This window comes from Bombina bombina, chromosome 3 (assembly GCF_027579735.1).
Source record: "Bombina bombina isolate aBomBom1 chromosome 3, aBomBom1.pri, whole genome shotgun sequence".
NCBI lineage: Eukaryota > Metazoa > Chordata > Amphibia > Anura > Bombinatoridae > Bombina > Bombina bombina.
Window position 1 is genome coordinate 647,223,198 of NC_069501.1, and position 50,794 is coordinate 647,273,991.

Genomic DNA, 50,794 nt, shown 5'->3' on the forward strand with positions numbered 1-50,794 from the left:
AAGTCTTCCATCTGATTGAAGTCATCATCCAAGGGGCACTTAAGAAGTCTTCCATCCGATTGAAGTCAACATCCAGGTGGCTCTGAAGAAGTCTTCCATCCGATTGAAGTTTTCATCCAAGCGGCGTCTTCAATCTTCATCCATCCAGAGCGGAGCGGAGCCATCTTCAGATGAGCCAACACGGAGCCATCCTCTACTTCCCGACAACTAACGACGAATGACTGTACCTTTAAGATACGTCATCCAAGATGGCGTCCCTCGAATTCAGATTGGCTGATAGGATTCTATCAGCCAATCGGAATTAAGGTAGGAAAAATCTGATTGGCTGATTGGATCAGCCAATCGGATTGAACTTCAATCTGATTGGCTGATTCAATCAGCCAATCAGATTTTTCCTACCTTAATTCCGATTGGCTGATAGAATTCCATCGGTGGTCGGCTTGCTGAAGACGGCTCAAGGTAGGATGATCTTCAGGGGGGTAGTGTTAGGTTTATTTAAGGGGGTTTTGGGTTAGATTAGGGGTATGTGGATGGTGGGTTTTAATGTTGGGGGGGGGGTCGTATTTTTTTTTACAGGCAAAAGAGCTGTTTTCTTTGGGGCATGCCCCGCAAAAGGCCCTTTTAAGGGCTGGTAAGGTAATAGAGCTGTTAACTATTTAATGTAGAATAGGGTAGGGATTTTTTTTATTTTGGGGGGCTTTGTTATTTTATTAGGGGCTTAGATTAGGTGTAAGTAACTTAAAATTGTTGTAATATTTTTTTAAATGTTTGTAACTTTTTTTTTTTTTTTTTTTTTCTAACAGCTTTTTTTATTTTTTTGTACTTTAGTTAGTTTATTTAATTGAATTTAATTGTAGTTAATTGTAGCTAATTTATTTAACTAATTTAATGATAGTGTAATGTTAGGTTTAATTGTAACTTAAGTTAGGATTTATTTTACAGGTAATTTTGTATTTCTTTTAGCTAGGTAGTTATTAAATAGTTAATAACTATTTAATAACTATTCTAACTAGCTAAAATAAATACAAAGTTACCTGTAAAATAAATATAATTCCTAAAATAGCTACAATGTAATTATTAATTACATTGTAGCTATCTTAGGGTTTATTTTACAGGTAAGTATTTAGTTTTTAATAGGATTAATTTATTTAAGTATAGTGTAGTGTCAGGTGTAATTGTAACTTAGGTTAGTTTTTATTTTACATGTAATTTTCTCTTTATTTTAACTAGGTAGCTATTAAATAGTTAATAACTATTTAATAGCTATTGTACCTAGTTAAAATAAATTGAAATTTGCCTGTAAAATAAAAATAAATTCTAAGATAGCTACAATAAAATTATTATTTATATTATAGCTATATTAGGGTTTACTTTAAAGGTAAGTATTTAGTTTTAAATAGGAATAATTAATTTAATAAGAGTTACATTTATTTAGATGTATTTAATTAATATTTAAGTTAGGGGGGTGTTAGGGTTAGGGTTAGACTTAGGTTTAGGTGTTAATAAATTTATTATAGTTGCGGCGGTGTAGGGGGGGCAGGATAGGGGTTAATAAATTTATTATAGGTGGCGATGGTGTAGGGGGGGCAGATTAGGGGTTAATAAATTTAATATAGGTTGCGGCGGGGTCCGGGAGCGGCAGTTTAGGGGCTAAACTATTTATTTAGTTGCGGCTTGGTCCGGGATTGCTAGGATAGGAGTTAATAACTTTATTATATGTGGCGACGGTGTAGGGGGGGCAGGATAGGGGTTACTAGGTATAATGTAGGTGGCGACGGTGTAGGGGGTACAAGATAGGGGTTAATAACTTTATTATAGGTGGCGACGGTGTAGGGGGGGCAGGATAGGGGTTAATAGGTCGTATGTAGGTGGCGGCAGGGTCCGGGATCAGCGGTTTAGGGGTTAACATATTTATTATAGTTGCGGCGGTGTCTGGGAGCGGCGGTTTAGGGGGTAATACATTTATTTAGTTGCGGCGGTGTAGGGGGGACAGATTAGGGGTGTTTAGACTCGGGGTACATGTTAGGGTGTTAGGTGTAGACCGCTCCCATAGGAATCAATGGTATATCTGCCAGCAGCGAACATGAACTTTCGCTATGGTCAGACTCCCATTGATTCCTATGAAAACCAGGTACGCTGGGCCGGAAAAGTGGCAAGCGTACCTGCTAGTTTTTTGATAACTAGCAAAAGTAGTCAGATAGGGCCGAACTTGTGTGCGGAACATCTGTAGTGACGTAAGAATTGATCTGTGTCGGACTGGGTCCGGCGGATCGAAGCTTACGTCACTAAATTCTACTTTTGCCGGTGTCTAGGGCTTGATTACTAAGGCGAATCAGCCTCGCCACAAATACGCTGCGGAATTCCAGCGTATTTGAGGTTGACGGCTTGATAACTAGGGGCCATTATGTAAATATATTATAACCTGTGTATAAAGCTATACAATGTATTACTATGTATACCTACCAGTGAGACATTATGTAAATAATCTGTGTAACAAGATATAAAATACATTTATATGTATATCTAACAGTAAAACATTATGTGCATGCATTATAGTCTGTGTATTAAGATATAAAATACATTAATTGTATACCTACCAGTAATACATTATGTAAATGCTTTATAATCTGTGTATTAAGATATAAAATACATTTCTATGTATACCGAACTGTAATTTGTTTTTTATTTTCTGTAATTTAGTGTTTCTGTTTTGTGATTTAACTAATTGAATTTAATGTATTTAATTGTATTTAATGTAGGTAATTGATTTAATTGTAGTGTTAGGTGTTAATGTAACTTAGGTTATGTTTAATTTTACAGGTAAATTTGTATTTATTTTAGCTAGGTAGTTATTAAATAGTTAATAATTATTTAATAACTATTCTACCTAGTTAAAATAAATACAAACTTGCAGTTAATTTGCAGTTAATTTGGCATTCTCTTCATATAAGGGTGCAGCAAGGAATTGAGCACACCAATCTGGTAGTAGGAAGCTGTGTAAATACACTTGTTTCCTCCAGCTGAACATTGCTCTTGAGAAAGCCCGGGCGTACTCTGGGAGAAATGTGTTCGGCTTGTTATGTCCTGTCCAAGGATCCATAGCTGAGCTGCAAAAGACTGTTCCAATCGGATGCAAGCACTATATGCGACCAATATTTGGGAACAGTGGCAAACACGAGGACCAACACTGGACTAGTGACTTCTTTTTGCTTGAAAGAACTTACTTCTAGTACATGCAATTTAAATGTGTTTCTTATGCTGTGAATAAAAACTACCTTGACTTTGGGTTGCGCTGTTTCTTTTGTTTCAAATATCCTAGATCTACTCGTTTGCCCATGGAGGAGGAACACATGAGACTAGAAATGGCATCACCCTTTACAGCAGGCTGGGTTTTCATGTTTTGTGGATTTTGGACCTCTTAAACCCGGTTTGAGAATTACGTTGCTCTTTGAGGTCTACTAACCGTAAGAACAGCTTTTGCCTATTTAACCTTGCTGTCAAAATAACATCATGCTTTATTAACATTTGGCTAGATTACGAGTTTTGCGGTATGAGTGACAAAGCAGCGGTAAGGCTCTTTTTCACTACCGCTGATCTTGCAGGTTTAGGGGCACCATACACTTTTCTGGCCGTAACGCAACGTAATTACCACAGCTTTCAAAAAGTCCTTTTTCAATGGGACTTCCACTTCAGCCAATCGGAATTCAAGGGACGCCATCTTTGATGATGTCACTTAAAGGAACCTTTATTCTGGAAGAGTCGTTGTAAGAAGAGGATGCTCCGCGACGGATGTCTTGAAGATGGACCCGCTCCGCGCCAGATATATGAAGATAGAAGATGCCGTCTGGATGAAGACTTCTGCCGCTTCGCTGAGGACTTCTGCTGGCTTCGTTGAGGATGGAAGTCCGGTCTTCAAAAACTGTAAGTGGATCTTCGGGGGTTAGTTTTTTAAAGGGTTTATTGGGTGGGTTTTATTTTTAGATTAGGGCTTTTGGGTGGAAAAAGGGCTAAATGCCCTTTTAAGGGCAATTCCCATCCAAAAGCACTTTTCAGGGCAATGGGGAGCTTAGGTTTTTTAATTAGGATTTTATTTGGGGGGTTGGTTGTGTGGGTGGCGGGCTTTGCTGTTGGGGTTTTTTTTGTATTTTTTTTTTTTACAGGTGAAAGAGCTGATTTCTTTGGGGCAATGCCCCGCAAAAGGCCCTTTTAAGGGCTATTGGTAGTTTATTTTAGGCTAGGGTTTTTTATTTGGGGGGGGGGCTTTTTTATTTTGATAGGGCTATTAGATTAGGTGTAATTCATTTAAATATCTGATCATTTCTTTTTTTTATTTTGTGTAATTTAGTGTTTTTTTTTTTTTTTAATTTAGTTAATTGTATTTAATTTAGGTAATTGATTTAATTGTAGTGTAAGGTTAGGTGTACCAATCAGCCAATAGGATTGAAGTTCAATCCTATTGGCTGATTGCATCAGCCAATAGGATTTTTTCTACCTTAATTCCGATTGGCTGATAGAATTCTTTCAGCCAATCGGAATTGAAGGGAAGCCATCTTGGATGACGTCATTTAAAGGAACCTTTATTCTGTCGTCAGATGAAGAAAGAAGAGGATGCTCTGTGTCGGATGTCTTGAAGATGGACCCGCTCCGCGCCGGATGGATGAAGATAGAAGATGCTGTCTGGATGAAGACTTCTGCCCGTCTGGAGGACCACTTTGCCTGGCTGCGTTGAGGACTTCGGCCCGGTTGGGTGAAGACTTCTCAAGGTAGGGTGATCTTCAAGGGGTTAGTGTTAGGTTTTATTAAAGGGACACTGAACCCAAAAAATTTCTTTTGTGATTCAGATTGAGCATGAAATTTTAAGCAACTTTCTAATTTACTCGTATTATCAAATTTTCTTCTTTCTCTTGGTATCTTTATTTGAAATGCAAGAATGTAAGTTTAGATGCCAGCCCATTTTTGGTGAACAACCTGGGTTGTCCTTGCTGATTGGTGGATAAATTCACCCACCAATAAAAAAGTGCTGTCCAGAGTACTGAAACAAAAAAAAGCTTAGATGCCTTCTTTTTCAAATAATGATAGCAAGAGAAAGAAAAAAAATTATAATAGGAGTAAATTAGAAAGTTGCTTAAAATTGCATGCTCTTTCTGAATTACAAAATATTTTTTTTGGGTACAGTGTCCCTTTAAGGGGGAATTGGGTGGGTTTTAGAGTAGGGTTGGGTGTGTGGGTGGTGGGTTTTAATGTTGGGGGATATTGTACTTTTTTTTACAGGTAAAAGAGCTGATTACTTTGGGGCAATGCCCCGCAAAAGGCCCTTTTAAGGGCTATTTGTAATTTAGTATAGGGTAGGGCTTTTTATTATTTTGGGGGCTTTTTATTTTATTAGGGGGATTAGATTAGGTGTAATTAGTTTAAAAAACTTGTAATTATTTTATTATTTTCTGTAATTTAGTGGGGGGTTTTCCTACTTTAGATAATTGTATTTAATTATATTTAATTGTAGTTAATTTAGGGAATTAATTTAATTATAGTGTAGTGTTAGGTGTAATTGTAACTTAAGTTAGGTTTTATTTTACAGGTAAATTTGTCTTTATTTTAACTAGGTAGCTATTAACTAGTTAATAAATATTTAATAACTATTCTACCTAGTTAAAATAAATACAAAGTTGCCTGTAAAATAAATATAAATCCTAAACTAGCTACAATGTAACTATTAGTTATATTGTAGCTAGCGTAGGGTTTATTTTATAGGTAAGTATTTAGTTTTAAATAGGAATAATTTATTTAATTGTAGTAATTTTATTTATATATATTTAAATTATATTTAAGTTAGGGGGGTTAGGGTTAGGCTTAGATTTAGGGTTAATAATTTTAATATAGTGGCGGCGACGTTGGGGGCGGCAGATTAGGGGTTAATAAAATTTAACTAGTGTTTAACATGCAGGAGTGCGGCGGTTTAGGGGTTAATATATTTATTATATCCAGTGTCCGGTTAGTCAGATTAGGGTTTAAAAAAAAATTGTTAGTGTTTGCGATGTGGGGGGGGGGGCCTCGGTTTAGGGATTAATAGGTAGCTTATGAGTGTTAGTGTACTTTTTAGCACTTTAGTTAAGAGTTTTATGCTACGGCATTGTAGTGTAAAACTCTTAACTACTGACTTTAAAATGCGGTACCAGGCTTGACAGGAGAGGGTCTACCGCTCACTTTTTAGAAGACTTGTTATACCAGCGTTATGCAAGTCCCATTGAAAAAATAGGATACGCAATTGACGTAAGTGGATTTGCGGTATTTTCGAGTCTGGCCGAAAAAGTGAGCGGTACACCTATACAGGGAGTGCAGAATTATTAGGCAAATGAGTATTTTGACCACATCATCCTCTTTATGCATGTTGTCTTACTCCAAGCTGTACAGGCTCGAAAGCCTACTACCAATTAAGCATATTAGGTGATGTGCATCTCTGTAATGAGAAGGGGTGTGGTCTAATGACATCAACACCCTATATCAGGTGTGCATAATTATTAGGCAACTTCTTTTCCTTTGGCAAAATGGGTCAAAAGAAGGACTTGACAGGCTCAGAAAAGTCAAAAATAGTGAGATATCTTGCAGAGGGATGCAGCACTCTTAAAATTGCAAAGCTTCTGAAGCGTGATCATCGAACAATCAAGCGTTTCATTAAAAATAGTCAACAGGGTCGCAAGAAGCATGTGGAAAAACCAAGGCGCAAAATAACTGCCCATGAACTGAGAAAAGTCAAGCGTGCAGCTGCCAAGATGCCACTTGCCACCAGTTTGGCCATATTTCAGAGCTGCAACATCACTGGAGTGCCCAAAAGCACAAGGTGTGCAATACTCAGAGACATGGCCAAGGTAAGAAAGGCTGAAAGACGACCACCACTGAACAAGACACACAAGCTGAAACGTCAAGACTGGGCCAAGAAATATCTCAAGACTGATTTTTCTAAGGTTTTATGGACTGATGAAATGAGAGTGAGACTTGATGGGCCAGATGGATGGGCCCGTGGCTGGATTGGTAAAGGGCAGAGAGCTCCAGTCCGACTCAGACGCCAGCAAGGTGGAGGTGGAGTACTGGTTTGGGCTGGTATCATCAAAGATGAGTTTGTGGGGCCTTTTCGGGTTGAGGATGGAGTCAAGCTCAACTCCCAGTCCTACTGCTAGTTTCTGGAAGACACCTTCTTCAAGCAGTGGTACAGGAAGAAGTCTGCATCCTTCAAGAAAAACATGATTTTCATGCAGGACAATGCTCCATCACACGCGTCCAAGTACTCCACAGCGTGGCTGGCAAGAAAGGGTATAAAAGAAGAAAATCTAATGACATGGCCTCCTTGTTCACCTGATCTGAACCCCATTGAGAACCTGTGGTCCATCATCAAATGTGAGATTTACAAGGAGGGAAAACAGTACACCTCTCTGAACAGTGTCTGGGAGGCTGTGGTTGCTGCTGCACGCAATGTTGATGGTGAACAGATCAAAACACTGACAGAATCCATGGATGGCAGGCTTTTGAGTGTCCTTGCAAAGAAAGGTGGCTATATTGGTCACTGATTTGTTTTTGTTTTGTTTTTGAATGTCAGAAATGTATATTTGTGAATGTTGAGATGTTATATTGGTTTCACTGGTAAAAATAAATAATTGAAATGGGTATATATTTGTTTTTTGTTAAGTTGCCTAATAATTATGCACAGTAATAGTCACCTGCACACACAGATATCCCCCTAAAATAGCTAAAACTAAAAACAAACTAAAAACTACTTCCAAAAATATTCAGCTTTGATATTGAGATTTTTGGGTTCATTGAGAACATGGTTGTTGTTCAATAATAAAATGAATCCTCAAAAATAGTACTTGCCTAATAATTCTGCACTCCCTGTACCTGCAAGACTCGTAATACCAGTGGGCGTTAAAAAGCAGCGTTGGGACCTCTCAACACTGCTTTTAAAGGCTAATGCAAGACTCGTAATTTAGCAGTTAGTTATTAATAGTAGGTTTTATTTAGATTTATTTTAATTACATTAACGTTAGTGGGTGTTAGGGTTAGACTTAGGGTTAGGTTTAGGGGTTAATAAATTTAGAATAGTGGCGGCGACGTTGGGGGTAGCAGATTAGGGGTTAATAAGTGTAGGTAGGTTGCGGCGACATTGGGGGCGGGAGATTAGGGGTTAATAAATATAATGTAGGTGTCGGCGATGTCGGGGTGGCAGATTAGGGGCTAATAAGTATAATGTAGGTGTCGGCGATGTCGGGGGCAGCAGATTAGGGGTTAATAAGTGTAATGTAGGTGTTGGCGATGTCGGGGGCAGCAGAATAGGGGTGTTTAGACTCAGGGTTCATGTTAGGGTGTTAGGTGTAAACATACATTTTGTTTCCCCATAGGAATCAATGGGGCTGTGTTACGGAGCTTTACGCTGCTTTTTGTGCAGGTGTTAGACTTTTTTTTTTAGCCAGGTCTCTCCATTGATGACTATGGGGAAATCGTGCACGAGCACGTAAAACCAGATAACTGCAGCTTTCAGCAGCGCTGGTATTGGAGTGCGGTATGGAGTTCAATTTTGCTTTATGCTCACTTCTTGCCTGCTAACGCCGTTTTTTGTTAAACCTGTAATACCACCACTGTAGGTAAGTGAGCGGTGACAATAACGTGATAGTTAGTACCGCACCCGATTGTTTGTCTCGTTGCTTAAATAACACTGCTTGTCAGGCTATTCTAATTATGCTGTGAGTCTCCTGCTGCTGTGTTGTTTACATTGCAACAATTTTTGGTATATAATTTGGTGGATTTAAATTTTATTGAAGATTGTTCAATTGTTAACCTATCTTAGTGTAAGCACTGCTTTTCTAACTTGAGTTCTTTCCAGGTGTTGTGATGTGTATCCCAGTAGAAGGTAGAAGAGATAAGCAATAAAATGTTAGTTTTCAATAGTTCTAAGTATTAGGCTTTGGATTACAGAGATAATATAAAGAAGCATGTGTGTGTACAGAAAGTTATACACTAAGGATATCAATTTTCCTGCAACCTCAACCCATTTAAATGGGTTGCGGTTTCAAAGAACACAACATCTATTTCAAATACAGAAATAAACCAAAATGAGCATTTTATCCTACATTTTATACTCTGCAGCTAATATAACAAGACATGGGAAACACATTAAGATTAAAGACAATTTTACAGTACACTGTCCCTTTAATATTCCTTTACAACATGATGGATTGTCACAATTAAAGGATCATACATATAGTTATTTTTTATTTATTATTATTATTCTACAAACCTTCCTTCTATCGAGTTATATACACTTTAAAAAGGACATTTTCAAGTAACAAAATGATGTAACAAAAGATAAATATGAGATTTGTAAAACTGATATAATTGCTTGCAAAGATTTATATCGTGCACATGTGTACAAAACTGTAAAGTAAATAATGGTTTGTGATTAAATTGAGATGATAATTATTTCTAGATTCTATATAACACTTGTTCCTAAAAGGGAGCTAGGCATGTGTCACAGTTAATCTAATAGTAAGACTAATTAGAAAAACAGACACAATAACAATTATTTCTAGGACACGGCGGATGATTATCTTTTTAAGTGGTTGTTCAATCTTCTCTCGGTGAAGATTTGGCGGTTCATCATGTAGTTCTGTCTCTGTATAAGTAGAATCCAATGAAGCATAATTTTTCAATTCCAAATTAGCTACAAGAAAAAAAAATACTAGCATTTATAATCAAAAAAAGTATGTAACATTTTAGTTAAAGGGAAATACTAGAGCAAAAATAAAACCACGCAAATGTTGTAGAACATTTTGTTATTGCACTAAATTTTACCCCTAAGATCCAGTATAAGTATAACTTCATCAAATAGGTTAAACACATCACTAAATTCTTGTTTAGGAGTTCAACTGTCAGGCAGCAGGTAGGAGACATTGGACCAATCATTTTGCTTTAGGTACAGACTAGGGATGGGCAAATGTTTTGCAACATCTATACTATAATTGCGTTTGTAACGTGTCCGTCGGTGTCGCAAGTTGCCCACGCATCCTCAAAGGAATGTTTGCAGGAATGTTGGCAGCGCGAGGCAGCCAAAAGAATTCACCATGATGCAGCGAAGGTGGATTCTTTCACCACCCTGCCATTTTCGGAATTCAATGGGATGCAGCTAAGGCAAACAGAGCATTACAAAAAAAAAAAACTAACCGCCCGCAATAAGTATTAAAAAAAAATAACCATCCGCAATAAGTATTAAAAAAAATAAAAATACCTAATAAAATTATTAACCCCTAAATCCGCCAACTCCAACATTATCCAAAATAAATAAATAAAACCTAATCCCTATAAAAATAAAAAAACTAAATAAAAACACCCCCTAATCTAAGAATAAACTACCAATAGCCCTTAAAAGGGCTTTTTGTAGGGCATTGCCCTAAAGAAATCAGTTCTTTTACATTAAAAATAAACCAAGTCCCCCCTAACAGTGAAACCCCCCACACACCAAACCCCCCAAAATTAAAAAAACCTAACACTAAAAAAAAATAAACCTCCCATTGCCCCTAAAGGGGCATTTGTATGGCCATTGCCCTTAAAAGGGCATTTAGCTCTTTTTCAATTGCCCATATCCCTAATCTTAAAAATAAAAAAAATAGGTACTCACGGTTCTTGAAGTCCGACGGAGAAGGTCTTCTTCCAGACGGGTCCATCATCTTCTATCTTCATCCACAGTGAAGGCAGCATGGAGTGGTCTTCCCAGATTGGCGATCCACAGCGGCGGTGCTCCTCATGTGATCGTCTGCCTCACACTGAAGATTGAATGCAAGGTACCCCATATTTATTGGGGTATCTTGCATTCCTATTTGCTGATATTTTAAAATCACATGAAATCTTATTGGCTGATTTGAACAGCAAATAGTATTTCAGTAGCTTTAATCCTATTGGCTGATTTCAAAATTTCAGCCAATAGGAATGCAAGGTACCCCCAAATTGATTGCAGTACCTTGCATTCAATCTTCAGTCTATGACTGACATCGGATGAAGTGGAGCCTCCATGCCGACGAGGAACACCTCCGCTGCCAATGACCTCCGCCGTCGACGACCGCCGCCACAGAGGACTGCAGCTGAGGATCCAGGCATTGGGAACACAGCTCTGCACCTCTGCGTCGCCTTTACTCCGGATGAAGATAGAAGATGGAGACCTTCTCCCCCGGACTTCAGGAACCGTCGATACCTATTTTGGTCTTAGTGTTAGGGTTTTTTTTATTTTATTTTTTATTTTTAATATTAGGGATTTGGGCAATTAAAAAAAGTTAATGCCCTTTTAAGGGCAATGCCCATACAAATGTCCCTTTAGGGGCAATGGGTAGTTTAGTTTTTTTTTAGTGTTAGTTTTTTTTTATTTTGGGGGGTTTGGTGGGTGGGGGTTTTTTATTGTTAGGGGGAATTAAGTATTTTTCAGAGGTAAAAGACTGTTTAACTTTTTGGTTACCGTTGCTTATTTTTTTCTGTAATTTTAGTTGTTTTTTTTTTGTAACTTTAGCTTGGGGGTTTTTAGTTTTTAAACATAGACCTGCCCTCTGGGCTGGCTTATCACCTAGTTCTAAAAAATAAAATTAATCTTAACACATTTGCTCGTTCGTTTTGAATTTTGAATGTTTGCACAACATTATAACATTTGTTTAATGTAATAGTATTTTAATGCTATCTTTAAATGTAATAATTGTTTTGAATCTTTTTAATTTGGGTATGTCATAATTTAAATCGAATTATGCAATATTCAAAATAGAACTTTTTTAATCAGCATATTTCGATCTGTTATGTATCAATTTACTAAATTCCCTACTACATAAATTATTAAACTTTTGAATATTATTTGTTACATCAAATGTTACATTTAAATTTTCAAATGGGGATATACAATCTAATTGTGTACATTCAAAAAGGGCATTCAGCTCTTTTACAGTGCCCATTAAAAGTCCTAATCTAAAAAAAAAAAAAAAAAAAAAAAAAAACTAAGTCTAACCCCTAAATTGGTACTCAAGTCCGGCAGAGAAGGTCTTTTTCCAAGCGGCAGTGAAGTCTTCTTGGAGGCAGCGACATCTTCTTCCAGCGCGGTGACCTTTTCTATCTTCATCCAGGACCAAGCTGGTGCGGAGCAGAGGTGACCACGGAACAGGACCAGCGACTGCCGAGCCATCAAGCGTGGAGGATCTGCTTTGTACAATCGTCACCGCACACTGAAGATTGAATGCAAGGAACCCCATTTATATTGGGGTACCTTGTATTCATATTGGCTGAAATTTTAAAATCAGCCAATAGGATGAGAGCTACTGAAATACTATTGGCTGATTTGAACGGCTGATTTAAAAATGACAGCCAATAGGAATGAAAGTTACCCCATATTTAAGCGGGTACCTTGAATTCAATCCTCAGTGTGTGGCGGTGATCTACGAAGAGAATCTCCATGCTCGATGGCTCTGCAGTCGCCAGTCCGGTTCCGTGGTCACCTCCGCACCGGCTTGGTCATGGATGAAGAAAGAAGAGTTTGGAAGAAGATGTCGCTGCCTCCAAGAAGACTTCACCGCCGGACTTCAGGAATGGCGAGTACCTATTTGGGAGTTAGATTTAGGGTTTTTTTTTATTTATTTTTTATATTAGGGCTTTTAATGGGCAATGTAAAAGAGCTGAATGGCCTTTTAAGGGGCAATGCCCATACAAATGCCCCTTTAGGGGCAATGCATAGTTTATGATTTGTTAGTGTTAGGTTTTTTATTTTGGGGGGTTTGGTGGGTGGGGTTTTTTACTGTTAGGGGGAACTTAATTTTTTTAATGTAAAAGAGCTGTTTAAACTTAGGACAATGCCCTACAAAGGGCCCTTTTTAAGGGCTATTGGTAGTTTAGTTTAGATTAGGGGGTGTTTTTATTTTGGGGGGCTTTTTTATTTTCATAGGGATTAGGTTTAATTTTTTTATTTTTGAAAATTCGGATTATTATTTTCTGTAATGTTAGACTTTTATTTTTTGTAATTTTAGATTAATTTAAATTTAGTTTTTTATTTTTAAAGTAATGTTAGGGGTTTTTTTGTTTTGTTTTTTTTTAAATAAATTTTTTTTGAGGTTACGTACAATACACAGCGTAAGATAGAGCATTATGAGACACAGAAAAGAAAAAAGAGAATACTGCTTACAATTAGTTGTTGTTAAACACAAAGCATCTCAGATTATTATTAGTTAGCAATTTAAAAATTTTATATTATATCCACAATAAGTTCCTCTTTGACATTAGGGGTCACTTTTGGACCTGTGAAGACTGAAATAAACCATAATAAGGAAGTTGGCTTTTGGAGTGGCCACTCTTGGGCCTATAAACTTGAGCGTGGGGAGGGGGAATATCAGCAGACAAGAGCTGCTCAATAAGACAATAAGGAGGGGAACTGGGTTATTATAAATTTAAAATATAATACTCAACATTAAAGATTAAAGATAGGATGGAGGATTTTACAGTAGGGATCTATGACAGAGGACATATGTGCACGAATGACTGTGACTAATTAAGTTATCCAAGGGCGAGCTTATAAGGGAGGTCACTGTAGAAGGAAAGTAGGTAGATTGCGTATCTCTCAAGGAGATGGGTTCTATCTGTGCCAATTTGTATTATAGAGAGCAGAATTAAAACATAACTAACAATTCTTATAACCTATAAGAATAACAACATTACAGCGAAATGCAATACATAGGCATCTTGTATCTCAAAGTTTACTCAGATCGTATTCACACTACTAAAGGATAATACAAAAGCTAGGTACCCATTCAGGGCAAATTAGATTAGCTATTAAACCGTGGTATTTCTCAATTAGGTGGAGGGGTCTACGGATTATGGGGGAGAATATTAGGCCAAACACAGTTCCAAGCCAGAGGAATTTCGTATTGGAGCATAAGTGAAGCAGCTCTTAGGGAGTAACATTGCCCAAACTATAATTCAGACTAATATGACTCTATATTGGTAATATATTATACATCTATACTAATTATACCTCAAGATGAAGTGCAGACCTTAATCCTATCCAATATTAGGTGAAAGGGGCATAAGAGATCTAAGGAGCATTGGGCATAAGATAAAGTATAGGGAACCTGTTTCTAGTATCTCTAAATTCTAAAAACTACTGTCTGGAATATCTTAACTTTTAGTGTAAACCATGTGACATCATACCATAATGTCTCCCTTAGAATCTCAGTGGCTAAAGGCAACTCCATATGTTATACCTAATGATGTGGCACAGGACAAAAAGAGAAACAAAAAAGAGACAAGAAAAAAAACAAATAAATACAGAATATGTGTGAAAGGATCTGGACTAACTGTTTAGGGGCTTAGTCAAATTATATATATGTCAACAAGCAAAAACTTAACTCTTTCCATAATCTGCTCTAAAGACTTTCCTACATAAAAGCCTCTAGTTACTAATTACATATCTATTTAAGAAAGCTAACTATTAGTCCACTACGCAACAGATATATGTCAGATCAATAACCATTAACAAATAACACATATTATAGGAACAGATGTAGAGATCATTGTCCGGTGATTTAGACCCAGTCTTAAACGATTTGTGCATTATTAAAACTTCTCCGATTCTAACCTACGCCAGAACGAGTCAGGATTAAGTCACTGTGATACAAGTCCCACTCCTTGCTAATATCGGCGGTAATGTCTAATAAAGGTACCCGGGAGAACTCTGCTATACACCGGGTCAGATAAACAGCTGTAGAAATACCTTCTTTCTCGTTCGGGAGCTCTGGAACAATGTACCTCTGCAGCAGTTCCGTATGCCCCTCCCGGAAGCCGGCCGCATCCTCCGACCAGAGCAACGGAGATGAGAAGGAGGCTATTATTTTCTCAATTGGAGCTGGAGTGAGGAAGGGCAGTTGTGGGTAGACCAGGTGCACTACATCTGGGAGCTAGATGGCACTCAATCCTCGGGGCTCCGTCAAGACTACAGAGAAGCGATGTGGGTAAGTTGAGGAAGGCGTCTCTGAGCGGTGCACACTGGTTACCACCGTGGTTTCATCCGGAGTCCATATATTTACTTTTGATCGATCGGTTAAGGGCTGCTCTGCAGAGAGGTGGAGATCAATTGGATCAGAACCATCGGACATTGCACATGGGTGCCGGGCGCCATCTTATATGCAGGCTTCTAGGATGCAGTCTCTTAGATCGGCATACTTTGTGTCCATCTGTCGGCCTAGCTCCAGAAGCAAAGCAGCTATAGCCAGTCGGGGATCCTCCATCCTGTGAGATAGCCATTAGATTAGCCCGTTATACCCGGAAGGCCGGGGGGGTTAGATAGTAAAACTTGCAGGCCGCCTCCTCACTCGACTCAGTGTAGAGAGTAGAAGTCCAAGTTGTGGAATCTGTTCAGGTATAGTCCTCTGATAGAGGGTATTAGCCTTTTATACACTTGTTTTTTAAATGGGAGATCTGCTAAACTTGAATAATCTGACGGAGATCGTGCAGAATCAAGTGCGGATGGCGGCCGAAACTTATTGCTGGCTATTTCAGATCCTGGGTGTTATTATAAGCCCAACTCGGCTCAGCTTGATATCACAAAATAAGTAGTAGTAGGTTGCTGCAGTTTACAGATGGATTGAGAGCTATATATCTAGTAAAACGTGAAAATAATATAAATAGACCCAGGAGCTTCATGAAAAGCGACCGATCATGGCCTCTTCTTAGCCACGCCCCCCTGTTAGGTTTTTTTAATTTAATTGTAATTTAGTATTTTTTAATTTTTGGTAATTAGGGTTAATTTAGGGGGTGTTAGGTTAGGGGACCTAGTAATTGAATTAGTTATTTGCGTTGTAGTTGGCGGTTTAGGAGTTAATAGATGTATTAGGTTAATTGTGTTGTGGGGGGTTGGCGGTTTAGGGGTTAATAGATTTATTAGGTTTAATGCGTTGTGGGGGGGTGGCGGATTAGGGGTCAATAGAGTTATTAGGTAGATTTGCGATGTTGGGGTTGGCGGATTTAGGGGCTAATACTTTTAGACATTTGCGTTTTGTTTCGTTCCAAATCAAAATTCAGACAAATTTGTCAAATTCTGAGCTTTGGATCGATTTGAATTTCTGAATTACCCTGGCAATGTAACTAAACTAATCCAAATGCATTTGTAATGAATAAATCCGAATTAGTTCGGATTTATTTGTTACATTTGAATGGCCATCGACTAATCACAATTACACTAGTATTGTTGTACAGTATATTAGGTTATATCACTCTGCTAGCTCTGTGCAGGGCACATTATGTAGCTGGTACCTGTGAGGTTGGCACTTAGGTGGTATGTGCTGTGTATTAGACTAGTATTATGTACTGCATATTAGGTTATATGCCTTTGCTAGCTCTGTGCATATTGTGTAGCTGGTATCTGTGAGGTTGGTACTTATGTTGATTCAGATGGGTTACACCTAATATACAGTACATAATACTAGTCTAATACACAGCACATCCCACCTAACACATACTGAACTTCCTATTCGAATCTGAATCAAATACATACGAATTTATTCAAATCCGAATGAATTTGAAACTAATACATTCAAATGTATCCAAATTCAAATGGATCTGAAAACAAAATTAGAAAAAATCAGAATCGGTCTAAAACGAAAACAAATTTTTCCGCAGCGCACGTCTACTTTTATTAGGTATATTGCGATGTGGGTGAATGGTGGATTAGGGGTTAATAAATGTATTAGTTAGATTTGCGATTTGGGTGAATTGCGGGATTAGGGCTTAATAGTTTAATTAGGCATATTGCGTTGTGGGGGGTTGGCGGTTTAGGGGTTAATACTTTATTATTAGTTGTGAAGTGGGGGTTTGTGGAAATAGGGGTTTTGACATGTCAGGTTTATTTTTGGGAGGTGTGTTAGAATTTTACAGGATATTTCACTTTTTAGTGTGTGTTTTTTTTATGCGCCGGCAGTTTCTAAAGTGCCGTAAGTAACTAGTGACTCCAGAAATGTGTATCTGGGCTTTGTTGGTTTATTCAACTTACGGCAGTTTATGAACTGCTGGCGGGGTTTATGTGATTCCCTGATGTGCGAGGGGAAATTACGGGTGACGCAGGTTTCAGCAGTTGCGCTGAAGCCTGCGCCGCATATGTAATCTCACCTGAGATTTGCAGACAACATGAGAAAAAAGAAATCCCAGCTGCAACATATAGAAACATAATTTTGCAGTCACACACTTAAAATGTTTAATTTCATTTTCAAAAAGAGGATTTCTATCAGCAGTTCTGTATTTGTTATCAGAATTTAACAGTTTGCCGTTCTATCTTGTTTATTGATTTAGTGTTAATTGGTAACCTAAAAACTCTCATTGGCATCTTCTTATAGATATCTGTCAAAGACAAACCTTTTTCTTGACAGTGAGGTTTGGAACTTTTGGTGATATTTTAATCCTCATCACTTTGCGGTTTCACTATTTACAGTGAACAAAATTACAAGTTGTGTGCTGAAAAATTGGCCATTGCGCGCTAAATCGACAGGTCTCCCGTATTACAAGTAGCTGTGGTGCGGCTATACCGCTAGCGTTTTAGCCGCAACGCAACTCTCCCTTCCGCACTCAAAAAATGACTTGAGTGCGGGATTTTCATACCGCTGTATTACAGGTTGTTAGGTGAAGGTAAAATGCTAGCGGTATAGCTTATACCACCCTGATCCATTCCGCAATCTGAGACCAGTAGTTATGGATTTTGCAAAACAAAAATGTTTCACAAAACTCATAACTAAAATGTTACAAAGTACACTAACACCCATAAACTACACTATTAACTCCTAAACCTCCACCCCCGCAAATACCATAATAAATCTATTAACCCCTAAACCGCCGGGCCCCCACATCGCAAAACACTAAATTAAACTATTAACCCCTAAACCTTACTATTCCCTATACTTTAAATTAAATTTTATAATATAACCATCTTAAAATAAATAAAAACTTACCTGTGAAATTAAAAAAAACTAATACATTAACATAACATTACTTTATTAACATAAAAAATAAATGAAAAATAAAAGTTACAAAATTAAAAAAATCTTAACACTACAATTTTTAAAAAAAAACTAACATTAAAAATAAAACACTAACGGCTAGATTTAGAGTTTTGTCGGTAAAGACCCGCGTAGCTAACGCAGCTTTTTTTCCTACCGCTGCCTCCCAAACAACGCTGGTATTTAGAGTTGTCTGAGGGGCTGCGTTAGGCTCCAAAAAAGGGAGCGTTGAGCCTAATTTACCGCCACTTCAACCTCTAATACCAGCGTTGCTTATGGAAGCGGTAAGCAGCTAAAACGTGCTCGTGCATGATTCCCCCATAGGAAACAATGGGGCAGTTTGGGCTGAAAAAAAACCTAAAACCTGCAAAAAAGCAGCGTTAAGCTCCCAACGCAGCCCCATTGTTTCCTATGGGGAAACACTTTCTAAGTCTGCACCTAACACCCTAACATGAACCCCGAGTCTAAACACCCCTAACCTTACACTTATTAACCCATAATCTGCCGCCCCCCGCTATCGCTGACACCTGCATTACACAATTAACCCCTAATCTGCCGCTCCGGACACCGTCGCCACCTACATTATCCCTATGAACCCCTAATCTGCTGCCCCCAACATCGCCGACACCTATATAATATTTATTAACCCCTAATCTGCCCCCCCCAATGTCGCTGCTACCTTACCTACACTTATTAACCCCTAATCAGCCGGCCAGACCTCGCCGCTACTTTAATAAATGTATTAACCCCTAAACCGATGCACTCCCGCCTTGCAAAGCCTATAATAATTTGTATTAACCCCTAATCTGCCCCCCCCCCAACGTCACCGCCACCACCTAACTTCAAGTATTAACCCCTAATCTGCCGACCGGAAATTGCCTCTACTCTAATAAATGTATTAACCCCTAAAGCTAAGTCTAATCCTAACCCTAACACCCCCCTAAGTTAAATATAATTTAACTTTATAAACTAAATAAATTAAATATTATTAACTAAAGTATTCCTATTTAAAACTAAATACTTACCTGCAAAATAAACCCTAAACTAGCTACAATATAAAGAATAATTATATTGTAGCTGTTTTAGGATTTATATTTATTTTACAGGCAACTTTGTATTTATTTTAATTAGGTACAATAGCTAATAATAGTTAATAACTATTTAATAGCTACCTAGTTAAAATAATTACAAAATTACCTGTAAAATAAATCCTAACCTAAGTTACAATTAAACCTAACACTACACTATCAATAAATTAATTAAATAAATTACCTACAATTACATACAATTAAATAAACTAAACTAAATTACAAAAAAAAAACACTAAATTACAAAAAATAAAAAAAATTACAAGAATATTGGGTTAATTACACCTACTCTAAGCCCCCTAATAAAATAAAAAGCCCCCAAAATAATAAAGGTCCCTACCCTATTCTAAATTAAAAAGTAACCAGCTCTTTTACCAGCCCTTAAAAGGGCTTTTTGCGGGGCATGCCCCAAAGTAATCAGCTCTTTTGCCTGTAAAAAAAAAATACAACCCCCCCAACATTAAAACCCACCACCCACATACCCCTACTCTAACCCAAACCCCCCTGAAGATCTCCCTACCTTGAGTCATCTTCACCCAGCTGGGCCGAAGTCTTCATCCGATGGGGCAGAAGAGGACATCCAGACCGGCAGAAGTCTTCATCCTATCCAGGCAGAAGAGGACATCCGGACTGGAAGACATCTTCATCCAAGCGGCATCTTCTATCTTCATCCATCCGACGAGGAGCGGCTCCATCTTCAAGACCTCCGGCCCGGAACATCCTTCTTCCCGATGACTACCCGACAAATGAAGGTTCCTTTCAGTGACGTCATCCAAGATGGCGTCCTTTGAATTCCAAATGGCTGATAGAATCCTATCAGCCAATCGGAATTCGAGGGACGCCATCTTGGATGACGTCACTTAAAGGAACCTTCATTCGTCGGGTAGTTGTCGGGGAAGAAGGATGTTCCGTGCCGGAGGTCTTGAAGATGGAGCCGCTCCTCGTCGGATGGATGAAGATAGAAGATGCCGCTTGGATGAAGATGTCTTCAGGTCCGGATGTCCTCTTCTGCCTGGATAGGATGAAGACTTCTGCTGGTCTGTATGCCCTCTTCTGCCCCATCGGATGAAGACTTCGGCCCGGCTGGGTGAAGACGACTCAAGGTAGGGAGATCTTCATGGGGGTAGTGTTAGGTTTATTTAATGGGGGTTTGGGTTAGAGTAGGGGTATGTGGGTGGTGGGTTTTAATGTAGGGGGGGGTTGTATTTTTTTTTTACAGGCAAAAGAGCTGATTACTTTGGTGCATGCCCCTCAAAAAGCCCTTTTAAGGGCTGGTAAAAGAGCTGGTTACTTTTTAATTTAGAATAGGGTAGGGACTTTATTATTTTGGGGGGCTTTTTTATTTTATTAGGGGGCTTAGAGTAGGTGTAATTAGCTTAATATTCTTGTAATCTTTTTTTATTTTTTGTAATTTAGTGTTTGTTGTTTTTTTGTAATTTAGTTTAGTTTATTTAATTGTATGTAATTGTAGGTAATTTATTTAATTAATTTATTGATAGTGTAGTGTTAGGTTTAATTGTAACTTAGGTTAGGATTTATTTTACAGGTAATTTTGTATTTATTTTAACTAGGTAGCTATTAAATAGTTATTAACTATTAATAGCTATTGTACCTAGTTAAAATAAATACAAAGTTGCCTGTAAAATAAATATAAATCCTAAAATAGCTACAATGTAATTATTCATTATATTGTAGCTATATTAGGGTTTATTTTACAGGTAAGTATTTAGTTTTAAATAGGAAGACTTTAGTTAATAATATTTAATTTATTTTGTTAGATTAAAATTATATTTAATTTAGGGGGGTGTTAGGGTTAGACTTAACTTAGATTAGGGGTTAATACTTGAAGTTAGGTGGCGGCGATGTTGGGGGGGCAGATTAGGGGTTAATAAATATTATGTAGCTGTCGGCGATGTTGGGGGCAGCAGATTAGGGGTTCATAGGTCTAATGTAGGTGGCGGCGGTGTCCGGAGCGGCAGATTAGGGGTTAATTGTGTAATGCAGGTGTCAGCGATAGCGGGGGGCGGCAGATTAGGGGTTAATAAGTGTAAGGTTAGGGGTGTTTAGACTCGGGGTTCATGTTAGGGTGTTAGGTGCAGACTTAGAAAGTGTTTCCCCATAGGAAACAATGGGGCTGCGTTGGGAGCTTAACGCTGTTTTTTTGCAGGTGTTAGGTTTTTTTTCATACCAAACTGACCCATTGTTTCCTATGGGGTAGTCGGGCACAAGCACGTTTTGCCAGCTTACCACTACCGTAAGCAATGCTGGTATTGAGGGTTGAAGTGGCGGTAAATTCGGCTCAACGCTCCCTTTTTGGAGCCTAACGCAGCCCTTCAGACCACTCTAAATACCAGCGTTGTTTGGAAGCAGCGGTAGGAAAAAAAGCTTTGTTAGCTACGCGGGTCTTTACCGACAAAACTCTAAATCTAGGCCTTAGGAAGGAAACCTAACTTAGTACGAAGAACCACCTTATCGGCATGAAAAATAAAATAAGGGGAATCACACAGCAGAGCTGAGACTTCATAAGATTCTTTGAGCAGAAGAGATAGCAAAAAGAAACAAAACCTTCCAAGATAACAACTTAATGTCTATGGAATGTAATGGCTCAAACAAAGTCAGCTGTAAATCTTTAAGAACAAGGTTAAGGCTCCAAGGAGGAGCAACAGTCTTAAAGACAGGCCTGATTTTGACCAAGGCCTGACAAAAAGATTGCACATTTTGCACATCCGCCAAACATTTATGTAGTAAAACTAATAAAGCAGAAATCTGACCCTCCAGGGTACTGACTGACAATCCCTTCTCCAGGCCTTCCTGAAGAAAAGATAAATTTCTATGAATTCTAATTCTACTCCAAGAGTAGCCCTTGGATTCACACCAATAAAGATATTTACGCCATATCTTATGGTACATCTTTCTAGTAACAGGCTTGCGAGCCTGAATCATGGTCTCAATGAACGACCAGAAAAAACTCGCTTAGACAGAATTAAGCGTTCAATCTCCAAGCAGTCAGCTTCAGAGAAATGTGATTTGGATGAAGGAAAGGACCCTGAATCAGGAGTTCCTTCCTCAGAGGAAGTCTTTAATCCTATCTTGAATTTTATCCAAGGAAGTCTCTACTTGAAGAGAATCAGACAAGGCATTGAATCAATAAGATACCGCACTAGTCACGGTGGCAATTCACACCACAGGTTGCCATTGGAGACCTTGATGAACATAAATCTTTTTCAAATAAGCCTCCAGCTTCTTGTCCATCGGATCCTTAAAAGAGCGGGCTATCCTCAATAGGAATAGTGGTTCTCTTAGCCAGTGGAAATGGCCCCTTCAACTTTGGGTACAGTATACCAAGGGTCTTTAATGGAGTCCTCAACAGGAAACATTTTCATAAAAATGGGAGATGGGGAAAAAGACACACCTGGTTTCTCCCATTCCTGTGAGATAATCTTCCTAGCACGGTCCGGCACAGGAAAACACCTCCGAAGTGGAAGGTTCATCAAAAAAACTAGGTTTCCTAGATTTCTTAGGAGTGACAACGACAGGGGTATCGGAGTCATCTAAAGTAGCTAAAACCTCCTTTAACAATACACAAAAGTGTTCAAGCTTAAATCTGAAGGGTACCATCTCAGTCTCAGAAGAAGCAATTATACAGTCTGAGATTTCACCCTCAGAAAGTCCCAATGTATGTTCCTCATCAGACTTATGAGAAAGGCAACTTGCGAAGCAGAACTGAGGCAGGCACCTTACTTTCTGAATTTCTAGATTTTCTCTTGCATTTTCCCTGTAATCTGAGAATGGCAGCTAATGCCGCAGATACTGCTGAAGAAACTTAGGCAGCAATTTCTGCTTTTAAATAAACTCCTCTAGGAGTTATAGAGGAACCACAGAGCACTGCATGTGACTCCATTTATGATTGGGATGTAGCAGGAGAAAGCTGAGGTATTATTTTAAAAGCATTATCCTGAGAGACATTAGGCTAAAAAATTTTACCTTTATTTTGCAAGGTTTTCTTGACACATGAAGAATAAAATTGCATAGGAGCTGCAATTTGTGCATCTAAACATAATAAGCATGAATTCATGAGAGCAGGCTCTCGCTCCATATCAGACATGTTGTGAAACAGTAAATAAACTTGTACAGATAAGTTTCAAAGATTTTAATATTCAATTAAAATAAGCTAAGGAAGAAATACCCTTTAAATTTTATCCCAAATTAGGATCAATCCTCAGCTAAAATTATGTGAGAAAAGTTAAGAAAAAACTTTTAAATAACATCAAATAAACTTTTAAAATACTGCTCAGGGCAACGCCACACCTCAATTACTAAGGTGCCTTACAACAACTTTTTCCTCAGAAACGTTATGAAGTAAAGCCGGTCATGTGACTGCAACTGCCAAGCTCAAATTACTGCCGCAACACAGAGAGGCACTAAAAATAGCTTCTTGGTACACTGAGTACCAGAAATAACCGTTTTTTAAAACCTGACAGTTTAAAATGTTGCAGCATTTATTTTAAAGCAAAGGGGAAATGAATAAGTTGCTGAAATAGAAACTTCAGCCTTACTTTCAGTTTAAACTTGTATTTTTTTATCAAGTAAATATGTGTCAGAAAATAAATCCTGATAAAAATATTTTACCCTTTCTTCTTAAAGAGTTAAAATGTTAGTCTCACACATGCTACAGTGCCTGCTTCATGCCCTAGTGTAACCCATACAACAGGATTGTCCCAATAAAAAAGCTGTGGTCTTAATTTGTTAAGTGCATGGTCTCCCCATCTGGAAGAAAAAGTCCTTACCTGCTCCACTGTCTGGCATGTAGACAGTTACAAGGTATGAGAAGACACAGATGGCGTCCCTCGAATTCCAATTGGCTGATAGGATTCTATCAGCCAATCGGAATTAAGGTAGGAAAAATCTGATTGGCTGATTCAATCAGCCAATCAGATTGGGCTCGCATTCTATTGGCTGATCGGAACAGCCAATAGAATGCAAGCTCAATCTGATTGGCTGCTTGGATCAGCCAATCGGATTGAACTTCAATCTGATTGGCTGATTGAATCAGCCAATCAGATTTTTCCTACCTTAATTCCGATTGGCTGATAGAATCCTATCAGCCAATCGGAATTCATGGGACACCATCTTGGATGACGTCCCTTAAAGGAACCTTCATTTGTCGTTAGTCCATCAGGGAAGGAGGATGTTCAACGTCGGCGGGATGAAGATGGATCCGGAAGACAGAAGATAGAAGATGCCGCTTGGAAGAAGATGGAGGACCTCTTCTTTGCCGCTTGGATCAAGACTTCTACCGGATGGAGGACGACATCGCCCAGATTGGATGAAGACTTCGGCTCGGCTGAGTGAAGACGACTCAAGGTAGGGAGATCTTCAGGGGGTTAGGGATAGGTTTTTTTTAAGGGGGGTTTGGGTGGGTTAGAATAGGGGTATGTGGGTGGTGGGTTGTAATGTTGGGGGGTATTGTATTTTCTTTTACAGGTAAAAGAGCTAATTACTTTGGGGCAATGCCCCGCAAAAAGCCCTTTTAAGGGCTGGTACTAGAGCTGATTACTTTTGTAATTTAGAATAGGGTAGGGAATTTTTTATTTTGGGGGGCTTTTTTATTTTATTAGGGGGCTTAGATTAGGTGTAATTAGATTAAAATTCTTGTAATATTTTTTTATTTTTTGTAATTTAGTGTTTGTTTTTTTGTATTATAGATTAGTTTATTTAATTGTATTTTAGTTTAGCTAATTGTAGGTAATTTATTTAATTAATTTAATGATAGTGTAGTGCTAGGTTTAATTGTAATTTAGGTTAGGATTTATTTTACATGTAATTTTGTAATTATTTTAACTAGGTAGCTATTAAATAGTTAATAACTATTTAATAGCTATTGTACCTAGTTAAAATAAATACAAAGTTGCCTGTAAAATAAATATAAATCCTAAAATAGATACAATGTAATTATTATTTATATTGTAGCTATATTAGGGTTTATTTTATAGGTAAGTATTTAGTTTTAAATAGGAATCATTTATTTAATTATAGGAATATTATTTTGTTTAATTTAAATTATATTTATGTTAGGGGGTGTTAGGGTTAGAGTTAGGTTTAGGGGTTAATAATTGTAGGTAGGTGGCGGCGATGTTAGGGAGGGCAGATAGGGGTTAATAAAATTTATTATAGTGTTTGCGAGGCGGGAGTGCGGCAGTTTAGGGGTTAATACATTTATTATAGCGGCGGCAAGGTCCGGTCGGCAGATTAGGGGTTAATAAGTGTAGGTAAGGTAGCGGCAATGTTGGGGGGGGGCAGATTAGGGGTTTAATAAATATAATATAGGTGTTGGCTATGTTAGGGGCAGCAGATTAGGGTTTCATAGCTATAATGTAGGTGGCGGCGGTGTCCGGGTAGGGGTTAAAAAAAAATGTATTATAGTGGCGTCGATGTGGGGGGGGGGCCTCAGTTTAGGGGTACATAGGTAGTTTATGGGTGTTAGTGTACAGTAGATAAGAGCTTTATATTCCCGCGTTAGCACATAAAGCTCTTAACTACTGACTTTTTTTGTCGGTAGGAGTCTTGTCGGTAGAGGGCCTACCGCTCACTTCTTCCAAGACTCCAAATACCGGCATTAGGCAGATCCCATAGAAAAGATAGGATACGCAATTGGCGTAAGGGGATCTGCGGTCAGCCTGGAGTCGCGGGGTAACGAAGTGAGCGCTAGACCCTTTCCTGCCTGACTCTAAATACCAGCGGGCGGTAAAAAGCAGCGTTAGGACCCCTTAACGCTGCTTTTGACGGCTAACGCCAAACTCTAAATCTAGCCGTTAGATTACAAAAAGTAATAAACAAAATTTTTTAAAATAATAAAAATTAATCCTAAACTAATAGCCCTATAATAACAAAAAAAAGCCACCCCAAAATTAAAACACCCCCTAACCTAACAATAAACTACCAATAACCCTTAAAAGGGCCTTTTGTAGGGCAGCTCTTTTACCTACAAAAATTACAAATTTCCCCCTAAAAGTAAACCCCACCCACCCAACCAACCCCCCAAAATAAGGGGCATTCAGCTCTTTTGTGCCCAATAAAATAAAAAAGCCATAATCTAAAAAAAACACACACAATTTTTTTTAAAAAAAGTCTAACCCCCAACTAGGTACTCACCATTTCTGAAGTCCAGCGAAGAAGGTCTTCTTCCAGGCGGTGATGGTCTTCTTCCATCCAGCACGGGGACCTCTTCTATATTTGAACAGCCAATAGGATTTAAGCAGCTCTAATCCTATTTGCTGATTTGAACTATATATATATATATATATATATATATATATATATATATATATATATATAGTGTGCGGCGACAATCGTACGAAGAGGATCCTCCACACTCGATGGCTCCTGTTTCCGCGGTCACCTCTGCTCCGCGCCACCTTCACCATGGATGAAGATGTCCCCAAACTGGATGAGGATGTCCGTGCCTAGAAGAAGACCTTCACCGCCTGGAAGAAGACCTTTTCCGCCGGACTTCAGGAACGGTGAGTACCTATTTGGGAGTTAACCTTTGGGGGTTGTTTTATTTTTTTGGGTGTTTTTTTTTAGATCAGGCCTTTTTTTATTTCATTGGGCACAAAAGAGCTGAATGCCCTTTTTTTTGCAATGCCCATACAAATGCCCCTTTAGGGGCAATGGGTAGCTTAGGTTTTTTTTAGAGTTAGTTTTTTTTATTTTGGGGGGTTGGTTGAGTCTTTGTTAGTTTAGGGGTTAATAGGTTTAGTTTAGTCTTTGTTATGTGGGGGGTGGCATTTTAGGGGTTAATACATTTATTATAGTAGTTGTGATGTGGGGGGCTGGCGGTTTAGGGGTTAATAGGTTTATTATAGTAATAGCGATGTTGGGGGTGGTGGTTTACGGGATAATAGATTTATTTTTTTAGTAGCGATGTGGGAGGCCGGCAGTTTAGGGGTTTAGAGGTTTATTCTATTAGTAGCGATGTGGGGGCCGGTGGTTTAAGGGTTAATAAGTTTATTTAGTGTCGGCTATGTGGGGGCAGGCGGTTTAGGGGTTAATAGGTTTATTATAGTAGTTACAATGTGGGGGACGACGGTTAAGGGGTTAATAGGTTTATTATAGTAGTAGCAATGTGGGGGGGGGGTTAGGAGTTAATAGGTTTATTTTATTAGTAGCAATGTGAGGGGCCGACGGTTTTAAGTGTTAATAAATGTATTCAGTGTCGGCGATGTCAGGAGGGCGGGGGGGATTAGGGGTATTTAGACTAGGGGTTTATGTTAGGGTGTTTTACATAACGTTCTCTTTCCCATAAACATCAATGGGGTTGTGTTACGGCGATCTGCCATTCCCAATCGCAGGTGTTAGTTTTTTTCTAACACTTTCTCCCCATTGATGTCTATGGGGGGAAGCCGTGCACAATCAGACCTTGGGTTTTGTGCAGTATGGTGCTGATCGCACAGCACTAGGAGGTTTTTCTGTAACTTGTAATGGCAGCTCTATGGGAGAGTGCGATACCACTCATGTTTTTGCGTTATATATGCACCTGGTATAGCGCGCAACTTGTAATCTCAGTGAGTGTGAGCACTGTTAACTTAAGAAAATGACAAAAGGTTATCGGCATCCATTATCAGCAGTACCAAGTTCTAGATTAATCTGATGTGATTAACAATCTCAGCTGTGTTTTAACTAAGAAAGATTGTGATCCCTTTGTCAGAAAGAGTCTGTTTCTAAGCTTTTCCAATATGGGGGGGCAGAAACATTAGAATTCACCCCATTGTGTTTTATGGTGAAATAATGATACTACTATAATGCACAAACATTTCACCTTATTAGTGAGAAAATATAAATATTTGAGAAAACAGAGCAGACAACATAAGCACGATATATAACGTAGAGATAGCAAAGCAAGAGAGGCATATGAACTTTAATTATGAAAATGTTTTGAGTAGCTGGCCAACATTTACATTTAATTAAAAATAGAAGAAAAAGTACTAATTAATTAATAAGACATTGTTTTTATATCTGCTTTTAAATGGAACAGATACCTGGTTTATCAGTACTGCTGCAATTGAAATCTGTAGCACTTTCCTTTATGGGAACCATATCCAGCTCGCTCTTGGGCCTAAAAATAATTAGATTAATATTGAGGAACATTAGTGATAATGTTTTTAAAAATGTGATTAACAATAAAATGTGTAGTGTTTATGTTTTAATGTAGATGATGTAGCTGTATAATCTCTCTTCTTTTCTCTTCTGAACAATACATATTAATGTAACAAAGTATTTCCTTGAAAGTTTTAGCCCTTATTTAAATGGTTTCTAATGTCTAGTTACAGTATGTCACACTGTGAGACAGGGTAACACACTATTTTGAGTGGCTTCTCCAGATCACACTATGGATAAGGATTTTCACACTTTGAAATTAAGTCATGTATAAACTGGGTGTAGGTAGGGTTGCCGCTATCCTCTACAAAAATACTGTAAATCTGTAGTTAACTAGTCACAATGGTAACAACACCCCCTGCAAATAGCCCACTCTCTTGATTCTACCAAATGAGCAGTTGTACCTCTTGGCTGTTAATGTTATGGCCTCTAGTTATCAACATGTCTACTTACCTGCCATCGCCGGCCCCAATACGCCCGCCTCACATCGCCGCGCAGACCTAATATACGCTCACCAAAGTTATTAAAAAAGCTGTCCAAAAACCGCACACCAAGTACGGGGCGATGAGCAGCCGGACTGTGATAGTTAGCACTCTTCCGATCATCGCTGCTCTTCGGCTTTTCTATCTAGCACTTATTAATATCCCCTGTCACTAAGCAGCCCACACTAAACACTACTGTTCACCCCCTTATACCGACGCCCCCGGTGGACCCCCCGCAACCTAAATAAAGTTATTAACCCCTAAACCGCCGCTCCTAGACCCCGCCGCAACTATAATAAATGTATTAACCCCTAAACCGCCGCTCCCAGACCCCGCCGCAACTATAATAAATGTATTAACCCCTAAACCGCTGCTCCCGGACCCCTCCGCCACCTACATAATACCTATTAACCCCTATCCTGCCCCCCTATACCGCCACCACCTATAATAAATTTATTAACCCCTATCCTGCCGATCCCATACCCTGCCGCAACTAAATAAATTGTTTAACCCCTAAACTGCCGCTCCCGGACCCTGCCGCCACCTATATTAAACTTATTAACCCCTAATCTGCATCCCTACACCATCGCCACCTATAATAAATTTATTAACCCCTATCCTGCCCCCCCTATACCGCCGCAACCTATAATAAAATTATTAACCCCTAAACCTAAGTCTAACACTAACCCTAACACCCCCCTATCTTAAATATTAATTAAATAAATCTAAATAAATAATACTCTTATTAAATTAGTTATTCCTATCATTAAATAAATTAATCCTATATAAAACTAAAATACTTACCTGTAAAATAAACCCTAATATAGCTACAATATAACTAATAGTTACATTGTAGCTATTTTAGCATTTATATTTATTTTACAGGCAACTTTGTATTATTTTAACTAGGTACAATAGCTATTAAATAGTTATTGACTAATTAATAGCTACCTAGTTAAAATAATTACAAAATTACCTGTAAAATAAATCCTAACCTAAGTTACTATTAAACCTAACACTACACTATCATTAAATAAATTAACTACAAGTACCTACAATTAAATACAATGAAATAAACTAAACTAAAGTACAAAAAAACAAACACTAAATTACAAAAAATAAAAAAATTACAAGAATTTTAAACTAATTACACCTAATCTAAGCCCCCTAATAAAATAACAAAGCCCCCCAAAATAAAAAAATGCCCTACCCTATACTAAATTACAAAAGTAATCAGCTCTATTACCTTACCAGCCCTGAACAGGGCCTTTTGCGGGGGCATGCCCCAAAGAAAACAGCTCTTTTGCCTGTAAAAAAAAACACAATACCCCCCCCCACATTACAACCCACCACCCACATACCCCTACTCTAACCCAAACCCCCCTTAAATAAACCTAACACTACCCCCCTGAAGATCTCTCTCTACCGTGTCTTCACCCAGCGGGCCGAAGTCTTCATCCGATCGGGCAGAAGAGGACATCCAGACCGGCAGAAGTCTTCATCCAAGCGGGGCAAGAAGAGGTCTTCCATCCATCAGAAGTCTTGATCCAGGCGGCATCTTCTCTGTTCATCCATCCGGAGCGGAGCGGCAGCATCCTGAAGACATCCCACGCAGAGCATCCTCTTCTTTCTTGATCGGACGACTAGGTGACTGTACCTTTAAGTGACGTCATCCAAGATGGCGTCCCTTGAATTCCGATTGGCTGATAGGATTCTATCAGCCAATCGGAATTAAGGTAGGAAAAATCTGATTGGCTGATTCAATCAGCCAATCAGATTCAAGTTCAATCCGATTGGCTGATCGAATCAGCCAATCAGATTGAGCTCGCATTCTATTGGCTGATCGATCAGCCAATAGAATGCGAGGTCAATCTGATTGGCTGATTCGATCAGCCAATCGGATTGAACTTGAATCTGATTGGCTGATTGAATCAGCCAATCAGATTTTTCCTACCTTAATTCCGATTGGCTGATAGAATCCTATCAGCCAATCGGAATTCAAGGGACGCCATCTTGGATGACGTCACTTAAAGGTACAGTCACCTAGTCGTCAGGATCAAGAAAGAAGAGGATGCTCTGCGTGGGATGTCTTCAGGATGCTGCCGCTCCGCTCCGGATGGATGAACAGAGAAGATGCCGCCTGGATCAAGACTTCTGATGGATGGAAGACCTCTTCTTGCCCCGCTTGGATGAAGACTTCTGCCGGTCTGGATGTCCTCTTCTGCCCGATCGGATGAAGACTTCGGCCGCTGGGTGAAGACACGGTAGGAGAGATCTTCAGGGGGGTAGTGTTAGGTTTATTTAAGGGGGGTTTGGGTTAGAGTAGGGGTATGTGGGTGGTGGGTTGTAATGTGGGGGGGGGTATTGTGTTTTTTTTTACAGGCAAAAGAGCTGTTTTCTTTGGGGCATGCCCCGCAAAAGGCCCTGTTCAGGGCTGGTAAGGTAATAGAGCTGATTACTTTTGTAATTTAGTATAGGGTAGGGCATTTTTTTTATTTTGGGGGGCTTTGTTATTTTATTAGGGGGCTTAGATTAGGTGTAATTAGTTTAAAATTCTTGTAATATTTTTTTATTTTTTGTAATTTAGTGTTTGTTTTTTTGTACTTTAGTTTAGTTTATTTCATTGTATTTAATTGTAGGTACTTGTAGTTAATTTATTTAATGATAGTGTAGTGTTAGGTTTAATTGTAACTTAGGTTAGGATTTATTTTACAGGTAATTTTGTAATTATTTTAACTAGGTAGCTATTAAATAGTCAATATCTATTTAATAGCTATTGTACCTAGTTAAAATAAATACAAAGTTGCCTGTAAAATAAATATAAATGCTAAAATAGCTACAATGTAACTATTAGTTATATTGCAGCTATATTAGGGTTTATTTTACAGGTAAGTATTTAGTTTTATATAGGATTAATTTATTTAGTTAATTTAATGATAGTGTAGTGTTAGGTGTAATTGTAACTTAGGTTAGGTTTTATTTTACAGGTAAATTTGTATTTATTTTAGCTAGGTAGTTATTAAATAGTTATTAACTATTTAATAGCTATTGTACCTAGTTAAAATAAATACAAAGTTGCCTGTAAAATAAATATAAATCCTAAAATAGCTACAATGTAACTATTAGTTATATTGAAGCTATTTTAGGATTTATATTACAGGTAAGTCTTAGTTTTAAATAGGATTCATTTATTTAACTATAGTAAACTTATTTCGTTTTATTTAAATTATATTTAAGTTAGGGGGTGTTAGTGTTAGGGTTAGACTTAGGTTTAGGGGTTAATTCGTTTAATATAGATGGCGGCGGTATAGGGGGCAGGATAGGGGTTAATAAATTTATTATAGGTAGCGACGGTGTAGGGGGCAGATTAGGGGTTAATAAGTTTAATATAGGTGGCGGCGGGGTCCGGGAGCAGCGGTTTAGGGGTTAAACAATTTATTTAGTTGCGGTGGTGTAGGGGGGCAGATTAGGGGTGTTTAGACTCTGGGTACATGTTAGGGTGTTAGGTGTACACATCTCCCATAGGAATCAATGGGATGTCGGGCAGCAGCGAACATGAACTTTCGCTATGGTCAGACTCCCATTGATTCTTATGGGATCCGTACGCTGGGCCGGAAAAGTGCAGAGCGTACCTGGTAGTCATTTGATAACTTCCAAAAGTAGTCAGATTGTGCCGAACTTGTGTTCGGAACATCTGGAGTGACGTAAGAATCGATCTGTGTCGGACTGAGTCCAGCGGATCGAAGCTTATGTCACTATATTTTACTTTTGCCGGGCAGCAGGGCTTGACAACTAAGGCGAATCAGCCTCGCCACAAATACGCTGCGGAATTCCAGCGTTTTTGAGGTTGACGGCTTGATAACTAGAGGCCTATGTCTTCTGATGGCTAGTAATACATGTAAGCAGTAGTTATTTAAAACCCTTGACTACCCTTCACTTCATTCTGCTCCATATTTTAAATGTATTAAGGCAAAGGAGACTTTTAACATTAAGTAATGTTCTGGGACTTTAAAAAACTGGACATTTAAAGGGACAGTAAACCTCAAAAAAATGTTATATAATTCTGCATATAGTGCAGAATTATATAACATTATATTAGCGCAATCTTTATAAACCCTTTTATTCCCTTTGCTTTTTTTAAAAAAACGGCTGTTTTACAGACCCGCTCTCTGTACTCTGCTGAGCGGGTCTGTTTTATTCACACAACGCATCGGGCCAGCTGTATAGTCACAGCCCGGCCCGACCGCGCCATTATACACAGTGCAGCTCGCTCCTGCTGTCAGACAGAGCAGGAGCGAGCTGCACTTAGTGTTATGGCGCGGTCGGGCCGGGCTGTGACTATACAGCTGGCCTGATGCGCTGTGTGAATAAAACAGACCCGCTCAGAAGAGCGCAGAGAGCGGGTCTGTAAAACAGCCGTTTTTTTAAAAAAATTAAAAGGGAATAAAAGGGTTTATAAAGATTGCAAACTAATATAATTATGTCCTGAAAATATATATATATAGGGGGAACCCAGTAATACTCTTGAGAAAAATGGTGTGTGTACATTCTATTGACTCAATGAAAAATAGGATGGGTCTTCATATTTTTCCAGTGCTGCTTTGTATTCACAGTCTGGCCCTGTTGAAAGCCTTTCCATCTCTCTGCACATCTGCATTCTGTTGGCTTGTTTCTTTATAATCAACCTCTCTCTGAAAATGTCTGTATTCTACTTGTGTTCCTTAGTCTTTAATCAAGTTGGTTATTTAACCATAAGCGATTGTCAGCATTTCTCATTTAAAAATACTTTCATGGTGATTATAACTAACATTAGAACTTCTAATATGACAACATCACAAATTGTAATATAGTAGGTTTTGGGATGTTTTGTTCTGATTTCATATGAAAAGGTATAAGCAGTTCAAACAATACAATTCTTTTACATACCTTTATTGTTACATTCTTCCAGTCTAATTTCCAAAAGTAAATTGAAAAGAAAATATTGATAACAAAATAGCAAATAATTACTCCAATCCAAAAGCCTGTGAAAAGAAGTAAAAAACTAAAAACACTTATTTTTGGAGCAGTTTCTTAATATAACATTATCATGGTTTAATGCGATAAGTACAAATAAGTTATTTCTCTTTTTTAAACACATAAATACTCCAGAAATATTGAATCTTGATGTTTTAGAAGATGCATTATATGGCCAAAAGTATATGGACCACCTGCTAATTATTGAGTTCAGGTTTTGCAGCCACACCCATTGCTAACTGGGGCAAAAAAAAATCAGTACGTACCCATGAAATATCCATACACAAACATTGGCAGTCTTACTGAAGAGCTCAGAAACTTTAAACATGGCACTATCATAGGATGCCCCTGTTGCTACAAGTCAGTTTGTGAAATTTCTGCCCAACTAGATCTTCTCAGGTCAATTGCAAGTGCATTTTTTGTAAAGGAGAAGCATCTAGCAGCAAAAACAGGCAAGCCACAAATTAGTTGACCATGCACTGCAGAGTTCCAAACTGCCTCTGGAAGCAACATCCTCACAATAACTGTGCCTCAGTAGCTCCATGAAATAGGTTTCCATGGAACACTGATTGAGAGCCAAACTTTCTCACCTGACCTCACAAAAGCTCTTTTGGCTGAATGGGCACAAATTCATGCTCCAAAATCAGTGGAGTTGCATCTATATTGCAACTAACAATTTCTGGCCCTATAGAACAAGGAAACAGTCAAAAGTCCAGCACCCTTAAATGCCCAATGCTCGCTGCCAGGGTTCCTGCAAACCCCCCAAACAGATGCACACAGAGAATACATAATGGCACTCAAGCATGTCCTTATATACCTATACACAGGTGTAATTAAGTAACAATTAGCAAACAGCTGGTAAATTACAACCTTTCAATAGTATTACACCCTCTAGTGGTGATTTATATTATTGCATCATTACATTTGTTTATTTTCACAATCCTTCAACAAATGATACAAAAAAGAACAAAGTGCTCAAAAATCACTTAAAAACTAATTTAAAATCATGGAAAGCAGTCATTTTGAAGAATAATATCCAATTTCATAAGAAAATAGACCAATCCAGATCTCTATTCATACCTTTTGGTTGCAAAGTCCCTAACTTAAAGATCCAAAAAGCTTCTCTTTTCTTTAATAAATTTTCCCTATTACCTCCTCTCCTGGGTCTATGTACCTGTTCTATAATCTGAAACCTGAGTTGAGAAATGTTATGTTTAGCCTTAATAAAATGGTGGGCAACAGGGGCTTCTAAATCCCCCCTCCTATAGAACAAGGGCCATTGTTAAAGGGACAGCCTAGTCAAAATTAAACTTTAATTATTCAGATAGGACATGTAATTTTAATCAACATTCCAATTTACTTTTATCATCAAATTTGCTTTTTTCTCTTGGTATTCTTAGTTAAACCTAAACCTAGGTAGGCTCATATGCTAATTTAAAGTCCTTGAGGGCTGCCTCTAATCACATGCGTTTTAAATTGCTTTTCACAACAAAAGACTTGATAGCTCACGTGGGCCATATAGATAACACTGTGTTCAGGCACATAAAGTTATTTAAGATTTAGCACAACACAATGCTAAATGCAAGTCAATAGATAATAAACAGTCACAGTCATGTGATCAGGGGGCTTTCAGAAGGTTCTTAGATACAAGTTAATCCCAGAGGTAAAAAGTATATTAATATAACCCTGTTGGTTATGCAAAACTGGGGAATGGGTAATAAAGGGATTATGTATCTTTTAAAACAATAACAATTTTATTGTAGACCCTCCCTTTAAGGATATCATCTACAAAGCATTACTACAAACTAAAAGAAAAAGCTCCCTATAAAAAACTATCTACTCTAACATATGCACAAAAGAAAACTTAAAAACATCTAGAAAAATTGAAGAAAAAGAAACACAAGACAATCTTGTCAGGTTTAGAAATGCTATTCTAGGGCAACAGTATTTATGAATTCCACATGCTTAAATGAGGTTTAGGTGAAAAATACTGATCATATCTGTATAATGCCCTGGAATTCTCACAGCATGTTTTTCTGATGTCTTTATACTACTTTACCCTAATAAAACAAACATGCAAATATTTTACAACAAACATTTACATAACCCATTCTGTTTCCAAAGTGAGTATGGTGTAATTATTGTTTTCCCTCTTTGCTAGTGGTTCTCTCAGCTCTATACAAGTTAATGACAGGAACGACCACTAACAAAACATTAGAAATTGTAAATAAAGCCTATTTTAAACATGATCCCATCATAACAAGGAGACCCCTTAAAAGCCTAATCAGTATTCATGAACCAAACCTAATATCTATCAGGATGTAATCTAAATAAGGAGGTAGAGAAAACTCATGAGCTCAGTCACATATTGAGAACCAATAAAATACGGCTAGATTATGAGTGAAAAATCAGCGTTAAGGCTCTTTTCACTACCGCTGGTATTATGAGTCTTGCAGGTCTAGCTGCACCGCACACTCGTAATCTAGCCGTATTTTATTTTGGCCGTAACACAACGTAACTACCGCAGCTTTCAAAAAGTCCTTTTTCAATGGGACTTCTTTTGCGCCGGTATTACGAGTTTGCCTGGGAGGCCAAAAAGTGAGCGGTACACCCTAAACCATCAAGATCCATACCGTAAACTGAAAGTCAGTAGTTATGGGTTTTATGCTACATAAAACTCATAACTAAAATGCTAAAAAGTACACTAACACCCATAAACTACCTATTAACCCCTAAACCGAGGCCCTCCCGCATCACAAACACTGAAATAAAATTATTAACCCCTAATCTGCCACTCCGGACATCGCCACCACTATATGTGTATATTTGATCATTTCTTTTTTATTTTGTGTAATTTAGTGTTTGTTTTTTTTGTAATTTGGTTAATTGTATTTAATTCATGTAATTTATTTAATTATAGTGTAAGGTTAGGTGTTAGTGTAAGACAGGTTAGGTTTTATTTTACAGGTAAATTTGTATTTATTTTAGCTAGGTAGCTAGTAAATAGTTAATAACTATTTACTAACTATTCTACCTAGTTAAAATAAATACAAACTTGCCTGTGAAATAAAAATAAAACCTAAGATAGGTACAATGTAACTATTAGTTATATTGTAGCTAGCTTAGGGTTTATTTTATAGGTATTTATTTTTAAATAGGAATTATTTAGTTATTAATAGTAGGTTTTATTTAGATTTATTTTAATTACATTAAAGTTAGTGGGTGTTAGGGTTAGGTTTAGGGGTTAATAACTTTAGTATAGTGGCGGCGACGTTGGGGGCAGCAGATTAGGGGTTAATAAGTGTAATGTAGGTGGCGGCGATGTCGGGGGGGCATATTAGGGGTTAATAAGTGTAATGTAGGTGGCGGCGATGTCGGTTGCAGCAGATTAGTGGTTAATAAGTGTAATGTAGGTGGCGGCGATGTCGGGGGTGGCAGATTAGGGGTGTTTAGACTCAGGGTTTATGTTAGGGTGTTAGGTTTAAACAAATTTTCTTTCCCCATAGGAATCAAAGGGGCTGCGTTATGGAGCTTTACGCTCCTTTATTGCAGGTGTTAGGCTTTTTTTAAGCCGGCTCTCCCCATTGATGTCTATGAGGAAATAGTGCACAAGCACATAAAACCAGCTCAAAGCAGCGCTGGTATTTGTGTGCGGTATGGAGCTCAATTTTGCTTTACGCTGCAATATTGCCTGCTAACTCCGGGTTTATGAAAACCTGTAATAGCAGCGCTATAGGGAGGTGAGCGGTGATAATAACTTGCAAGTTAGCACCAAGCAACTCTTACCACAAAACTCGTAATCTAGCCGATAGTTAAGAAAATTCTCTGTACTGGTGCCAGCCTCAAAATGACTAAATTGACTAACAGAGGAACCTTATGGTTCATCTTATGGTGAAGGGATATGTTACCCACATGCTTAATCACTTGTAAGTGTAAGTTTTGGAAGTAACCTAAAATGGAGGTTTGTTTGTGCAATTGTGAATGGTATTCATCCAAAATGGAACACCCATAACATTTTATAGATTGTATTTATTTAAGTAATTTCTGATATAAGATATTACATACCAATCTGTTTCAGGATTGTGAACAAAAAGTCATGTGTTATATCCCAGCTTGCCATGGAGAATATGGCTAAATTAATATCATAGAAGCAAAAGACATCTCAACTTTAATTTTACATTTTTACTTATCATGTAATTGTGTGTGAATGTTTGTATGTGTGCATGTATGTGTTTGTTGCATGTATATGTGTGCATGTATATGTGTGCATGTATGTGTTTGTTGCATGTATATGTGTGCATGTATATGTGTGCATGTATGTGTTTGTTGCATGTATATGTGTGCATGTATATGTGTGCATGTATGTGTTTGTTGCATGTATATGTGTGCATGTATATGTGTGCATGTATGTGTTTGTTGCATGTATATGTGTGCATGTATGTGTTTGTTGCATGTATATGTCTGCATGTATGTGTTTGTTGCATGTATATGTGTGCATGTATGTGTTTGTTGCATGTATATGTGTGCATGTATGTGTTTGTTGCATGTATATGTGTGTGTGCATGTATGTGTTTGTTGCATGTATATGTGTGCATGTATGTGTTTGTTGCATGTATATGTGTGCATGTATGTGTTTCTTGCATGTATATGTGTGCATGTATGTGTTTGTTGCATGTATATGTCTGCATGTATGTGTTTGTTGCATGTATATGTGTGCATGTGTGTGTACATGTGCATGTATGTGGGTGTGTTTATGTATGTGTGCTTGTTTGTGTACGTGTGTGTGGGTATTTGTTTATGTGTGCATGTGTTTGTGCATGCGTGTTTGTGTATGCGCACATGTGTTACATTTGTGTGTGTGTATATGTTTGAGTGTGTTTATCTTATGCATTTTCCTTCATTCATCATTTTAACTTTGTGATAATTCTGTAAACAAATTGCTCATTTTTATTCGATAGCTTACCATATTTATTTTTATAATAAATTAATTAAATCACAGTGACTCACCTCCTATTCCAAGCTTTGCTACAAACATAAGCGGAACTCCAATAGGGAAAACAAAGACACAATATCCAATGCCGTATGCTAAAGCTCCTATTCCCTGTTTGCCAATTCCTCTGAGAAGTCCACTAAATATGCACTGCAGGGAAAAAACAGAACACTGGGTAAGATTGTAATTAAAATAGCACGTGTCCCTTCCGAAATGTGTCTGCTTCTCTTTGCGTTATTTCATTTATATCTAAATCATTACCAGAATTGTGTCTGGTTCCTGCTTATTAAATTATTTTATTTGGTCAGGTTTTTATATAAAAAAAACCCATCGAAATCATTGTAGAATTAGAGCGTAATAGAAGAGCAAACTGTAATGGGGCTTACTAAACTCACACTATGATTTAACATATATCTAGTTTTAATAAGGCAAATCCCCTATCTATTTATGTAACCTGACAAATCTGACTAAAATAATGAGAATCTCATTGCACAAACACAATAAGTCAGCATTATGACCATAATGGTGAATTCAAAAAAGATATTTCCTTACTTATTCATGTTCTCAATTTTGCATATGGGGCCCATTTATCAAGCTCTGTATGGAGCTTGTGGGCCCGTGTTTCTGGCGAGTCTTCAGACCTCTGCTCCATAACTTGTCCGTCTGCTCTGAGGCAGCGGACAGACATCTCCGTAATTCAACCCGCTCGAATACAATCAGGTTGATTGACATCCCCTGCGAGCGAGCGATTGACCGTGAATCTTCAGGGGGCGGCGTTGCACCAGCAGTTCACAAGAGCTGCTGGTGCAATGCTGAATACGGAGAGCGTATTGCTCTCCGCATTCAGCGATGTCTGTCGGACATGATCCACTGATCGGATCATGTCGGACAGACACATAATAAATAGGCCCCATGCTATTTAACACACTAACTCGTGCTCAACTGCATGCTTATGTTGTCTTGAATTAGAAGTTTATATTATATTAAGCTTTCCACTATCATGATCGAAAATAGTCATCACTTGCTAGCACTCATCTCAATTCCTCCTGTGGTTAATAGGGACAGTCAAGTCAAAAAAACACTTTCATGATTCAAATAGGGCCTACAATTTTAAACAACGTTCCAATTTACTTTTATCACCAATATTGCTCTGTTCTCTTGGTATTCTTAGTTGAAAGCTAAAACTAGGTAGGCTCATATGCTAATTTCTTAGACTTTGAAGGCCGCCTCTAATCTAAATGCATTTTGACAGTTTTTCACAACTAGAGGGTGTTAGTTCATGTGTTTCATATAGATAATATTGAGCTCATGCATGTGAATTTACTGAGGGGTGAGCAATGATTGGCTAAAATGCAAGTCTATCAAAAGAATTGAACTAAGGGGGCAGTCTGCAGAGGCTTAGATACAAGGTAATTACAGAGGTAAAACGTATATTATTATAACTGTTTTGGTTATGCAAAACTGGGGAACAGCTAATTATGGGATGATCTATCTTTTAAAACAACAACAATTCTAGTGCTGACTGTCCCTTTAATTACTGTATAGTTGGGTTATTGAGACATTTACAATTAACCCCCCCCCCCCAGTACACAATACTAATATAAGAGGTTAATTAGTTATACATTACTTCTGGGGAGTGGGGGAGGTTTGGCCCCATTGCAGATAAATGCTTTTATTAGCACTGGATTTATAAATACTACATATGTTGCAAAAAGTCTACTTAACATCAAGCAAGACATATAAATGATACAATTTTAGTAGTCACATGACAGGAATGCTGGTCTAATCAATAGGCAATTTTCACCAATCAAAGTTAAAGTGAATGTAAATTTTGATGCTAATGGGCCCGGTTTTTAAAAATTTGATTAAAAACAGGGGCACTTTAATTCATCAAAATTTACATTTCACTCCTGTTGTGAAAAAAAACTTACCTTTTAAACTTGACAGCAGCTCCAGCTTCCTCCGGTCGTCGCAAGCCATTTCTGACGTCAGAAATGATGGATAGGTCATCATCCAATCACGTCTTCCCCCGGGGGAATCAGTGTCTGATTCAACACCATGATTGGAGGAAGCCGGATTCCTCATTTTAGACCCAGGAAGAGGCTTTGCGATGGGTGGAGGAATCTGGATCGGCTGTCAAGATTAAAAGGTAAGTTTTTTTTCACAACAGGAGTGAAATGTAAATTTTGATGAATTAAAGTGCACCTGTTTTTAATCGAATTTTTAAAAACCGGGCACTTTAGCATTAACATTTACATTCACTTTAATATAGGCCTGATTTGAAGCAAAATGGCAATCTAGGTTACTGAGTGTGATAATATTAATTACTTTCCTTGTATTTTCATTTTCCTGTTGTTTTTAAATGATTTCTTTATTTTATTAAATTAATTTTACAATAAATTTAAACTGTTATATTTTAATTATATGCTTATAACTGTAAATGTTTTTAATTTTTATTTTCTTTTTTTCTACACAGCATTGGGTAAATAACTTATCTGTCTCCATGTTGCCAAAAATATAGAAATAAAAGAATAACGTCAATTTGTATATTTGAAAATCTTGATGTAAAAAAGATAAGTAATTTTGCAGAAATTATTAAATTGAAATTCTTATTAATAGTGAACGTATCCCAATAAAGGGATAAAAAAGAGCGCTGATGTTATAAAAGAAAAATAACACATGCAATGTAAAACAAGGTGAAATACTTTGAATATAGTAGATCAGGTCTACCGTATTAGTCCCGTGAAATGTCCATAAGCTGATAGTAACTTTGAAGGAATAAAGATATCCTCCTAATAGGTATGGTGAATCAGGCTGCTCCTCTTAATCCCAGAGAGTATAGGACAACTGTTAAAATACAAAGAGTAGAAAGAGGGCGCCACAATAGCGTGATACCGTCTGGATATGCAGGTACAAATATAAGTAAGTATTATGCTTACCAAATAGTGTGGCACTTTGCTGTGACCAGTTCAAGAAAGCAGGCTAGCACTTATCAGTTCTCAACCTCAACCAGGTTGTTTTATCTGATGAAACAACCTGGTTGAGGTTGAGAAATGCGTCATAAGTATTAAAAGCCATTTTATTTGAAGTTGTCTGTGTTGTGGTTTATCAATACCAACTGAACAACACACAAAAGATTACACCTTTGCAGCACCTGGAGTCCGGCCAACAGGAGGCATATACAAAGATACAACTAGGACAAGTGTCTTTGAAGCTTGGCTTCCACAGTGTACTAGCCACTGATAAGTGCTAGCCTGCTTTCTTGCACTGGTCACAGCACAGTGCCACACCATTTGGTAAGCATAATACTTACTTATATTTGTACCTGCATATCCAGACGGTATCACGCTATTGTGGCGCCCTCTTTCTACTCTTTGTATCTTATTAATAGTAGTTGGATTTTAACAGAAAATCATGTGAGGTTCATGAAAAGCTTAATGTAATTTCATAGCTTTGGTGTACTATTGTAATAAATAATTGTATACTTACAATTGCTGAATCCAGTACATGAAAAAGAGCACATAAGGGCAATACATTAATTACCAGTGCTGTTATATCCCTGAAAAGAAGCAAAACATTTTCAAGAAAGATACAGGATACTTCAAATAAAACTAAATGTCAGTTGCGCATAACTCTGTGGAAGATTCCTTTACACTAAACATCAAACCCCCCATGCTAATTTTACTAAAAATAAAAAATGTAAAATTGCAGAAAAAAATAAACAAAGCTATCCAAAATAAAAAAATTAAACTTAAACTAATACCCCTATAAAAATAAATAATCCCTCCAAAAATAAAAAAATTCCCTAATCTAATACTAAACTACCAATAGCCCTTAATAGGGCCTTTTGCATAGCATTGCCCTAAGTTAAACAGCTCTTTTACTTTAAAAAAAATACCAATTACCCCTAACAGTAAAAACCCCCACCCAACCAACCCCCCAAAATAAAAAAAACTAACACTAAAAAACCCTGAACTACCCATTGCCCCTAAAGGGGCATTTGTATGGGCATTGCCCTTAAAAGGGCATTCAGCTCTTTTACTACCTTAAAAGGGCAAGCAGCTCTTTTACAGTCCATTAAATCCCTAATCTTAAAAAAAAAAAAATATATATATTTTTTTTTTAAATCCTAAAACTAAGCCCCAAATAGGTACTCACCGTTTCTGAAGTCCGGCGGAGAAGGTCTTCTTCCAGGAGGCTCGATCATTTTCTATCTTCATCCTGTGCTTCGGTGTCGCAGAGTCGAGGTGCGGAGTGGTCTTCCCCGATGTGCGGATCCGGAGCAGCGGTCCCCAGCGGCGGTTCTCGGCGATGGTCCTCAACAGCGGTCTTCAGCGGCGAAGATCCTCAGCGGTGTGGAGGCTCTTTTTCATCCGTCCTCCGGCGTACACTAATAATTTAATGGAAGGTACCGCAATCAATTTGGGGTACCTTGCATTCCTATTGGCTGAAATTTTGAAATCAACCAATCGGATTTGAGCTACTGAAATCCTATTGGCTGTTCAAATCAGCCAATAAGATTTCATTAGCACTCATCCTATTGGCTGATTTTCAAATTCCATCCAATAGGAATGCAAGGTACCCCAATAAATATGGAGTACCTTGCATTCAATGTTTAGTGTGCGACGGACGATCGCATGAAGAGGAACCTCCATGTCGCTGAGGACCGCTGCTGAGAACCGCCACTGAGGATAGGTGCATCGGGGAAACCAGGTCCGCGCCACCTTTGCTCCAGATGAAGATAGAAGATGATGGTGCCGTCTGGAAGCAGACTTCCGCCAGACTTCAGGAATGGCGAGTACCTATTTGGGCTTTGTCTTAGGATTTTGTTTAATTTTTGTTTTGGTTTTTAAGATAAGGGATTTAATGGGCTGTAAAAGAGCTGATTGCCCTTTTAAGGGCAGTAAAAGAGCTGAATGCCCTAAGGGAAATGCCCATACATATGCCCCTTTAGGTGCAATGGACAAATTATTTTTTTTTAGTGTTAGTTTTTTTTTTATTTTGGGGGTTTTGGTGGGTGCGGTGGTTTTACTGTTAAGGACTTAGTATTTTTTAAATGTAAAAGAGCTGTTTAACTTAGGGAAATTCCCTACAAAAGGCCCTTTTATGAGCTATTGGTAGTTTAGTTTAGATAAGGGGGTGTTTTTATTTTGGGGGTACAAAGAGTAAAGGGGTGTGTGTATGCGCTAAACAGCTACGGGGAAAAAAAGTATGGCAGTAGTATAGTATTCCTTATAAATAAGTGTGTTAGGGATGTGTTATACAGAACTAATAAGTTTGAATCTAAATATTCTTATATAGACGTATCATATAATATGGCTATTCATCTAAGAATGAATCCAGTAATAAAAAACAGGTATAGCAAGCATAAAATTTATTAATCCCAGATTTAAAAAGATATATTAATCTGGATAAAACATACATATAAACATATATGATTAAATGTTAATATGACCGGTCATACGTTAATATCGTCAGGATTTTATTGCTATTTTTATTGATGATTTGTACTAACTATTAAAATATAAGTGCAACTAAATCTAGAGAATTGTAGGGTAGTTGCTACATATATGAATAAATCCACCTTTGTAGTACTGACACAAAAAGGGAGTGCAGTAAAAATATAAGTTCCAATGTGTTGGTATAAAAAGTTCAGTTTTTGCAATATGTTTGTTTTAAATATATGGCAAAGTTCCGTTATGGCAAAAAACAACTGGTGTTAAAGTTCCATTATAGGGAACTAACTGGTGTTAGAAACAACATGTAGGGATAATGTTGTATTAGTTCCGTTAAAGTTCCGTTCTGGTATTCCAATAGTTCATACAAAGGGTGTAAAATAAAGTGTTATACTTAAAAGTTTAAAAGTTACCTCTGACTTCCACGCTGTGGTGCCCTTACACCTCTATAGTGCCTACCTGCCCTTGTCTCGAGCTGAATCCTCCGTCTGGGTACGGTACAGGTGTCCAAAGCGGCTTCCAACAGCTGGTAACGTCAGGACGTAGAATGCGTGTCAAATGTAGGTCCGGTTAAGGATATGAAACTCTGCGCAGAGTGCTTTAAAAGTTGACAAAGTAGTTCCCACGAATCCTTTGTAATCCTTGTAAGTAATACTTTCTTATCACCTTGTGATTAATAGTCTAGCTCCATCAACGCGTTTCGCCATGTAACATGGCTTTATCAAGATGGTTTAGACTAATTTTGAGATCCTTTATAAATGTGTGGTTCATCCGTGATTGGTCCTGGTTTGATTGTTAATTTCTTTAAGGCCATCCCTTACTTAAGGTGGATATTCTTAAAGGTGGATTACCTGAGTTCTTATTTTCTATTTTGTGAAGCTATTTTCTATGTTATTTACACATAAAACAATTGTCTAAAAATAATTCATTTTAATATGAAGCCATGAAGTCCTATTTTTACTGATTCATTACTTACTCAAATAAATAAATATGTACAATCTATATGGTTTTTCTTTAAAACATCAGATCAGGCATTGATTTAATATAAACTTAGTGATATTTGTCTATCTATGTCTATCATCTATGGTTCTAAACCCTTATTGGAAATCTTATGAATGTCACATAAAAGATTTATGATATGTAAATGATGTTAAATCTTTGTTCATGGTTACGTTTGGAGAAATGTCCAAATATGGATTGTTTTAATAGCAACTAACCTCTATATTTATATTTGTCGGAACCTCTGTTAAAAACTTTCAGTATACACAATAAATGTATGTGAGTTAAAAATTATACAACTATGTTGTTGTTAAACCGTTATTAACTCTATGTGCTAATACTTTCTAGTTGATCTTATAGTACCTAAATAAGAAGTTTTAAAATTATAGGTTTACGAGAAACTAATTATATTGGGAAATATATATCTATGATTTGTGAATATGTGTAATTTGTTAAATTCAATAATTTTATTATATTGGTGTATATGTTATGTCTTATTTATAGTTATACCTTTGAAGTATAGATGTGCCCATTTTTTCTGAAGCGCAATTGTATTATTATATAAAAAGTCAATCAGTTGTGGCATGGTAAAATGTATAGTAAAACATATATGGATAGTGTTTCCAATATATATAATACAATTTCATATAGGTTATTACTAGGTTTGTATATGTAAATTGTTACTAGGTTTGTATATATATATATATGTGGAAATTTACAGGATTAACGGTCTAGGATGAATGGATTTAAGTCTAGCTCTGAATTCAATCCTTGTGGAAATAATGTTTTTAATTCAAAAATAAGTTCAGCTTCTTTTCTAAGGAGTAGTTGGTCAAAATTTCCTCCTCTCCAAGGTTTTGCAATCTTACAGATACCCCAGTATTTAAGATCATTGATGTTATTATGGTGTACTGTCCTGAAATGTTCATATAGCCTAGTCTCTTGATCTCCTTTCTTGATAAGATTAAGGTGTTCTCTGATTCTTGTGCGTAAGACTCAGGAGGTCTCTCCTAAATATTGTTTGCCACATGTGCACTGGATTAAGTATATGATGCCTTTGTCACTGCATCTAATGGTTTCTTCAAAGGCATCATATACTTAATCCAGTGCACATGTGGCAAACAATATTTAGGAGAGACCTCCAGAGTCTTACGCACAAGAATCAGAGAACACCTTAATCTTATCAAGAAAGGAGATCAAGAGACTAGGCTATATGAACATTTCAGGACAGTACACCATAATAACATCAATGATCTTAAATACTGGGGTATCTGTAAGATTGCAAAACCTTGGAGAGGAGGAAATTTTGACCAACTACTCCTTAGAAAAGAAGCTGAACTTATTTTTGAATTAAAAACATTATTTCCACAAGGATTGAATTCAGAGCTAGACTTAAATCCATTCATCCTAGACCGTTAATCCTGTAAATTTCCACATATATATATATACAAACCTAGTAACAATTTACATATACATACCTAGTAATAACATATATGAAATTGTATTATATATATTGGAAACACTATCCATATATGTTTTACTATACATTTTACCATGCCACAACTGATTGACTTTTTATATAATAATACAATTGCGCTTCAGAAAAAATGGGCACATCTATACTTCAAAGGTATAACTATAAATAAGACATAACATATACACCAATATAATAAAATTATTGAATTTAACAAATTACACATATTCACAAATCATAGATATATATTTCCCAATATAATTAGTTTCTCGTAAACATATAATTTTAAAACTTCTTATTTAGGTACCATAAGATCAACTAGAAAGTATTAGCACATAGAGTTAATAACGGTTTAACAACAACATAGTTGTATAATTTTTAACTCACATACATTTATTGTGTATACTGAAAGTTTTTAACAGAGGTTCCGACAAATATAAATATAGAGGTTAGTTGCTATTAAAACAATCCATATTTGGACATTTCTCCAAACGTAACCATGAACAAAGATTTAACATCATTTACATATCATAAATCTTTTATGTGACATTCATAAGATTTCCAATAAGGGTTTAGAACCATAGATGATAGACATAGATAGACAAATATCACTAAGTTTATATTAAATCAATGCCTGATCTGATGTTTTAAAGAAAAACCATATAGATTGTACATATTTATTTATTTATTTGAGTAAGTAATGAATCAGTAAAAATAGGACTTCATGGCTTCATATTAAAATGAATTATTTTTAGACAATTGTTTTATGTGTAAATAACATAGAAAATAGCTTCACAAAATAGAAAATAAGAACTCAGGTAATCCACCTTTAAGAATATCCACCTTAAGTAAGGGATGGCCTTAAAGAAATTAACAATCAAACCAGGACCAATCACGGATGAACCACACATTTATAAAGGATCTCAAAATTAGTCTAAACCATCTTGATAAAGCCATGTTACATGGCGAAACGCGTTGATGAAGCTAGACTATTAATCACAAGGTGATAAGAAAGTATTACTTCCAAGGATTACAAAGGATTCGTGGGAACTACTTTGTCAACTTTTAAAGCACTCTGCGCAGAGTTTCATATCCTTAACCGGACCTACATTTGACACGCATTCTACGTCCTGACGTTACCAGCTGTTGGAAGCCGCTTTGGACACCTGTGCCGTACCCAGACGGAGGATTCAGCTCGAGACAAGGGCAGGTAGGCACTATAGAGGTGTAAGGGCACCACAGCGTGGAAGTCAGAGGTAACTTTTAAACTTTTAAGTATAACACTTTATTTTACACCCTTTGTATGAACTATTGGAATACCAGAACGGAACTTTAACGGAACTAATACAACATTATCCCTACATGTTGTTTCTAACACCAGTTAGTTCCCTATAATGGAACTTTAACACCAGTTGTTTTTTGCCATAACGGAACTTTGCCATATATTTAAAACAAACATATTGCAAAAACTGAACTTTTTATACCAACACATTGGAACTTATATTTTTACTGCACTCCCTTTTTGTGTCAGTACTACAAAGGTGGATTTATTCATATATGTAGCAACTACCCTACAATTCTCTAGATTTAGTTGCACTTATATTTTAATAGTTAATATCGTCAGGATTTTATTGCTATTTTTATTGATGATTTGTACTAACGTATGACCGGTCATATTAACATTTAATCATATATGTTTATATGTATGTTTTATCCAGATTAATATATCTTTTTAAATCTGGGATTAATACATTTTATGCTTGCTATACCTGTTTTTTATTACTGGATTCATTCTTAGATGAATAGCCATATTATATGATACGTCTATATAAGAATATTTAGATTCCAACTTATTAGTTCTGTATAACACATCCCTAACACACTTATTTATAAGGAATACTATACTACTGCCATACTTTTTTTCCCCGTAGCTGTTTAGCGCATACACACACCCCTTTACTCTTTGTACCTATTCTTTAATTATCTGCTTTATGGGAGCAGATTAGTGTGTAGTGCAGGGGTAGATTTGCGCACCTTAAACCCACTGTTTTTTCTTTTTATTTTGGGGGGCCTTTTTATTTTCATTGGGATTAGGTTTAATTTTTTTTATTTTTGATAATTTTGTTTATTTTTTTCTGTAATTTTAGCATTTTTTAATTTTTGTAATTTTAGATTATTTTTTTGTAATTTAATATTAGGTTTTATTATTTGAAGTGTAACTTAGTATTGGGGTTAAATGTGGAGGTTTGGGGGTTTAGGAGTTAATAGGTTAATTAGGTTTATTGCGATGTGGGGGTTTGGGGGTTTGGCGGTTTAGGGGTTAATATTTTAATTATGTTATTTGCGGATTAGGGGTTAATTACTTTATTATTTTGCGATGTTGGGGTTGGCGGTTTCGGTGTTTGTTAATACTTTGTGCGGGAGGTTAGGTTTTATTGTTATACTTTGTGCGGGCGGTTAGGTTTTTCTTTATTTCGTGTGGGTGGTTGCGTGTTTTTTTTTTTTAATGCTTTGTTTGCCTATGATGTATCCAGGTGGATTTCGAAAATTGCAGGGTTTTTGTTTCATTTTTTTTTTTTTTTTTTTATCCTTAAACATAGACAATAACAATATTTAATAGTAAAGAACATGGAACAGCAAGAATATAATAGTACAATATAAAGGTAAAACCTCTTTTTATAGCAAATGCGATTTCCTCCAATAGCAAGTAAGGTCACTCATGGACCCTGTAAGGCTTTAAATACTATAGAGGAGGATTTCTTAAAATATAAATAACTTGATGAAACAATTAAAGACTCATCTAACAAATTATAATAATCAGTCCTGCTGAATAGAGTGTAGTAGTTAGAGTCAATAATGTGATAATGTGGAAAAGTAGATGCTAGGGGGATATTTAAGGTTGCGGCATATGCAAGAAAAGCCGCATATTTAGCCCTCCTCATCCAGGAGGTTCGTTATGTGGGGGGGGGGGAGGTGGTAGCTTAAATTCTCAAGGTAAATGGGGAAATGTTTTATTAATTTCTCTATCCCTTGTGTGTTAATAAATGTGGCATTATAGATATGAAATGTTAGACTGGGCTCATTGAATAAATGGCCTATGTGGGTTACTATAGAGGGAATAAGTGTTAATAGGAATTGGAGACAATCTAAAGATAGGGTATGTGGCTGTCTTAACTCATAAAAAAAAAAGAATAAAAAAAAATATGAAGATCTATTGTGCACAAGCGACATCTTGTATAATTATAACAGTTATAAGCAGTTTTCCTAGGTTGCTCTAAGACAAGCTATATCAGATAATAATATGTGTTAATAGCAGAATGGTGAACTAAAGCTATTTTGACCTTAGGGATGTATAGACTAGGGAACACCTGTCCATTACTCTGGGCCCTTCCAACTCTACAAGCAAAACTAAAGAGCTTTGCATGGCACCTCTGTGAGAATGGTAGCTTATGATACGCCAGCTAGTCAGACATAGAGAACGTTAGTATGAAAGACGTATGAACTTGCCCTGACAGCTCAGCAGCCATAGATAAGGTATTGACAACATGCTCCAAGCCTTAACTTAAAATAAAAGTATTACCTAGAGAAATGGATTTTCGTTGCGATGCAGGGCTAAACCTAAAACTCTTCCCCAGGGCCCCATATTTGTATAACATAGGCATCACACTGCCCCGGCCGCTGGCAGTAGTGTGTCCTAATTAAAAGCTATAACAAGACCCTGAGAATAAACGTTATACATGAGAATCATCTTTAAAACTGATAAATAACTAGAGAGTGGTAATGTAGCCCTACTGAATTAAACATAGAGGCATATATAGATAGTATTAGATTTAGATTCGATTAGCATCCCACTAGGTGCATATAAAACAGCAAACAATTTCAACACACGACTGAGCCATGGAAATAAAATAGTATGGCCCTATGTTTACTTGCATCACCATTTTAGCAAAGGTTGTCCAGTTAAAAAACAGGCATATTTAGCTAGCATATAACATAGAACCTAGCTTGGTATACATTATGCAAATGCTTGCAATGTTACATATTAAAGAGCACAGTAAGGAAGGTTCTTCCCAGCAGGCGGATAGGGAGATT

General features: G+C 37.2%; 1 long non-coding RNA gene across 1 annotated transcript; it reads right to left on the reverse strand.

Annotated features, from left to right (window-relative positions):
- Positions 1-9,162: 9,162 nt before the first annotated feature.
- LOC128653835 (uncharacterized) lies at positions 9,163-42,349 on the reverse strand. The gene is made up of 5 exons (XR_008401395.1): positions 42,263-42,349; positions 38,791-38,923; positions 33,697-33,791; positions 28,171-28,247; positions 9,163-9,709 (listed from the first exon to the last, which is right to left on the reverse strand). It is a non-coding gene; the product is annotated as an uncharacterized LOC128653835 (long non-coding RNA).
- Between the last annotated feature and the right edge of the window lie 8,445 nt (positions 42,350-50,794).